Here is a 59,613-nt window from a genome sequence, read left to right as displayed (position 1 = left end):
ACGAAAAAGTTCGCCGTTACCAAAAACAGGTTTTACAATAATCCGGGGGAATTTCGGCTATTTCGATAAGCTGCTCAGCAACAGCTGCCCCATCGCACATCGTTCATCTTGCGAACTGGATTGTTTTTGGACAGTCTTTCACATGACCTCGCCTGTCCTCGCTGCCGGCCAGGGGAACTACCTTTCTATCGTTCCTCCGTCGCCGTTCCGAACTCTTCCCTGAATCCCAATTGATTCGATTTCTCTTAGCGTTTCAAGTCACGTTCTGTTGAGCGCGTGCGCGTGCTAAAGCGATCTCTCAAGCCGTATTATGATGCAGTGATTTTTTTATTATGATATCGCTACCGCTACTATCCTTCAGTGGCAATTATCGAGCTTCAAAGTGGGTAATATTTTGTTCACACATTCGCGGTCAACGGGGACCAACTGACTCATAGCACCGAGTGAATCACATTCGGTCGGCCGATATGTCAAGCGTATCGCGACAGCCGTGTAAATACATGCCACCTTGCGGATTACAGACCTTCGCAGCTGAACGGAATTGAAATTGAAATTGAACGATCGGTTTCGTACAGCGTCAATAGCCCATTCGTAAAGCCGCTAGAAACATGCGAACGTTACATTCAAAGCATTGTTTTACTTATCGGTTTGGAACGTTGTAAGGCAACGTTTATTTTTCTCCTTTCGTAAAATTTATTTTTTCGATATGAACGACGATAAATCTTTTGAATTGCTTTGAAATATGAAATATAGGAGTACAGATTACTTGTCGAAATATGTTCCACATATGATACACATATGATGAAATGAAATTAAAAAAAAGCAAGATAGTTCAAATCAAGACGAAAGTTATAAACAAATCCACAATAATTGTTAAGATAGCATTACTCTTTGCCGATTTCGATAGCCATTTATCAACATAAGAAGCTCTTGCGTCCACAATCCGGCGGATCAGTCATTCAAAACGTGGCGTCTTCTTGAGCGTCGTCTCAAAGTACGTCCACTTCAGACCAGCAATCAGTGCACACTCGGGTGCTAGGTTCAATAGCTTGATAACGTTTGTGCACGGCAAACCCCTTTCGCATGGAATACCCGCGTCACGAGACGTCTCTCACACGACACGCGTCCAGACGGGGTCGGTAATCCCACCCACTCTACATTGGAGACATTTTCGGTTAGCGAGATTTGTGTCGAGTGGTGCAATTGCGTTCGAAAAAAAAACGGCTAGTCATACCGCACGCCAAAACATGTGCCTATGTTTGCTTGACGATTTTGTTCCTCGTTTTGTGATTGTAAGTGTCCCCGCTTCTGAAAAACACTTGATGAACAGCACGTTTAGGAACCGTGGCAACAGTATACACAAATTATCACCTGGATAAATTGTTTACGCACAAACAATGCGGTGCCGCGTCATGCCAACCGCTCAAGCGCCCTTCAAATAGCGCCCTCTCAAAGACCGAGATCGTGGGAATTTCCATCGCTAAGTCGATCATGTGGCAGGCTGCGATCGAGATAGGTCACAATACGCTAAAAGAGCCCTATCGCTAATGATGTCGGTTGCAGAATATATATATATATTTCACGCAGCACGGAGATGGCTTCTTCAAGACACCTAGTGACAGTGGGCCGCATGTGCAAACCGGAATGTCTTATCAATATCACGTGAAACCGAACAATCGATGTCGTTGAGCATGCAAACTCGCTGCTATTATTTTTCGGCCAGCTTAGTAGCAATGGAAACGTGCTCAGCTGTACGATAGTAAACGCAATTGTATTTTTGTTCGTTGTTAATGCTAGGGTATCACTCAATCCAAGGACATTGAATCACAGCTCCTTAAAATAGCCCAAACCATCACTAAGCGAGTGTGTTTATCTTCTGCTAAGTAGCGAAAAATTCCTCTACAATTAGATCATTACATCGCGCTGATTGTGTGGAACAGCTTCACAATTAAAATCGAATGCATCAATGCATCAATCGAAGAGATGCTATATTGCATCTCGCGCTATCGCAACAAGATACAGCACTCGAAGCAACTCGAACCTGACACGGAGCGTTTCGCCTCTTACAAGGCCTTTGTCTGGCGCACAACAGCACACCAGCCTAGCCGGCACCTAACCAGCGGTATAAACAACGCAAAACACTGCGAATCGCTGCACCTTTCACCCGTGAAGTGGTCAATAAGCGGACACGCTTGGGTCGCCTGTTTTTTTCGTAGGCCAATCCCGTTGGCACCGTGAGCTGGCGCGATGCGTTTGTTAGCATCCCATGATATCACGTGCGCCACCAAAACGAGCCCGTTGTTTGGGAAGGGGAACACGGATCAACCGCACTTTCGCGCGCCAACCGTTGATGTAAGAGCTGAGGGTGAACAAGCGAAGGAAGCCAGAAAAAAAAACAAGGCAACGACAACAATATTACGTACGTTTGCGATAGGAAGCCGAAGCCGCACTCTGAAGGGTCAAATGTTCTGCAAAAGGGCTCACTGCAAACTCGCCGTTGATCGCAACGAAAGCGATCGATGATCACGGCACACTCGTTACACCAGATCGCAAAAACTCAAGTCACTAACCGTTTCTAGGCGACGAACGTCCAGCTTCGTCCAGGCCTTACGCACTTCTGTCGGGCTGGCGCTGGTTCGATCCACCACGGACGGGGTGTATTTTTTTTTTTCTCTTTCAATTTCGGCAGCTTTCTGCAATTTCTTGCTTTTGGCGGCTTTGGTGTTGTTTTTCGACAACTTCATTATGTGCGATCGTATGCGCGATCGTACGCCCTGCTCTGCCATTTTGTATCGTTCCCTCTCGCTTGCCTCGCTTTCGCCCCCGTTGCCAGCTCTCTCGCTCTCTCTCTCGCTCTCTCTTTCGTTCACAAACGTTCCTTTCACTCTCACGCACCCTGTTGGCTAGCCTCGCGCACTCTACCGCACAAACCGGCACCGTACACAGTTTTGGGGGCTCTCGCAGCCTTCTACCATGGATGTCCCCATTCCACGCGTCACTACCCTACCTGCCCTACGCGGAGGGCCAACCAGGCAGTGGTTGGGTGAGGCCAGGCCGGGTGGAGGACACACCGGTTAGGCTGGAATTATTTCCACCCGTGGTCGAAGCCGAAAAACAGCTTCTATCCGTGGCGTACGCGTGCCCAAAACTACGGCTTGCTGAGGTTGTCTCTGCGAACCGGACACCGGTTACCGCCGGGCGACCGCATGACCAAGGGTTTCGCGGGCAAGGTTCGTCACGGTCTCTCGTGATCGATGTACTTCGTGTAGTGGTGGGAACAATTGGAAAAACCTTCAGTCTCCATTGGACACCCTCGAGTGTCGGCATCGTCCTTCGAAGACGAAGAGAACGAACTGCCGTTCCCTCGTGAGCATTAACACTGGCTGGGGATGGTGCCGGTGGTGCCCTCCACGTGCTACGATCAACCATGACAAGCAAGCTTGAGCGAGAATAGTGGACGACCTGGTTTTACGATTTCCCGCCCATTATCGCTCACCACCAGCCGAGACCCTTCAGAGGCACCCTGTAGATGACTCACTCGCACGCCGTCGATCGCACCGATCGACATCAAATGATCGGTTTGGAGGTTTCGCTTTCCCGTAACTAGGCTCTTAAGCATCTACCATCGGCCGGACGGGTGCCGTGTACCGGACTAGTGCGCTAGGTGCTAATGGGCATTCCTTTTAGCTGCGAGCTCTCGCTAACACTGGGCGCCCGGTGTTGGTGCGGTTGATTAGCGAAAGCCGACCCACGCCGGCACGTTGACTGGCGTCGCACGGCTCAAAGTGCGCGAGAAATGCCGCGATAATGGCGGGCGCGCATTTGTTTATATGCCCCGATTTGTCAACAATTTATTTATAATCTGCTGCCGTTTTTTGTTTGCCAAATTTAGCTATCCTCTGTTTCACTGTGTCGGACTTTTCCGAAAAGCAAAACATCGGTAAACAAATGGCAGCGAAAGCAAACGAGGTGTCGACATAATTTTGCGCACAAATATGTTTTTTGCTTCTTCTTTTTTCAAGATCGCCCCGTTGTCTGCTGGTGAGATCAACGAAACTGTACCAGAGTGTGCCGTTCCGACGTAACCGAGTAGAGCTGGATTGATCCGGTTTCTGTCAGACGATAGGAAATTGAAATCAGACGGGTATAATCATTTGATTGACGAGAAAAGATGCGTATCCACAGCGGATGGTATTGATAAGGGTGTACAATGTGTGAATGAGATAGATAGCTGCTTGTTTCGACTATTAGTAGCCAACTGCTGAAGGCTCCTAAATATCAATCACACATCAGAGGACATGTGCTTATCACAGATAAAGCCGTCGCTATCAATGGCTAGCTGTGATTATAAACGGGCATGTGAATTTGCTCGATAGCATACATATTGATTACAAATCGGAGTGGTAAATCTCTGATAACGTTTTTCTTTTCATCAATGAACCTTTCGCGCTGGAATGTAGACTGTGCGTAAATTTATTTGGTTTGTTTATTTTTTTTTTGCTTCTCCATACGATCTCCTTCAGACACTATCTGTCCTACAAGAAAAGAAGCGTATTTCCGTAGCCCAACCAATTGTTGTCTGCGTTATGACGTCGAAACGTAAAAAAATTCACTGGGAATAAACACGTTTGTTTGCCAGACGATCGCAAAAACGGTTGCAGACGACCATTGCTACGAATTTGCTTATCAAACTACAACCAAACGATTGTTCGCAAACTCTTGGCAGCTGCTTCATTCCTGGTCCTAAATTGCGTAATAAACAATACACGAACAACGTGCTATCATCGGCTGCTACCGGCAAATGTTTTCGTGCTTACGCCATACGCTTATCAAAAGCTGGCTATCAATACAGCATAACTTTTGCTGCAGAGAAGAACCTGAGCTTTCGATGCAATCTAAGATTGCATATCTTGAAGCGATCAAAGTGCATCCACTGCAACCGCTAATGTAATGCACTGCTTGGAGACAAAACAAAGTCTTCTCGCGCGAGCAGTCGCGACCGTCGCAAGAAGGCCAATTGGTGCCAGTGTCAATGTTACCGTACCTGAAAGCACACCGAACCGCCGTTGGCGATCGAGCGACGTGCTACAAAGATCAATGGAAAAATACGCACCATGTTAATGTCCATCTGTCACTCGGTAGCCGCTTGGCTTACGGAATATCTACCATGACTTGCTGGAGCCAGGGTTGTAGGTACACACATTATGAGTCAAGTTCAAATGAGAATCTGAAATCGCCTCAGACGAGTCTACCTTCAAAAGGTGAGAGTAAATGATGTTGGCATTTTCTCACGAGGTGCGAACAACAGGTGCTTCAAACTCTTCGATCGCTTGGAAATGGCTTAGATAGAAACAATCTTCAGCATAGGCCAACAACGACAACGTTAGAAAGGCAATTTAAAGAGAAAAGAAATCCTTAAAATAAGCAACATCGCTTTCAAATTTTATTGCACTAATGTTATATAACAACAAGTTTGAAAAAAAACAAGAAAAATTGTAAATGCCACCATTGAATCGTGGCCCATTGCGCCTCAAAGCAGATGGAGGTATTGTCATCAATGCGCCTGAGAGTTATGCAATTTAAAAACAGCTGCTGGCAGCCGACTGAATAAAGCAACAATTACAAAAAGCCTTAAAATAAATCAATAAAATAAAAGGACCTTAGTACGTAGTGAAACAAAAAATTGGCCTTCTTTTGAAAGAATGTTGTAAAGTACACTATGATTTATTATTACTAAAAATGATTTTTCAAAATCTCTTGAATAATGGATCTGAAAATTCTTTTGAAATTATTCTTTTAAAAGATAAAATTTTGGCCTTGATGTATCATCTTAAAGTGAATCTCATTTTGCAAGAAACTATAAGTATAGCTCTAGTTTTCATATTTTTATACACTATTTATTCTATTCATTCTTATTGACTGGTTGAGCTTAAGCTTATTCACACCCTATAGTACATTTGAAACCTAACAAAACATCGGGCTTCTAGCTACAATTCTTAAATATAGGAACTATTACATCTGGCTATCACATTCCGTGGTTGATTGATCATTTACCAAACAACTATCAGCCTCCTAATCTCAACATTTTGGAACTGTTTCTTTCCAAACGACGGCAGAGCTGGCTGCCACCTCGAACGAGCCGAAGTGTTTGCCACTAAATGGACATCGAGAGTAAAGCCATCGCACTGCCGGGTGTATCATCTTCATATTGTACACGTCGTGGCTACTCCATGTAGCCAGACTGACCACAATCCCCGACAACACCGTAAGCACCGTTCCGAATACACCATAGTACATGAACGTGATCGAGTAGATTCGATCGAGCAGAGTAGTTGTCTCGATCACATTAACACCTTCCCCTAGCGCAACGACTAGCATCGACCCGTTGGATGAGCTCTGCTCTTCTGCCATCAAATCAGCGTAGCATCCCTCGATCGAAGTGTCCAGCAACGCCTCACTAACGTTGGTTTCGATGAGCCTTCCAACGACGATCCATAGAATCGATAAATGCGACGTCAGCATTCCCATGGCGGCACCCTTCCAATTTGCGAACGGAATGAACATTGCCAGCACAAACACACCGAGTAGTGGACCGGAAGTGGCCGAAATGATCAGCATAGAAGACTCTACCACACCGGACAGCAATCCCACGATAAATCCAACACCCATGATCAGCACGGCGTAGATTGTGCCCACGAGTTTTATCACGTTCAACTGGTGCCTTTCGCTCTTCTTTTTAAGCGCCGGTATCAACGATAGGAAATCCTCCCAAGTGACAGTGGCCAGTGAGTTGATGTTGGAGATGTTCAATGTAAGCGCCCCGTTAAACAGCGTTCCCACGAAGATGCCCCACACGCCGGGAACACTATCGAACCGGTCCACCATGAAGTACGGCAATATTTCGTCCATTTTCGCGATGACGTTCGCCTTCAAAGGATCGCAGTGCCAGTAGATGGCGTAGATGGCCATGCCCACGAACCATGGCAACGAGAACAGCAAGATCACTACCGGGATGTTCAACATCAGCGTACGTCGGATCTGGCTGAAAGTCGGCATGCTGAGGTAGCGCTGCACGAAGTTCTGCTGGCAACCCAGCAAGCTCAGCGAATTGAACAGCTCCCCCAGCCAGGCTGATGTCGTTGTAACGCGCAGATGCAGATCAGCAGCGAAGTTGAAAAACGCGAAACGATCTGCAATGGATGCAACTTTGTTAAGAGACCACCAGCAACATTCGTTCGGATAGCACTCGTACCATTTTCCGAGCTGATTGTCAATATTTTGCCAACACCTCCCACCGATATGCTGCAGTATATGATGATCCCCACCAGCATAGCCGTCATGCTGAGGCTTTGGATGACGTCTGCAGCAACTGCAGCCTTTAAACCGCCCAACGCGTTGAAGAAAATGCTGATCACCGTAATGGAAAGCAAGGAGACCCAGTACGGTACCCCTATGATCGTGTTTAGTGCAACAGTTGGGGTGTAGATTGTCACGCCTAGGCTCAGCAACGTCCGCAGAATGTATGTTCCCGATGCGAGACAACGCACCAAACGACTATTAAAGCTGGAATAACAACGTAAGTCAACATTCAATCATTTCTCATTTTGAACGCTGTAAGCAACTTACCGCAACTCTAAGTACTGATACACGGACGTGATGCCGAGATCGAAATACACCGGTATGAACACGAAGCATACGATTGGGTAGGCAGTGATGACACCATACAGGGACTCCCACATGGCCGATCCTCGGTAGAAGAACTCGCTCGGATAGCCCAACACCGAGATGACGCCTAGCGTACCGCGGGCTATCGAAAGCATCATCGCCAGGGTGGAAATGTGGCCCGCACCGAACACATAATCCTGCTTGCTCTTGCTGTTAGTGCTGCGCCGGAAAAGCCGCTTTCGAATCGGTATCAGTGCTGATATTACCACAAAGGACACAAAAACGACGTAGTTCCACACATCCCCGGTAGCGTCGCTAGCTTCGGACTGCTGTAGCTGCTCGTCGGGCAGCACCTGGTCCTGGAATGGCAAACGAAACGATTGTTACAATGGCGGGAACGTGAATGGCCGCTGGAAGCAACACTAAGTCGAAAATTAGACCCAGTTAGCCCATCATCATCCGCTGCCCCATTATCATTGTCAGTGCGATCGTGGTGAGTTTGCCACAGATAAAGCCCAAATTAGTAGCCCCCGCTAATCACCGCCATTTACCGCCGCGCACACACCGGATACTCGGGTACCGTTACAAAGATCTATCATAATTCTACGGTCTACTCCGAGCGCCGCACGTTACAGTATGTTTCGCTTCCGCGTAGTATACGTAGGTTGCTGGGCGAACGGTGCCATCACTCCGTACACGTGGCCCTAACGGCGGCTCTGCGAGTGATGAACCGGCGCGCGGTGCAATTACTGCTGCTAGACCTTGTCGCGAGGAACTGATTGAACTGTCGCGAGGTTGCTCGACGGAATTTTGAAAATTCGTCGCACTCAGAAGTTCTCGTGGCTTAAGGTGGAGAACGGCGTAAGGAAATTTGTTGCAGTCCGATAACTAACTACGGGCAATTTGGGATAAATTGGCGCGAAATCTTACTGTGCAGCTACCGTAGAGCTTAGTTGCGATGCTTTAACTGTCCGGTAATTATCCATCACGCTTAGTTCTTCCCGCAGCAAACGTACATTTAAATGTTATATTATCGTTAGTTTCATCGAGCTACGCGAAAGTAGTAAATAGTCTAGACTGTTCATTCGAAGCCCTAGCAACTTATTCTCATCAACTGAACACAACTCATTCTCGTTCAACGTGTTTCAAAGAATTCGCTAGAAATGCATATTTGCTCAGATCGAAGTACTGATGCGCAGCATTTTGTATCCCCGCATTTTGATACAAATGTACGCTTCGAAGACATGTTCAAAGATCCATGATATCATCGTGATATCGAACTGCCTACTTGACTCAATCTTACGCCTAGACGTCGCTGGGGGGAATTCCAATATTGATCCCGGAAACACATGCCTATTTTATCATGTTCAGTATTATTCAGATCAATATTGATCCCGAGAACACATGCACATTTTATCATTTGTGGCCCCCCTTGGTGAGCGCAAATATACGAATATAAACAAACTTGCAGTGAAAGCTAAATTGACGCGACGTAGACGATAAGATTCACCAGTAATAATAGCGCTAAAAGTGAAACACCGTTTGCAAAACGTCTGTCTGGAAACATACGATGTCCTCAAGTGGAATGGATTTTTCCCACTTGCAAACAGGGAAGCTTTTGGATTTTCACGATGACCAGTCTCATTCACACGTACCGTCATTGCAATAGCGCAGATGAGTGATCGAACGTAAAATAATAAATTTCTGACAAATGATGATGAAATCTTGTTAATTTTGCAATTTACTTATAGCTATAATCACCGCCATACAAATCGCTTGGCATCCATAATCTATCTGTACACTCGGCACAACTGGTAGGCCATATACCTCGCACTTTCACGCGATCTTTGGCACTCGCTTATCAATGGTAAACCATTAACCATTAGTACAATGTGATTACAAACGTATCACCAGTACAAGCCGCTCGTACATGCATGCTCTGCAAGTTTCCGATCATTACTTAACCTCGGTTTCGACCCTCACTAGAGTTCTTATTTAAACAGCTTATGCCAATTTGAGACACATTTTCCGTCAAGATTCCATACCATATCACAATCGTTATTATCGCCGTCGCGTCTTCCAATACGGCTAATTCGGCAAGCGCGGCACAACCAACACTTCTCCAGTCACTATCGAAAAGAGCTAAATTTTTCACCGCACTTGAAACGTGCAACACTCACGTGCGACTACTACTGAATGCTAGCGTAGGTTTTTTTCCTATGATACCTCGCGTTAGCAAATGCGCGAGCTCAGCAGAAGCGAATTATTAAAAAAAAAACACTCCGTTCTACACCATGATCGTGGCGTAAGGAAATAACTTTCGTGAGCTTTTCCTCCGTTGCCAACAGACTGGTGACCTTGAAGAATTGGCCAGCAGAAATAAAAGCTCGTCAGTTTACTAAACAGCTTAGTAAAACACCGTGCATCGCGTGGTTAGTGTTGCACATCCCGCCGATGCAAGCACATTTCTCTCGTGCTTGCACTTTTCTCTCACTCTCTTTCTCTTTCTCTCTTCTCGCTCTCTGTATCTCTCTCTCTCTCTTGGGCTCTTTCACTTTACGGCACTAGCCATCAATTAACTGCCGCGGAAAAAGGTGTTGAAACAGGTCGAAGGCAGCAGTGAGAGATGGCAGTGCCGTGTCTCAGAACTCTACGCGACGGTACAACGGTGGCACTTCTAGCAGCGAAGCGGTCACCGGTTGTGATAACACTGAAACAATGGAACAAATTTCTCCCGATTTTTATATCCGTCCACCCGACACCCGGTGAGGTGTGGCGCATGTGGATGGAAGGTCTACTATTAGATATACTAATGGGTGTTGGCCATCACGCCTTTACTACAAGCGTTCTACTAACGCGGATCTATCAAGTTGTGCTGCATAAGAAGGACATCGCCGATTGTGTCAGAGTCTTCAGCTGTTGTAGCAACTGATGTTAACATTGATGGACCGATGTTCAGCGAAACTGTCCCTTATCGGCAACGTATTGTTTTCGAAATTCTTTTCGCGTGATCCGAATTGCAACACACAGGTTTCAACAGACAGGAACTGGCATGTTAAAACTACGTTTAAACGTATTGTAATATTTGCCATTTCTCGGCCGGAATGTGGCACTAGAGATAAAATCACCTGGGGATTCATTCGTTCGTGGCTTGAATATATACATCAATGATTTGTAGAATATTAAACCACTTTGTCATCAACTTCGGAAATTAATTTGCAGTTGATGGTATACCCTAGAGAAAATTAGTGTAAAATCAAAGAGTGAAACAACTAAATCGATAACCACTCACGCCACTTACCCGGAAGTACAGATTACAAAATCGGAACAAGGAAATATTTCGGCCCCACATGTTTCGGCCCACACGCAAGTGATGAAAATTTCAGTATACACCACAGATCCCTTAACGCCCGTCTTTATCGGAAAGCTATCTCAACGGTGTAGGCTTAATTGACTGCCTTGTCAAAACATCGATTTTCACAAACACGATGCGATTCAGAAACCTGTCGGTGTTTCTTATCATATGCAAGCAACACACTGGTTTGATTGATCTGGCGATAAAAACTTCTGATCACCGCTATTGCACATTTATGCCTAATACTCCCATCTGCTTCGTTATATGTATGAATTCACATTCACATTTCTTTTTATCTAATTCGCTGTGTTGCGAATTAAATATATGTACGTCTAGCGTGATGTATTCTGAGATCACTATGCCACAGCCACAAATCCCATGTTGAACAGCTAAGCGCCACCCGTTTCCGATACGATCGAAGATTACCTTTCGACTACTGGCTATCAACTGTTCAGATTAGTTACAGACTCGTCGGAAGGCTCCAACCGCTATCTAGCTGTGATCAACTGACCAGCTCAAAATGCGCTGGCTAGCTGCTTGTTGTCACTAATTGAACCTACTTCGTAGGAAAAATTTCTAACTACATTTCCTCCTCTTGCCCGTGTTCAGGCCACACGTGCCCACGTGTAGATCATGTCATAGTGTGTGGGGGGCGAGAAGTGCATTGGAAGAATTGTTGCCAGAATCACGACTACGGTCACATGTCGCGAGAGAAAGAAAGACTATTGCACTAAATTATTATGTTTAACAGCAATTGCCATGCATGAGCTCAGCGTTCGCGACTATTGGGCAGCGCGGTTGTATCGACCGAGCTGCTTTAGCAGCATTTTTTAGTCTCAAAATAATGCAAATCCTCTGTTTGCATTTGTAGTCTGTAGATGCGAGTTATGAAATGTATTTTTATACTAAGAGCACCCAACAAATGAAATGATAATGTGTATTCTAATAAAATTCCACGGTCACTTTCAAACGTTTACTTACCAATGCATCCGGGTCCACGTGCAGTCAATAATCTAATGCTTAGTACTAGTTGTTTTATCCGATTTCATTCGGGTTAATGTTGGTTTAAGGATTTCCTTTTTCGTTAATTTAATGGTTATTTCTTTTGAGCGTGTTTGTTAGCGTGCTTTTGTAGTTTTACAGAGCTGCAGCCTCGTGTGTACTTTGTAATGAATCAATGTAATTAAGTCATATATGTGCCTTTTATGCTCTCTACAAACGTTCAAAATGTATGTATATGTTGGTAATTCGTATATTCCACCAATAAGCAATTTTGATTATGAATAAAACATATCCATTTTGATTATGAATAAAACATGTAATCCAGCGTCGTTTAGCAGCGTCACGAGGTTTTTTTCGGCACCGAATGAAAATCTACCATGAAGATTTAGGAAGCTAAATATATAAAATAACAATATGTTCGAATATATTCGCAAATATGTCGAAGAATACACAATGCAATTAAATTTCCCGTTACGAATTGTCTATTTATTTTTATCATAATTTTATAACACATTTAACATACACCCACGATAATAATTGTTGTGACTTAGTGAATTTGTAATTTTCTTATTTTTTTTTTGTTTCTTCTCGCGACGCATGGATGACCTGTTGAGCAGTTATGATAGCGTTGTATAACTACCATAATCCTAGAATGAATTCACAAAACTCAAACTCGCCTCCGTTTAACGACTGCAAATCCTTATCTTTTTCTACCGATCTACTGTTTGATGAAGCCTCGATGCCGGAACATTTCATCAAACGAAGTCTGTATGCGAAGGAAATGTTTGCTCTCATTGCAAGCATGTTATCAAGATTGACCCAGTTTTTATTGCTAGTTCCTCAGTCCATTAGCTAGTAAAGCATCTATTGAGATTCACCTTGGCGAACACAACGTTTAACCCCACAGCAATCGAGTGATTTTCTTCATTACCTTAGCTACAATATCACATACTTCTAGAATTTCTTGATTTAAAATTAATTTAACACAAACGAAATACCCACGAATGAGACTAATTGTCATAACATGCCAACATAAAATCTAAGATCCCGTTCATTATCAACCAATTTTTATCCTAGACTACAATGATTCACATTACAGGAACAACTCACAATACTCCATTCCTAGCGACCAGTTTCCAGCTGGGCTCCAATTAGAAGTCCAATTCAATATCTCACATACAATGCGATATGCTCACACTCAAAACGCATCCATATTAAAATTGGACAGCTTCAAGTGCTGCAAAACGTTACGTGCCTCGAAGTATCCAGTGTCCAGCGGATCATCCGGATTCGGAATGAAAGGTGGTTCCATCGAGCCCATGTTTTTCCAATCGACACTCGAAAAGTACGCCATTTGTTGCATTTGTTCGGCAGCTGGTCGTTTTGTAGGATCCATTTCCAGCAGTTGCTCAACCACATCGACCGCCTCCGTTGACAGCGATTCTTCGCCCGTCGGCCATTCGATGTTCCGCCCGAGAATATTTTCAAACACCTTCTGTGGTGTCTCGTCATTGAACGGAGGCACTCCGGTCAGAAATTCATATAAGCAAACGCCTAACGCCCACCAGTCCACCGCCGGACCGTGGCCTTGCTGTAACAGCAGCTCGGGTGCGAGATAATCCGGTGTGCCCAGTATTCGTTCATCAGACCCCATCGGAGCCCTACGCACCGACTTTGGAGTACGGAATGGAGTTTTAATTGCTTTCGGTGTGTTTTCAACCACTGGTACACAAGCTTCACCGCCGGCCGTAATATTGGTCGTACATATTGGTGACATCACAGATTCGTCCGGCATTTTCATGAAATGGGGCGGAAGGGCTTCGCCTGAGGTTTTGATTTTTCGGGACTGCTCAATCGAAGATGGTAGCTGGAAACGAGTACTTTTTAGCTTCCCCAGCTGGCCACCTTCGCGGCGTATCTTTTGCGAAGACACAGGAGTCGAGAACATAACGTTAGCGATCGCATTCTCGCCGGTTTGCAACTCATCGTCGGATAACGAGCGCACTTTCAGCACACCCTTAATTGGCGAGGTTGCCTTTCGTTTCTTAGGTGTGCTACGGTGCACTTCGCCGCAAATATCCAGCACATCGATCTCCTGCGTTAACCCGGTACTGGCAGCTTCTGATTCGGAAGCCAGGGAATCCACTCGGCTTACCAGATGGCGGCCCCTCTTGATACCTCTAAAATTCGAGCGCACCACGGTAGATTAAATAATCAAACTCCTAGTAAACAAGGAAACACATGCTTACCTGAAATATTCTGGTCTTTTAAACGCCCGAATTCCATGTCTCACAGGAGAATGTGAAGATTCGGTTATATTGCTTAGGCTGTAACTGGAATTATGAAACAACCTTAATATGGGTCTCACACTAAATGAATTTCCACATCCAACACTTACCTTCGGGAAAAATCGGAACTAAAATTTTCATCCTTATTGGTGTGATTCGAGGATTCAACCTTCTCGATTGCTGATATTTCGTATGGTATGTTTGAAATGTCACTCTTTCTACTGGACACACCGGAATCTTCCGTATAGTTACGATAAAGTTTTTTGGAAACCTACCGACATAGAAATCAAATTAGTCAATAGAAAATGAACTGTATCAGGCAATTACTCACCATTAAACACTCGAATGGATCCTTCATCATTCCCTCCTTTTCGTTGGCACAATTGATGCTATCGACATTCTCTTTTTCATTCGTCGGAGCATCAGTCTTCACCAACCGCAAGCGGACTTCTTGCACCGATTCGTAGCTTCCACTGGAGCTGGTTTTGCCGTCCTCGCTGGAATTGCACGTGTAGTACGAGGAAGAATCAAATTTTTCCTCTAAAATCGTTCCTTCGCTACGAGACTTCAATTCCTCGACTGTGCTAACATTCTGCTCAGCGGAAAAAAACGGACTCACACCAGACATTTTGCTGTCGTTCTGTTGTTTTGAATTTCCAAATGAACTGTCCGATTCGTGGTCAGAAATCTGCCCCCTGTTTGGCAAATTAGTGCTACCGACAGTGGCGATCGCATCTGCTGCAATACGTTTATCATGCGAACCGAACGACAGGTGCGATGTTAGCGAAAGTAATTGACCAGGCGTGCGAGCGTTCAGATTTGGCGAACAGTTGATCAAGTCCGAGATCTCGAGATCTCGTCGCATTTCGATACGGCTGAGGCCAAAATCGGTTAGCTTAACATGCCCGGAAGCGGCAACGAGCATGTTGTCCGGCTTAATGTCACGATGGACGATCCCGTGTCCGTGCAGGTACTGCAGTGCTAGACAAATTTCAGCGGCGTAAAATCGCGCCGTAACTTCATCAAAGAAGCCAAACATTGTTAACAAAGACTTGAGATCCCCACCAACCATATATTCCATAACAAGGTACACAGAGGACAGAGTTTGAAGCGAATAATACAGATTCACGCAAAATGGACTTCGCGAGAGCGCCAAAGCGTTCCGTTCCGTTATCACCTGAGACACCATGTTTTTGTTAATCATTTCCGTTTTCTGCATTACCTTGATGGCGTAAAGTTTGTTTGGGTCACTATTTTTACAGCCCAAAAACACCTTTCCGAATGCTCCACGGCTGATTGGCTTTAAAATGCAGAAATCCCTGATCGTTGGAAGCTGCAGAAAACGAGGAATATTGAATAAAGCAACTCAAGAGAGCAACGTAGCATTTATACATTACCATGGCGCTGACTGTTTCACAATTTTGCGCGGTAAAGTTTTCCAACGTGCGAAATATTGAATCATTTCCCGGGCTTGTATTGTTATTGCCGCAGCCCGCCAGTGCCAAAGTTACTTTTTTCTTCGGCGTTGTGTGATGCTCACCAGCCATACACGGTTTGCTATCAGTTTCCACTACCAATTGCGCCATCACTATTATGTTATTAATTTCGACATGCGTTTCTTATCAACGAAAAATCGCATTACGGCATAGATATACAACAATATATTCTTTTTATGGCGGACAACACACGTTTCTTCGATCGTTGCTTTTGACCGTTTTTTTAGAAATGTCTAACATCAACCATTAACATGATATGTCAAATAAACGTCAAACGTCAAATACCGATTATTCGGTAATGGATTATTCGGTACATCTGGTACAAAATTTAAATGAAAAAGCATACATAGCTTTATTACGAAGAAAAAATAGTTGATCTATAAGGCACTCACTGATAAATAATGCCTGGCACATTTTGTACAAATAATGTCTCCATAGCTTCAAACAAAGACACTACATTTATACAGCTCTCTTCAACGTAAAATCATATCAATAATTATGGCTGCGTACTTACATTTGTTTCAAAAGAGAATAATCGAAGTAAATGGAAATAGCGGTTACTATTTTCAAAAGAGAAGATAAGGGCAATTCCATGCGCTAAGCAGAGCTAAAAAGCATACGTAGATCAAATAAATTTATTCACAGAATAATTCAGTTTACAATCTTTGCTAACGGTAAGGTAATTTGTATGTTCGTAAAATAGAGACTTTATGCGTTATAATTTATTACTATAGCTAGCCAAGGCCTTCGATTCTTTCCGTTAAGATTTACTTCGGATTCATTTATGAATTTATGTTTCATATACAGGAAATATATTTTTAAAGATTGTAATGTATTGTAATGCGTTTATAAATCACACAGCATTTATCATAAGTGCAAACTTGTAGCTTCCAAGCTCCTTTTTAATGTTTAGTTTTGGGAAAAATAAAGAAAGTCACCTACTTTTACAATCCTATTTTGTAAGTATACATGCTTCTCCACAACACTAGACCTTAATAAATATTTGTAATCATGTATACAACAATGAGAGCCACTTGTTGGCCTAGTTATCTTAATATTACACATAGACCATTTGCATTTTGAGCAAAATATTTACAATCACGACAAAACATTTAGATCTTACAAAAAGACATCAATTTTTGTTGATAGTAAAAATAAATTTCGTTGTTAGTTTCCATTTATGATTAAGACTTTTATACCAAATAAATAAATTGATTTACTTCAAGTTGTCTTAATGCGTTTTTAAACTGTCGGTATTTAAATAAAAATGCTTTAAGATTCATGCTTTTGTTGCTTGTAAATAATAATTCTCTCGATAATGTGAACATTAAACATTTTAATTTTTTTTTGCTGAATAAAAAATGTATTGATTATTTTTTTTAAATTTAATTTGCTACGTAAAGACAACAGTGACCTAAGAGTATCGAATTTAAAATCAAAACAAATTACAAAAACATGGTTCTGAAGATATGTTTTGAATACTATTTCATGTTTAACCTTACTCAACTCTTTTTTATCTATATTTGCTCCGTGTTTCTAGATTTTTATTTTGCCTAGCTCTTTGCAGAAAAATATGCTTGTTGAATATCCCATCATTATTACACTCTATTAAGGCCTACGCGGTGCTTGAACGTGATTGTATAATTGATGTTTAATTCGATTTTTGTTCTTATTTTTTAAGTTCTATCCAAAATACATTGCAAGCATGAAGATCCGAGTGCTGAATCTATAATCACTTATATTTGCGTGCAACGTGCAATGTGTGCTTCCATCCTATTGACTCATTGCGATGAGTTGGCATTTCAAAGCATCGTAAACCAACGGTCAACCGAAAAGGTTCTATCCATCAGCAACACCGCCAAAGAGATCAGCCAACCAGATGTAACAATCGTAACAGTTCCGCTGCAGTGATGCTCCTGTTTATTTTCATAAAACTCAGCTTCCTCATCGCACAAGCATACTCTATATGTGCTATTTCCGTTGCTGTTTAGCATGCTGCTGGTCAGGAACGTTTTGCTCACAAGCGTCGTTGTCGGTTTGGTAACGTTCTCGATGGCGCACATCATGCCGTAATCGCACTGGGCAGATTCCGCACAGAGATGACGTAAACCTGAGATTAAATAATGGAAATCAGAATGCCCTTTAATGCTAGAGAACACGCATTAGAGAATATCGACTCTATCGTACAAGTTCAATTTTCTTCTAAATCTTAAAATGTTTATCTTCAATCTTATAAATACGTACAAATTTTTAAAAGAATACAATAAATCTTTGCACATATGTATGTACACCAAACAAATGTATTTGATAGAGTTATGAACCAGTTTGTAAAAGATAGCTGGCAACTCATATAGCAGATGCATTGAAATAAACAACAAAGAAATAAACAACGGAAAATCCTACTGGTGTTGACGAAAAAGTGACTGTACCATCGTATATGTGAAAAAAATGATATACAAATGTTGACAAATAATGATAAAACCATGCTTATAATTCGTAAAAAAAACTGCTGTAGCTTTTCTGCAACGTATCGTGTCTCGTAAATAACACCATTTTGCATTCGGAACGGGCTAGCTAAAACTAGGCCTAGGAAGGTCATGCAACGGTTCGAGCTCAATGCCCTTATGCAATCTTGAGAACAGTTTCGCCATTTTAAGTAACAGGAGGTTTGGCGAACAGTGAATGAACAGACCGTATCGAGCTAAATCAAGGCACAACCCCGCAACCTTTGGCAAAGCAAAATTGCAACTGCATGTGATCCAAGTCAAACGATTTGAAAGCAAAACGGAAGCTTCCGACAAATTTATTGCTCAAACGCAAATCACCTCCGCTACAGCCGACTGGAAATGTTTTCTTTTACACGCTCCTTGGCCTATCAGTTTCTTAGTGGGAAGTATTCCTCACGCTGCACCTAAATCTGTTGCATGTTTCCAGATTTTCTCGACGAAAGGACGCCCCTAAGCGCTCGCATACACTTGCATATCCATGTCGAGTAAACATTCTTATTACATGCTATCGTAGCGGCTCAAATTTCCGGATCCACACAGGCTACCCTCTTACCTTTATATTTGGCCGAGCATAATCCATTCACGGGTGCTTTGAAATCACCGCACAGGCATCGCATTTGATAATCGATCGGGTCGACGACGCAACTCGTATTTTGTATCGTACTGCAATCTGCATGGTTTGAGCAGCCTTTAGCAACCACTATCGAGAGAATAAATGAAATAAATTATTATCCTCTGATCGTAAGACAATAAAATTTTTTTGCTAGTGTTTTAATTTTATTTGGTGATGTATTGAATATTGAAATCAGTTCAGAAAAAAAACACAAGCCACTTACAGGTGAAATCGCGTCACAGCCATGCATTTAGCAGTTTAATGGGGTTCGAGATCGAAGATAAGCCAGCAGGAGCCTACGCCAAAAACTTAAGCTTTATGAAACGGATAATCAAGGTGAAGGCAGAGATGAACTAACCGTAGGGCATTTTAATACACCCGCCAAATAACCAGTGTGCAACTTTCGTGCCTAGGTTCAATTACAATTCTGACAAATTCAAAACGAGACATCACGTTTTCCAAGCAAGGAAAGTATAGGAGGAAGGGATTAAAAATTTCTTCAGCGGTGCATTCATTTTTTGTGCCAGCTTGCACCATACACCGTTGACCTGCGAGCACATGTTTGAAGTAATTTGAAGCAATTTCGTTTCACCGATTTCTTCAAGCTTAACATTTCTTCTACCAGTCACGGTAAACAACGTAACCCATCGTTGTTGATGACGATCAAAGATAAAAGGGTAGCTTTTCATTTTTTTTAACTCCCTCTCTTTCTCTCTCTACCTATTTTTGTTTGTAACGTGTCGCTGTCGATGCCTATAATTCAGCTAGCTTTAGCCTTGTGATAAAAGCATAAATTATACATGATTAAGCGCAACAAGGTATGCTTCACGTGTATGGATTTTATGTTTATGGCCGATTTCTTATCAAAATTATAGTGAATGCTTTACATCTTTAGCTAAGGTGCATTTCAAAAGTCAAAACTGGCTCAAAAAAGCAAACCAATTAAGCAAATGCATCAATTGCATTCACGTTTATATGTGTATACGTACTATATGTTTGAATATATATGTTTTTATACTATTGAAATAAAACGTTTAGCTTGTTTTAATGGTGTATACATTTGTTTCTTTGAAAATGCATAGTTATTAATAATCAATATGTTTTTTATGATTGAATTTTTCGCGATTAAAATGATAAAATAACTAAAACAATTAGCAGCAACCTAAACTCATTTGCATTTTAATTACGTGCATTAAAAGCTGTAGATATATATTCGTTAGACGTAACATTCTACAGAAAATTTGCTTAAGAAATATTTTACTCTAGCTCAAATACTATCAGGAAATATCAAATTCCAACAAGTGATTTTTACAATATTCTTCATTTCCTTTCGTCATAATAAAACATAAGTAAAGACACACGAGACAACATGATCGGCAGTAAACGAGGCAATCATGTACCGGTTTGTAAGCCAATCATCTAGTAAACTTGATCAACCGCGTCGATAGTTTCAATTAGCTTGGCGCCATTTAATATTTATCAAGATTCCGATAATCATGCAATTAATTCGAACACCCGCACCGTTAATCCGCCGTCCGTGCCACCACGGAGACGGTGCCAGACGGAACATGTTGTGTTTTGCCGTCCTCGGCATTGGTTGCCGTGTTCGGTCCGATTGTCAGCGTTCGGGAGACGATAAATTTCCACGTTTTTGCATAATCCCACTATGCTGGGTCCACACCCAGCCAGGACTATGCGTTTAGCGACGAGCGATTTCCCGGTCGAAGCTAAGTGCCAATCTGTTGATTTGGCTCGCTCATTTGCCGGCAAACTAGCATCAGGAAGGCGCTAGCCCATGCAAACGGAGTTGTTAATTTGTATTCAATTATTCGGTATTTATACAGGCAAGCATTGTTGGCGCACCTTTTTTCTCGCTTATTAGCGCAATTAGGCCGTGAAATGGGCACGGAGTAGTAAACTCCGTCTCGGCATTGGCATAATCCGCGGTGACTATTTTGCGTTATCTTGTGCAATGCTCTGCGACATTCAGCGTCCATTCGGCGAAAAGAAGGAGGTATTATTTCGCTTGATATTATCTGATCACGGAACACGACCTGTTCCCCGTAAGCAAAGCTTATTTACCAACGCGCAAAGGTATGGTATTAGCTAGTGGCATGCATCGCAAACCCCATCGCGTACTGCTTCACATCGAGGACGACCGCATTCATTAACATTCCTCCCGTTCAGGTAAGGAATGTGTGCGGGACGAATTCCTTCCATTGCTCGCGAGTTCATCCTATGCCCCAAAACCGAATTTACGCACGCACACCATCCTTCGGTAGCGGTACGGTTCGCGCACGTGCACAATCTGCCCGGATTTTGTGCCCCTGGTGCGGCGGAAGTAGATATGGGCCAACGCTTGGTCGCGCGTGGTCAAGCATTGCGACAATGGCTCTGACTGGGCTGGGCTGTTCTGGGGTTGGTAGCTCGGTTGAGGTCGCCATTTTTGCGTGATCCGTGAGCGACGACTATCCAAGGAGGGCCACCAACTCGCAAACACTCCCTGGCGCTACTGGGCGATCAGCTCAACGCTGCGATGCCTTAATCTGTGGCTTTTTGTTTCGCGTGTATTACAGGTGATTAGGGCTTTTATGCTCCAATAGGAAATGGAAAAATTCCATTTCGATAGCCCGCCCCGGTAGCCGCGCCGAGTCGCGAATCACATGTTGAACAGGCGGGCTGCGTTATAAACGTCCATCCACCCGACGTACGTACGGATAGCACCGGAAGGTTTCAACACGCCGGCAAAAATGTGCTTTCGCCAGCGTGGTCAATTTGGTGGAAAAAAAAATAATTCAACCTTCCGGACGATTGATTGTCATAATTTGCGCAAAAGAGCAAACTTGAGAAATAATCTTTATAATTTTTCGCTCTCGACGTAAAGAACTGTGCAAACACGCACATGGGACGGTAATTTTCTCGAAAGCATTTCATAATGAAAATGATAATTTCGTTGATTAATACAGAAGATTGGCCAGTTCCGTGCAATGTCCGTCACGGTTCGAAATGTGACCCTGCCCGAAAGTAGACGCTAAATCAACTGTCTACTACTGCAGAGGGAAGTGATTTTGTGTGAACATAATCGTAATTAAAATGTGATGAATCAGACCGTAGACTTGGGCTCCATTAGGTGCTCGACAGCTTGATTTGCTGGGAGTTTTAATCGCTACCGCATTCAAAATAATTTAGCAAGGAAGCACTAAACATTAACGTTTTAAATAGTGTAGTCAAGAAGTTATACTAAGTTTCATACATTTTCATTTTTTTAGTTATAATCGAACGATTAACCCAGTGCAAACAGACAATTATTAAATATGAACACAAAAACTAAAAAAATGGAATAAATTTAACAACTAATTCAACAATGCTTGAAATACTAAGCGATAGTATTTTAATATATAATTTGATATAAAGCGCTACGAAATATTTTTAAGCGATAAGTTTGTATCTCAAAAATTTAATACAAGCACTAACATAGAAATAAAAAATGATATCTTTAAATTCAACAACTGGTTATTAGTTGTTCATGAATTTTGCAATAATTTTGTCCTGCTAGTGCTTATAAAAATTAATAGTAGCAAAAGGTTAAAAATATATTTTTTTTATCTGATCAATCCCAAAATATTTTTATATGGCTTATCCTGAGAACATTACAAACAGAAAATTATCTATTGGAATTCAATTCCTTTGCGAAAACTTCGATATACCGTCTAGCTTGTATCGATAGTTTTTAGCCTTAAACAAGCAATATCACAATAACAAGAGCAAATAAACATCTTGCCATCAAGATTTGAAGAAATAGCTAGTTAACTTAATCATTCCAACTCATAAAGCGAAAGCTCCTTCCTTAGAACTTAAGCCGTTTAGTCTTCTCCCGACTATACGTTAAGATCGGAATGGTTTTGGCGAGGAAACTGGTTAAAAATAAATCCAATAATCGAGCATTTACTACAATTTGGTCACTTTTAGTCACTGTCATGTTTAGCTGTGCTGTATTTCTTGCAGCATAAACATGAACTCTCGGTTTCTTACCCGGCGGTGGTGTTGGCGGTGCCTGTTGATTCGTGTTCGACTTCCCGAACGTGGTCAGCGCCGACGAGCTGACGCCAAACAGCACTATTAACACCGCGAACAGTGCACTAATGCTTCCGCAATGTGTCATTTGCTTGAGTGGCCCCATGTTGGCTTGCCGTGCGTCACTGGCACACGCCGACGGGCTATTTCAAGCGTCGTTCCCGGAAGCTTGTCGTCCCTACAAACCACGTACGGCACAGGACACGTTACTATGTGGTCACCCTGCGTTGCGCGGATGGCTTTCGCATTCGATTTCGCACACCGCGCGAACTAATGAGTCGTTTCTGCTTACGTACGGTTACGGATCCAGACGGATACTTCTACAGGTCGTTCGATCGGCGGTAGCAAAGTTTGGACCGATTCTTTGGCAGTTTTCTTCACTCGCAGTGTCCCCCGAACGAGCGGCGTGCCAGTAATGAACGGCTCATCGTCTTAAAATGGTGAAAAGCACAAATTATACTAGCCCTTGCAGCTCGCACTAACGACCCATTCCGCGGGTTAGCATCGATTCTTGCGAACTTGCAAGGAAGCCACAGACCCACAGCCCGTACACACGCGCCCGCGATGCTACCCGTGTTCGTGTTGAAGGATGTTTCGTTGTTTTTTTTTGCGACCGAACCCTTGCGAGCGTCGTACCGAAATGAGCGAAAGTTCGAGTCGCGCAGACCCACCTACCGAACAGGGTTGCCGCCGCAGAACTGAAGCGTGGCTTGCGTGTCTTAGCTACGGTTTGGCCACAAACCACCCTGGCACCCCTGGCGAGCGGGGACGACGTTTGGTTGGCGGCACCGGATCGATGTGGACCCCCTAGTGGTCTCACTTCGGCCCTCTGAACTCGCGTAAGACGGCCACGCAGACCATCGCAGAGAGGCCCGCCTGCCGATCGCTTCCCGGTCTCGCTCTCACGACGACGGCACCAATGGAGCGGTGTGGTGTGAGCAGGACCATCCGTGACCACCGGTGGCCCTTAGCCGAGAACCAACGCCAACCAGGAGGGTATTTATAGTAAACAAACACTCCGAGCGTCCATCGCCGCCGCTATAGTAGCGAATTTACCAACCAACCCGCCACAAGCCACCTTCCGAAGGGTGGCATAATTATAAATACAATCTTGGCCCCCCTGACGCCTGATCCGTTGAATCATCGTGCCCTCGGGAAGCTCGTGGCACGTGAATTTTGAGGCCACCCTTTAATGACAACTTTCGCACACTTCCCAATTGGGCGGCATGTGGCTGGAGTACGTGAGAATGCGCTGTGATATCCATTCGCGGCGCACATTAGCAAACGCGCACACACATACACACCTTTAAAGGAGCAGAAAGGAGGCAGGAATCGGTTCGCTTCGAAAGGAGCAACCGCCATCAGCACGATAACGATGGTGGCTGCCATTCGTGAAGGGCGAAAGCAATGCTTCCCAACGGTAAGCTAATCCAAGGGTACCACCGGAGAAGTTTCACCCTGGAAATGCGTCGGAAGCGCGCTGACTAACACACACACGCGCGCGATCACACGTCCTTACAGGTGCGCCCTGGTTTGGTACAATAAAACTTTTAGTTTTATAGACTTTCCGCTTCCCGGAACGGATTGTAGAGAGCGCTTGCTGTTATTATTATTATTACTACTGCTATTTTTTAGCACATTTCCCTGTTTCGGTGCTGTTCGCGCCCCAAAGCCACCAAAGCGTTTCTTCCTTCGCATGTGTGCACAAAAAACACCACCACCGTGGAGGGACCACAGGGTACGCCGGTAAGTGGCGCAGTGAGGCAGGAAATGTTTCGAATTTGCAAATCAGACCCATAAGAGCCACCGTTATGGTCGCAGCGTACAATCCACGATCAATCACCGCACGCTTGATAGACACCGGCCGGGTTTTTGATCCCCCTTCACCTCACCCGGCGGTCAGTGGATTAGGCGTGGAACCACCATTTTCGGGTGACATTTTCGCGATGGCCGCTTGGCCTGACCCCCAGACTGCCGACCGGTGACCGGAAACGTCACAGAGCAGCTCCCCAAATATAGAACAAAGAAATGAGCTGGCGTCATGCTTGTGGCGAGTCCCATCATGATAGGACGATCGCAGCACTCGGGGGGAAACGCTGGCAGGTGGTAGGAAGGGAAAGAAGGACTTCGGACCGAGTAGTGAGCAGTCGAAAGATAAGTGCTCTCTCACGAAAGCTCGCACCCCCAACGGTGTTTTTCTTTGTCAATGCCTGCTGTATAATTGCGAGCGCTCCGGTTACTGTCCCTTGCGATGGACGAATTCTTATGGCTGTGAGTGTGCGTGTGTTTGTATATATGAAGAAGCATATCTTATTAGGGTTCGACATGCAACTTGTGCCCTCTCAAATGGGGAGACACCACCTTTGGATCCATTTCCTCTCAGCCACGCAGTCAAGCAGTTATACAGTTGCGGGTATCTAGCGAACACCTGATCCACGAAGGTTATTCTTTCACCGTACCAGTTGAATAGCGAGCAGAAGGTGTGTCGGTAATGGGATCGGGATGTACTCGAACCTGTCGCAAATGGAAGATTTATTTTCCACTCAGACGCGCGCCTGACTGCAAGGGGTGCGCTAGGTTAACACGCGTTCCGTCAGGTGTGGTGCGAGATGCGAGTCCGGCAAATAACGGTTACCGAACAGGGTGTATGACGAGGTGGTATCTAGCGCAAATAGAAAAAAAACTATGCCCCTTCACTAGCGTTTCTTAACAATTACCCATAAATCATGAGCATACAAACCCTTTCGTTTTGATGGCTCGTAGGTAATAGACTACCGTTTGAGCCGACGACATGCTTTACATTTGTCCGCGCTGACGAACGACGTATAATGATGAAACAGTATGAAACATAAAAGTTTGGTGTAGGAAATTTATATTTTAAAAATTTACGAAAAGAAATAGTTGCAACTGGTAAACCACGTTGGTATAGCTAAAAAAATACATAAAAGGAACACCTGACTGTTAAACAAGTCGCATATCGATCATAAGCCTAAGAAAGGAAATGCTGCGCCATCGACAGACAATAAAGTGGAATAATCAATGGGTAAACCTATTCGCCATGGTAATAAAACCGTCAATCGTGGAAAATAAACGCTGCTACGAGAGCTCCATCGATGGCCACGTGCCCTTCACCGTCAACAGCCGCCAGAATTTGGATGCACCGTTACCTACAACCGATCCACCGGAGAATCTAACGATCCAAAATCGACAAAACAATGCCCTTGCTTCCACGTGGATGGATGGGCGATGGTTTGTTCCGCTCGTTTAGACATCGGTTCAGTCAAAGCGTGCCCCTAACGAGCCCCCAAATCGTCAAATTTTCCTCGGCAACACGTACTAAGGGAAGAATCAAACGCCAAACAAATTTTACCCACGCTGCAGCGCGAAACATTTCGCTCGTCCAGGTTTGACGAGGGACAAGGTAAATCGATTGTCTATGGTAACAAGGTCCGTGGCCGTAGTTTCGTGACCTGTGTCAAAATGCCGAATAAACATGACAAAAATAAAACCGTGTGGATGGCAACAGGAAAAAAAAGTTGGAAAAAGGATTCATGCCTTTTCGGCGCGCAATTACTGCACCATTTTACCAACAAAAATTTCGATGTGGCCGTTTATTTACCGTGCGCCTTTGTTTACATTGCCGCCATGACACATTTTGTAGCGTTTTATCTAATTACACCATTTATCATGGCCCTCCAACTGGGAGCGTACTAAAACTGTTCCAGTTTTTGGTGTGCCGCTTGGTAGAAGCACGGGGTAAAATTAACTAAATACGATAATAATAACCAGAGTATCCTGGCAAATGAAACTCCACCAGATAACGCACGTATCTGCAGAGCCCGTACTCGTGCCGTACTTTTAATTGCCTCCGTTGACCGTGATTGGTGGACTGGTCACACGAAATCAAACACGCCAATATGACGGGGCAGCAGTACGTATGGGGTGCGCGGGATAGCGAAGGAGCTGACTAGTGTGGTGAAGATGGAAAGGTCACGCCACATTCGAATTAGACCGTGGCTTCTTCCTACGATAAAGCCGGACAAATGCCGATGGAGACGCCTGGTGGATGACATATGCGATGGAGACGCCTGGTGAATTGTAAGATCATGGATGCACCTGTGAACACTTTTAATGTTGAATAATGTCAAAATATGAAATAGAAGTTACAGTCTATTTGAATCAAAAGCAAACCAAAAATTTAAAAAAAAAACAAACTTGCTTATATTCAGCTTGTATCCATAGCTCTTTAATAGTCCGGGAAATCATCGTAAGGTCAAATCTAATGACTTATGTATGAGCATGGTGATAGAGAAACGAGCCGGTATCTGCATTGATTGGAAAATGAGAGCCCTATATCATGCTATGATCCTGTAGCAGTGCGAGCCTTCGCTTAAATGATACTTAATTATTAACTATTAATCCATCACTGTCATTCCAAAGCTCGTGGAATCGTACGCATATTTAAACAAACACTACTCAGTACACAAACTCCGGAACCGTTTCATCGTTCCATGCGATCCGTTGCCCAATTTGTGCGCGAATGTAACAACCGTCCATGTGGTAGTGAGCGTATTTGTTCAAGGGATCTCAACCTTGCCCTTTTCCGTTTGTTCCATGGCTATTTTCTAGTAACCCACCGAATCCTACAATACTACCTGTTACCGCAAAGGGCACATGCGTGATTGTCTTTTTTTAATTGAATCCATTCACCACATGCATCCGGATCCACCCGTGCTCGCCGGTACCTTTGGTGCTCGAATCATCTAGGCCCACAAATTGCACTTTCATCGACGCAATCAACTGACCCAATTTCTCGTAAACCTTCCTTTCATCGCGATAACACAGGGATCCACGGCATGTTCAGTGCTATCGTGATTTCCGTTTCGGGGTGACCTATTTCTTTGCTCCTTGTTTTCGTGCGGCGTGGTTGCGCGAATGGAAACGCAAAACTGTGCCATTCGTGCAATAATTATTATGCTTGCAAATTGTGGACGGCTTACTGAAAGCGCCCTCGTGTTCACTGAGGCAAGCGCTACAGTATCGAAGGAAAAACAATGACTTCGCTTCAACATCGCATGGTTTAAAAAGATTATAAATACATTTTTTTTACTCTATCCTACTCGGGCACCTGCTTCCTGCCGCCATGTGAAAGCATTATAAATCATTTCCAAGGGTTTACGAAGTTCCACTCGTAGGGTGCTTCGTAGTACGATTGATTTTAGCTCCGACTGAACTCGCAGTCTCTTTGGGAAAGCATTTTCGAAGGAAAACGCACCGATTCTACCCACCGGCTTCCCGCTACGGCTAATGGTGCGGTGGCACCACTAATGACATCATAAGCACTATATGATTGCCCACCAACGTCTTCCGCCAACGGTCACGCACGGTGGGGTTGGAACTAAGGCGAGCTTCCCGAAAATCGTCTATCTTCGCTGGCAGGGGGGCGTGTTGCTTTCATTCGCGTTCGTTTACCTTGAAATGGCGGAACTGCTGGCGGAACCAACGGCGGACCTACGACAGACGAGTAGTTAATAACGTAAACCCCCAACTGTTCAGAAACATTAGTCTAGTAGCCACGACAACGGTGACGTCAAACAGCAAAATCACACCGGAAGTGTCTTACTGTTGCGTTTTTATATTCCTCGAGTATGAAACAACGAAACAGGACAGCTCCCTTGGTCCGACAATTACCGACAAGCCATAAGCACTAGCGCTAATGATAAAAGCAAAAGGTTATATGCTGAAAGGTGAAATGCTAGGTAGAAATAAAATTGGAATGGAACAAATGAGCTTTTCTGGTGATATCTTGATCGAAAAATATAATATTCTACAACAACCCTAACGTTTGGAAAGTTTTTGTTTTAGTTTTTCAAAACAGCTTTGCTAGCAAAAAAAACATTACCACACTCAGAAATGCTCAACGATGTTCATATTTGAATAACTCAATTCCTAAGTTCCATGATTTTATTATGAAGTAAGCTTTTTAAGCTTTCACTAGACGTAAGCCCTGCATGGCGAAAGTATCAAAAAATATTCTCCCTTAGCCATAACATGCCATAATAATGGATTATGTGCTATTTACAAACGTAAAACGTGAACAGAGGCTAGTATTTTTATAGGAAGCTTTTTCTGGCACGCTGATTATCCAAATAATTACGAGAAGAAAACATGCAAATCATTTGACCTGTGACCTGAGAGCTGATATTTCTTATGATTTATTTTCTTACCATATTCTTTTATGAATAATATTTGACCAACAATGGCTAAGAACAACTTATACTTTTATACTTAAGGACCTGGTATACAACAAATGAAGTTTATTTTGTTTCTGTCGTTTACGAAGAAACATGTTCGTTTAATTCACGTTTTTACGTCAAAAAAAAATAAACAACATCAACTACAGCTTGTGTGTACACTTTAATCAGCTTTTCAAATCATTTAAATTTGGGCGTTTACTGCACAATTATTGCACATCAAAAACGGTTCTTTCAATGCATAAAATAACAAACATCGAAACATTAAATCAAAAACCAACGGCAACAATCCGCTACACAGGCCGTACATATTGCTTTATTATCGTTTTAATTATGTCTATCATTATCATCGAATGCTATCATTTATTATTAGCTCATTGTTGTTGTTTTTTGTTCTAGCTGCCCACGGCAACAAGGGAAACAGTTTTACTGAAGCATATACGAACACGTGCTAGTTGGTAGTTAGTTCTTTGTATGCCATACGCGGTCACACGTATTGCCTTGTGCAATTGGTGTTTAAATAGTGCTGTGATATTGCTGTTTGTTTTTACATTGTCCCAATCGATGAACAATCGTTTTTATTCAAATGCTACGAATGGTTATTTTATCGACAATTTACCAAAATTACCACCACGTTTGACAAACCACTCGTTAAACTCGTTTGAGCGCAGAAACATGGAAACCTTTCTAACCGCATTACCAATCAACGAAAACGAAGCACAATATGCTAGAGGAACAAATTGAAACGAAACATGTAAACAATATAATCGTCTTTCGATCGATTTTCGATTCGCCGTATCCTCAACAGCTCGATTGTCTGCATCCGCTAGGCGTAGTATGCATCCCTCAAGGCAGAGCCCGTAATTAGCACCGCGGCACTGGTAAGCATGAGTGTAATCACCTTCAGGGCACTGGGGCGATCGGAAGAATCTGAAAAAGAAAAATCAGCAACAGAAGGTATCACACCGTCCCGATGATTGGGTGCTGCGCATAAGCTGCGAGAACGGATCCTACTTTTGCCGCTAGGTCTAATGCACTTCTGCCGCTCCACGTCCGGGGAGTAGTCAAACTTACACTGACAAGCCGAATTGCGACATTCGACATTGTCCTGTTCGTCCTCCACAAAGCACTCGCTGGACTTGCCGCATCGCCCATCGAGGGCTACAAACGGAGCGAGAAAGTAGACAGCGTGATGCAAAGAGAAAAAGAGAAAAAAAAGAGCGACCATAAGAATCCCCTCTAACGCCGGGTGGCTCAATCCAGCGATCATACGTACCGATTTTCATGTTGCACTTGCCGTCTTTGAAGTGTTGCTCGTTTGCGTTACACTGACATTTACCCTCGATGCACTGACCCAACTCGCCCAGCAACGGTTGACACTGCTCGTCCGCACTGCACTCGTCCCCGTACTGCTCGGCCTCCTTCAGGCAGCGATTGGCCGACGTTTGATAATAGTGTCCCTTCTTGCAGGTACACTGCTTCGGTGCGCCCGGTCCGCCACTCTCATCCTCCGACGGATCGGCCGATTGGCACTCGGCATCCTCGAAGGCGCAATCCGCCTCGACCTCACACTGGCCACCCTTGGCCGCTTTACAGCGCTCGTCCACGAAGAAGTAGTTCGTTTTACAAACGCACGTCTTCTGCTCCGAGCAGCGGGCGTTCGTCAACGTACAATCCGTGTCTCGCTCGCAGTACGCCTCGTAGCCGTCCTTTTCGATGCAGAGCTGCTTTTCTTCGTCGTACTGAGCGTAAGGATGGCACGTGCATCGCTTTGGCGAGACGGTCGGGCAGTACGCGGCACCATACGGCGAACACTGGCTCTGTTGCGTGCAGGACGTATTGATGCCTAGGGCGGCTATAAAGTAGCGAAAAAGGCAAAGAAAAATTGCGTTCAAACGTACCACCTCTTTAAGGACGACAAATGCCGCCGCAGCTCCTTTTCGGAGTACTCACGCTTTAGGCAGGAGCGCATGTTCAAATCGTAAAACTGGTCATTTCGGCACACGCACCGATTGTTGCTGAACAACGCGTCCGGTTCACAGTACTGATCGTCGTGGGCATACTCGCCCAGTTCGGCCATGCACCGGCCCTGCATGTTGTAATATCCCTCCTTACAGTGGCACTGACCCATGCGGCACACCGAGTAAGGCACTTCCGGGCACTCGACGCCCTCGTCGATGCAAGGATCGCCAACTGAGGAAAACAAACACCCAGCATTAATCACACATGGTTCTAGAGCTGGTGCAAACGCACAAAAAAGCTCCAGCACACGAGGCAGATACTCACATTTGCGACACCTTTCGCAATCGTTGGCTTGCGTTGAACGCTTGGTGTTAATTTGCACGCGCTTCGTGTTAGCCGCGTCCGTGTTCGTCCCTGTATCACGCGTCGTAGGCCAATCCAGCCGGCCGTCCCCTTTCGACGGTGGCCCTTTTTCGTTCGGCTTCTCCACTGCGTCCGATGCCTGTATGGCCACATCCCGGAAGGATTTCGTTTGTGCTGCCGCATCGGTACAGAGCTGATTCGTGCACCGCAGGTTATCTCCGTCGCAATCCTGATGCACTAAGCATGGCTCGCCGTCTGGGAAACATTCGTAGGAAGGTGTTGTTAAAATACGTTAAACAGTAAGCCTGATTGTACACTCAAATGTACGTTAGCTAAAGATTTAACTATGAGATAATGACACACGAGTAGCTCATGCAAGCGAAACTCATGGCTGCAAAATGGCCGTATTTCTGTTAAACGCTTACTCCACTCTCAATCCATCTTGCCATGTCTCAATTACAGCTTCATACAGCTGGGCCAACAAATTGCCATACATCGCGAAATCTTGAGAGCTTTCGCGAATCACTCACGACAGTACACGCGTTGATCGACACACGCCTTTCAACGTCAATTTATTTTCAAATCACCCTTCAACCATCAGCCTCATTGTCACGAGAAGTTGATTCCCGCCCGGGGCTGTGATTTGCCTGTATCCATTATCGCCGGTTCGATCGATTGGTACACAAGCTTCCACACTTACTTGTCACACGCCGCCGGCAAACGTTGCTGCTGCGCCGGTAAAACCCGTCGGCACACTCGCAGGACCCCCGTTGACACACGACCGACTCCCGGTTGTGGCTGAAGAAGCAATCGATATCGTCGGTGCACGGTTGGCCAAGATCCACCAGCTTCCGGCAGCGGCCGCGAACGTACGTGTAGTCACTGTCACAGGTGCAAACGCCGGCGTCACACCTGGCACCGGTGAGCATATGAGAGCACTGGACCGCCTCCTGACACGCTACGCCATACGCGGACTCTGGCAGGCAGCGCGTGACGTCGGTCGAAAAGACATAACCTGCTGGGCACTGGCAGTAGCCGAATATGGAGCAGTCAGCGCTTTCGACCTTACAGTCGCTGTGGTCCTCGCATGGCCATATGATGCTACGTGAGCCTGCAAGGGAGAGAAAACAAAACCACAACCGTTTACAATGTGTCTGCGTGTGTGTCTATATATGTGTGTGTGGTTTGGTGTGAGCTTTCGGGGTTTTTCACTGCCGCCTCGGGTTGCTGTTAATGGCGCCAAGCTCGGCCCATGTACAACAGAGCACGTTATATTGTTTATATTCATCAAATTTGAGGTACCGCCACTGGGCAAGCCCAAGGAAACGGGCTGACCTTCGCGCGGTGCGGAACTTACAACTCATATCCCCAACCCTCTTTCCCACCGTGGCTCGTCGCCAAACCCTCGTGGTCAACACAAATATTACTTTTCCCGAGCGGGAAGATTTCAAGGCTTCGAAGGACGCTCGATTTTATGAGGCCCCGTCACGCAACTATTCCACTGCGGTTACCAGGCGCACGCTGAGGGTGTGGGTTTATATAAAAGCACGAAAAACGGTATAACAAAACCCATCTCGAAAACGCTTAACCTATCGCTTCAACACGGACGATGCTTTTTGTTCACAGCTATTATCCATCTGCACTGGTACAGTGCCTTAGTTAGTTCAGTGATTTCAGGAAGAGAAAAAAAACAAACTGCACCATCGATAGAAGGGGCTAATAATTTCCTTTTGTAGAAGACCATCAGCTTACGCGATACAAAACAAAAAACAATGGCAGTATCGAATGCGGTCACTTTCGTACACGGACCATTCCTGTAACTAGCCGCGTCATTAAATCACCCATTTACACGACCAACTGCGGCTAATGCAACGGTTCATTCACGAGCTAATTCGCGATGGTCAATGGCCCAATGCGACACTCGAACATATGGCGCACACTGATAAGAGACTCAATGGGCACGGGAAACAATCGGCACTCGTAAGCTTATCAAGCTATCATTCTCATCCAGAGCCAGGTGGTGCCATACACCTCGAAACAACTGGACAATGCAAAGACGGGCGTATAATTCCTGCATTTTTCGTCTATGCTTGTTATGAACGCAATCCTTTTTCGCGGGTATGATCACCATCAGAATACATGCATACACGCGACACCAACGGTTTAATATCACTGTTACCTTGCACTGTCAAAAGCAGGCAAACTATCAGCTGAATCCAGCCCATTTTTCCCTTAACTTTATGTGTCGCTTTCGTTTCTGCGGACGGCTCGAAACTGATACATTCCCACCTGACGGCTAATCACACACTGATCGCGACCAGTGCCACCTCCAGTGCCGCCCAAATTCCACTTGTAACCCGTGCATTAGCCCTTCCACGTCAACGAACGTTCGGTAGAAAACCTTCTGCTAACACCTGTTCCCATCCACAATCATTGCACATTGTTCATGATCACCTTATCAGCCGATATCGCAAGCAGCATTTTAATCACTCTCAAGCAACGCCACTTGCCGAAGCTTGCCGTGTGATGATTTACGGTGAACAATCGCATCATCACGCGACTTTTTGCCTGCCGCACTGGCCGATGGGGCCACTTAATCATCAGCTAAAATATAAATCAGCACACTGGACACTTACGCACGGTCACTTCGTCGTACGTTTGCTCCTGGAAACAGATCACCAGCGGGTGGGCGAAACACTGGTATCGGCATGGTGGCACGAAACAATAGATCAGCAAGGCAACTGCTGTCCTCCTTGCCGACCACATCTCGATCGCGAGCAATGCGTATCCGATCTGCACCTTAGCTACCACTAAAGTTTGACCGTGGCACAACCGGTCCGTTGCGTTCGTTCGCTTTCTTCGATATGCGGTCATGTTAAGACGGAACCAAATTCGTCCCGGACCGCTACCAGGCTGTGACGGAATGTTTTCCAACCCGTCAAATAAGCCTTTGAGTCGCCGGTCAGCTCCCACACACTCGCATGCCTGCAGCTTGCTCAATGCCGGGCGTCAGTGGAAATGGCCGCATCGGGGAAAAGGCTTCTCCGGCACGACGCCGCTAATAATTATTCTGCCAGTGCACCCACACGGACACCTGCCCCGTTGGTGACTGGTGGTCCAAAGGGGGAATGTCAGTGCAATAAAATTCCAATTGACCTCAGCCAGGATGTTCGCCAGTACTGCGAAGGTGAACGTGAAAGCACCACCACGAAACCGAAGGAACGTGCCGAACGCGGAAAAGTACCGCCAGCCCAGGGTCACAACTGGGCACAACTGGGGTGGCTTTTGCGAGTGCAGTCGGCGCTTTCCTTTCACGGTAACGGTGGCCTCTAGTGCGAGAAACTGGCCCATCAATTGCCCCGGTGGTGGCGGTGATTTCAAGACACGTGGTTCCGACCCACTTCGGTTGGTGCATTAGCTGGACCGCACCGAACGCCTCGCGTCAACCGTCAACGAGGCAAACAATAATTTACCGACCGAAATCTCATAAATCTTGTACAAAATCGCATCCATCTAAGACGGCCTCGGACGGTAGGCACTGTGCAGGCTAGGGTTTGGCCTAAAATTGACTACGTAGCACCTTCGGAATGGGGTCAAGCGAAAGAGCCCGAAGCTTCATATTAGAAGGTCCCGTTCCGTACTTGATGCCATGCGGTACGTCATGTGGTAAAAGCTCTGCCTCCTTTTGCTGGGAAAGCATAAAAACAAAACCTTCATACACGTTGTGCTCAACACAACCGTTACCATTTGCTTTTGCTGTTGCACATCCTGCACAATGCAATCGCGCGTTTGATTATAATTTAAATTAAATAGCTTATTTATTAACCAAATAGCAGGTTAGATCGGCTGTCAAGCTGGAACCGTTTTCTGCTCGGGTTCAACTTTTAAACGCCAACACGCTATCAGTTACGCTATCGATCGGTCATCTGCAGCCAAACGACCAACTGTGACCAAACGGCTCCAAATCACTGTTGCTCGTGCATCGATTATCTACAACCCGGCGGTGGTGCAGACACCTGATGGCAATCGCAGCTTTGTACCACCGCGCAATTACAATGAAGCAACGTACGACAATCGATTCGCTTCCATTGCAGCAATCGACATGCAACGGTGCTTGGGAAACTGGCAACATCGTACTCACTCGGAAAAGTCACCGCTGCACAGACGGATAATTGAAGAGTAGTGCTGATTGACAGGCTCAATTATTCATCAACTAGCGTCTGAGTGGAGGTGAACGGTAGAGCTCAGGCTCAGTGCCTCGTCGGTTAGTGCTAAAACTTTCCTCATTTTCCAACTCCCGGGGAGGGAAGCATTTTGTTTTTTTTTTTTTTTTGGGCAGGTGGCGGTTCTCTAAGTACCATTACAGTCTACTTTTTGGAGACAATTCACAACGTTAAGCACGCCATGCAACACGCTGCAAGCTGTGTTTTCCGCTACCGAAATAATTCCATTCACAAACCTCCATGACGTCAGTAGTGACCAGTGGCTCGTATCGATCCGGTGGTGGTCAAAATCGCGAAAAAACATTTCCACACCGAAACGGGAGTTTCATTTTTCCGCCTGCCTGGATCGCACGGATCGGTTGTGCCCCGAACCGACAATGCTTCGACCCTTTTATTTTTTATTCTCTCCTCTTACTCTTTCTCTCTGTCTCTCTCCCGCCTTTCACCAAATCTGCCCTCAGAATTGCTATTTTTCCACTCCACTTAACAATGGCGTCATATATTTTCGTGCCGGCCCGCAGGCTTATGTGACGTCGGCATAACTGGCTTCTGACACGCTGACAGACTGTCGAAAAAATGTAATGTAATTATTCCGCACAACCGAACTCGTTAGCATTCCACTTTACGGCTTTTCCGCCAAGCGTGGCCGTTCCTTGCTCCCTTCCTTCTCGGCCCGTTCTGGCCATTTTTTGTTCGCTCGCTGTTCCCTGTTCCGCACACTGTTCCAGCTGTTCCGCCCGTACCAGTACCGCGCGTTTTCTTTGCCGGAACCGCTTCAGTAATCGCCCGTACTCGATTGTCTGATCGAACAGCCGGAATCGATTTCCAAGTCTCGAGCGCTCAACGACGACCAACGTGGAGGCAACGTTTTGCTTCCATTACGCGGGGCATTGCAAATAGCTTCTCCCACCGTCACATGACGGGCAAGAAATTATGCGAAGTACCATCCATTTAATCTGTAGTACCATTTGTACGCGAATGATAAAGAAAAAGCGTTCGACCGATCATTAACGGTGGCTCATTCTGGGCAACTAGTATAAACGTCGCTCATAGATGCTTATCATGCGGTCGGGTATGTGCAGTGGTTGGGTTTGTGTTCTCGCAAGATCGTGTTTAAAATGAGCCCACATAGAACAGTGTTCCACCGCAATGCGCACGGTTGCGTGAATAATTGAAAACACAATCAAACTGTTTGCTCGCACCGTTCAACAGTAAAAAGCGCTAGGCTCCATAATATTTGCGGTGTATCCGGCAAACTACAGCGAGCAAAGAACACACCATTAAGCTTATCGGAAATCAATAAGGAGTAAACTTTTCCTCAAGAAAATCCATTCTCGAGTGTCGTTATAGTCAACTTAACTTTGCTATGAAATGATGCAAAAGCTATTTTGGTTCGCTGAATAATGCTTAACCAGTTCGATCAATGAATAAACAAATTGTTGGCTTTCACATGATCGGCAAACACCAGTCACCAAAGCACGTTTACGATCAATAATTGTATGCCAACATGCTATACAGACTGTCAACATTTGGGTGTCTAAAAATGAAATTGTATACGTATTGCTTGAGCGTTCTAAATATAAACCACTCCAAAAATATCGTCCTACCGTACAGGCATGCGTGAGTTCACCAGATGGAAGGCTATTCATTGATTGATCTAAACTTGATCTATGAGAGCTACCTGACTCCCAAAGCTTACCAGTAATAGTCCTAGCAAGTCCAAGTACCATCTAAAGTGTACCACTTGTCTCCTGCACAAGAGTCGCTGATCGTTTAGTGGATGTCAGACGTGATCACAACAGCAGCGACGTCATTCGAACAGAGTTAGGCATGTTCAAGTTACAATGTTTTAATCACTTTAGATTTTTGTATTCTTTTTGGCTTCACAAGTTGGGCTACGATAAAATTTATATCGCAACAAAAATTTACGCGTTTTTCTACGCTTGTCATCTCATTCAGTCGTTAGAACTAGTTGCGGGAATGCGGAGGCGTTATCACTTCACTTCAAACGGTCCCCGATGACCGATAACACAAAACATGCCGACACATCCCAGTTCACCATTTTACGCGCCTTCAGTCGATGGGTGTGCTTTTTTTAATTAATTAATTAATTAATTAGTGTTCAAATTTTTTTTTTTTTCATTTATTCCAATATATTCAATACATTCTAGAACTTATATACCCAGCCTTACATTACTTTTGCTCGGGCAGCTCACTACACGATCGATAATTCCACTTTTTATAGCTTTTGTTCTTATGTGGTGCTTTATATGAGACGTATCAACTCTAGAGCGGTCTGCACCACAAGAAGGTTATATAGTTCCAGTGAAGTAGCCTATTTCAATTGATTTATCGTTTTTTATATAGCTAGCAAAACACCAGCGCTACGTCAAATGCATAACACACAGTGTATCATAAATCATAATATCAAACACAACAAACACACTTGGAAAGCTAAACACTTTCAATATTTTAGATTAATACAATTCGACCTTTAAAATCCGCTGGATTCGTAATGCGTCCTACGGATTGTACACGGCTATAAAGCCAACTGTATCCTTGTCAATGGCTAGAGCGCAGGCATACACTGTTAGCAATACCTTTGCCATTAACCTTTGCCACGATCGATTATAATTACAAATGCGGCCCGAAGTTGACTGAATTCTCTGGCTCTGCTGAACATGCAAACGAACCGACTGACTGACTGGAGAAACAAGCGTACTCGAAAGCAAAACCAACAAGCTTTCTACCAGACGGGTTGGGCGGAAGTCGGTCGCAAGCTTCCAATCGGTTTTAGAAACCTATCCACAAGTCACAAAACCGCGTACAACAAACACACCGACCAGAAACGTAAACCGACACCCCGCGTGTGCTAGCTGGCGGGCTAGATTAGACTTCGTATTCGTTCCACCGTTCCGACTCCTTACCTTCCGGAACCCATTACTGTTCCAATTTCCATAACAACCTCGATGTATGAACCGCAGCCCAATGAGCGTTTGCTTCATTGTGGAGTTGCTAGTTAAAAAAAGCCCGCCTAACTAATACTACTAGAGTAGCAACTGGTATATGGCTCTATCGGGTGTCGTGGTCTCACAGGCCATGCCAGCATGCTAGAAACAAAACGCAACATTTTCCGTTTCTCTATTCATCGGCGGCTCAAAAGAGAATGGACGAGTTTGGAATTGTTTCTATTATAACTGGATCTTAGAACAAAAAAAAAATGTACGAGATTTACGCCGTTGCTCGAATGAAACCGTTGGGCGATATTCAAAACAGTGCGCCACTGCTATGACCATTAAAAATTATAAAATGAAACAGAAAAAGCTGACAATTATGGTCAACATTCTTTTAACAAAGAATATTTTTTAAAACACGAGATCATCTGCTAGTACAATAATAATTTCTAGTCAAAATATTTCGTCACAAAATACTGGGCGCCTCCATCAGAATGGCGTCTGCAGTACGAATCAGTTAACTTGATTTGTCTTATAAATCATAATTTAATTCACTTTTATGTACTTATTATATTATATTGTTTTTTTGACATTATTGTCTGAGGATCTATTTCACTTATTGAAAAAAACGACAGATTCATTATCTATTACAAACACACACCCAGCTGCAAACTACTTGTATAGCTGCGAATTGCTACCAAAAATATATCTGACCAGTTCAGATTGGAAGTAAACCAATTCCTTATAACATATAACGACTATTTCCGCACAATTTCTTTTGAATATCCTCACCCAAGGCTACTAAGGATCGTGTTCACCAAATCTACATGCTACCAAGTTATAGCAATTGAACGTGGAGAAGGTCGCCGGATTGTTGAACTGTGTGAGGGTTTCTTCGTTACTGACGTACCCTACGCGAGGATTGTAATATATTTTCCATCAAACGTTGATCACAGGTTACACCTATAGCTTTCTTCGTTTTCTCTCCTGCTCAAGCATGTATTTTAGGTTGCCATGATTGGAATGTCAAACTGTCCTTTCTCCCTGATCCCGTCTCTCTGTTGCTGCTCTCACATTTCACTCTTTCTCTCTCAAACTCGCTGTACACAATGCTACTTTTTATCATTTTCTAGGCCGTATTGTTGTATGAACACATACATGGCTCTATCGCCTTATTCCCTAATTTTACTCAATGCTAAATACGGGTAATAAATAGGTTTGTATGAGTAGATTGCAAACGAAACCCGTACAAATTACGGCAAACGAAACATAATTATTTTAACGCCTGTGTTATCACTGGTGATGTAGTAAATAAAAAAAGGCGAAAAACGAAATCAATCTGCGCTGCAAGATGATAAATTGTTGTTCCTTTTTTAATAATACATGTTATAGTGGTTCATGCATATTAAAACTAAAATTTTTATAACTTATATTGTAATATTTTTAAATATATTTTTAATTAAACATAAGTTTCAATACTACATAAATCAGCAAATTTTTTGGAGATAAAAACCTTTTTAATCTTATTTCTTTCTTTTTATTTCTTTTTCTTTATTAACGATCTTATATTTAATCATTACATCATGTACTCATGAAATATGTGTATCAAACGCATAGCTACTGCAACGAATGTTGCTTAATGGAATGGTTATGATTCACGTAAATTATGTACTGTGATCAACTATAAGCTAGATATTGTCTGCTGATACGTTTCTGTGGCGAACGTTTGTTCACACGGGCATGTAACAATACGAATGATTTTATCTGATTGAACGATTTCCGCATATTATATGGTCCGCCGCCACGTTAAATAGCCACGACAACAAAACACAATTGCATTAGCTACCGGAAGAAAAAACAGAATGAATCATTGAATTTTCAATTTAGATATTGCGTTAAAAATTTATTCGTAATCTAATTTTGTACGATCGATCGCCTATAAATAGGTGTCTATTTTCTAGGCCACAGATGGGCTTCTACTGCGATGACTGTTTGAAGATATGCATTTTTAATTAATTGAGCATGTTAAGGGTACGCAGAAGTTTTTCGAAGCACATAGTGAAACACAAGAAAAGTTTTCCTAGGCCAACAGCCACGCGTAGTTCTGTTCAAAATTTGAAAGAAAATCGTTGTCAAGTAAATTTTATTTGAAACATTGGGGTATTTTAAATGAGCAAATTAAAGTCACCTATAGTCTAAAAATCTCGTTCAAGTTAGTGTACGTAAACGAGAAGAAAAAGATGAAATAATAAATAAGTTTTTGATGGGTGACACTTTGATTTTCCTTCAAATAATCTTACATATACCAAATAGACACACACAAAATAGCTCTCAATCACATGTTGGACTGTTTTTTGCACAAAAAACTAATTTCATATGTTATACTTTTTTCATAGTTGTAAATTTAACTTTCTTATGGTGAATGTTTTACGGCTAATTGCAATGAATATTTATTGAATGTTGAAATTTCCACCAGTGTGAAACCCTCCTAATCGTAATTCATAATTTATTTTTTATATCATCTTCTCAAGTTGGTTGTTCAATCTCTCCAGCTCTTGAAAAGCAAAGAGAAATATTACAATAAATTCAAAAATATTATTTCAAATATATAGTAACATCAAACCAAATTGTTTCTATGAATCGTTGGTATTACCTGCATAATTATGTTTATCAATGCTGGACTACTTGGTTCATTAATCTATGTCAGGGATATTCAACTCGAAGGGCAACTCGACAATTTTTTGACATATACCGGGACATAAAGCTTACTGTCACAAAGCTTTACTGATTGTAGTATATTAATTTTCGATTTTTTTAACTGCATTTTTCCTTTATTATGTAACGAATATACTGCATATACATTTTAGTTCTTTTTCCTTTTTGTATTTTTTTTAACTATTTCATCGATTCCTCACAATGATTCCCACTTTTGGATTTGCAGCAGCCCTTACGTGGTAGCGTCAAAATACATAAAATCATGTTAGATGATCATAATGTATAATATAATACCTATGACTTACTACAATATACTAAAAATGTATGAAATTCATGCGTACAATTAAATCTCGTTGATAATCTTAGTTTTGAATAATTTTATTCTTCCTTAAACATTTTAATTTTATTTAAATAGAAACCTTGTGTCAAGAGATACAAAAAATATATTGTCTATCCTTAGAAGGATGTTAAGCCATTTTAAACCAAATTACTTTTCTCAATTATTAAAAAAACAATTTCATTGTTGCCATGAAATGACCACAAAAGTTAGCCATAGTGATTGCACAAAGTGCTAACATGTCATCAGGGGTGCTGCAAAGTCTTCAGGTCGTTTCAATTGCTTCTCGTGAGGACAAAGGTGAAACAAATTTTCATGAGTGTAGAGTCTTAGTTTTGGACTACCGCGTAAAATTCAATATAGTTTCCAAATTTAGTGCATGAATGAAAATTGTTACAATTCCCACGTTGGGTAATCTTTCAGATTAGTAAAAATTCTAAGTAGCACTGAATTGCGACGTTGCGAATTGGATTTGTAAGGGGTTTTACCTTGAGGTAATAAAAAGCGAAAGATGGAGGTGCTACCGGGTTCTCTTGTTCTACAGTGTTAAAACGAGAAGTATTGCAACACAAACGTTCACATATTGAATCGGCATTGTTCCAAGTGGTCAAGAAACTGTTTCTCGAAAAACACTCTTTCGCTGATTAGCTAGTGTGGCCACTCCTATTCAAAGAATGTCCTTCGTCGATAAATTGTCGATTTCAATTCACCTTGAGATAGCATAAGCTGCCTTGCATCTTCAACACAACAAGTGACACGCAAACTACTTAAACTGTATATTTTGTTGCATTGTTTTGCACAATATAGTACTTCTTTCAGGGGGTTTCAGGTCGCGTTGCCACACCATGTTTTGTAAACAGTAAATGTTGAGTAAAAAAACATCAAATACTCTATCTATAATTAACTGAGAAGGAAGTAAACAAATAACAACTATTTGCGTCCGAATATATATTTGAACGAATTAAATTCTACTATAAAGTTTACAGTGTATATTACCGGATCATGGTATCCAATTCTTTTTGTTTAAGCGATTCACTTATTTATTCCATTGCAGAGTAAATTCTATAATACACCATTGCACACAAAGCCACAGAGCAAATGAAAATGAAGATGCCGGACAATAACATCGGAGGAAGCAGCTCGAACAGCTATACCCATGTCACCATTACCACAGGAAACGTTTTCACCCACGGTGGCGGAGGTGACGGCGATGGAGGAGGCAACGCTGCACCCGCCGTATTTAGCGATCCCTATGATTCTGAAGCGGACAGCGTGAGTACTCCGCCAAACGAAGGGAATTCTGCCGCTACTGATGATTTTGCGGAGTACATGTGGATGGAAAACGAAGACGAGTTCGATATGCAAGAGCTGCAACGACTTGAGGAGGAAGAGCTAATGGATCAATGCATTGAGGCAATGATGCTGGACGAAATGGCCTCTGCAGATAGGATGGCTTCGGCGGCACTCGTCGGAAATGTACCAAGAGAAAGGTACAGATGATTGGTTATTCCCTGTAATACGTATCCTAACGTATCTGGTTCTTTTTTTCTGTAAACAGTGGTCTCATGAACATTCTGTCCAGCCTACAACACGACAAAGATCAACCACAGCAGCAATCGCAATTGATTCGCCAGCCCAGGAACGTAAATGTTGAAAAATCAACACTAAATCCTTTGGCGGCCGAATTTGTGCCATCATTGCGGGCCCTGGTTGCACCAACGTCTTATTGAAATGTCACGTAAAAACATCTTAAAGGTAATGCAAATACTCAATAAGAGGAAAAAAAGTGGAAAATGGGCGATATTTTATTGATTGCCTTTCTCTTTGTGCGATGCGATGAACAGCTTGTACGGGTGTTAACACCTTACTAAAAATCTCACCGACCTTCAGCTGCAATGGAAACACGATTACAATTTGAGTTTACTTTTCAATGAAAAGTAAGCATTTAGTCATATTGTCCCCGATTAAAATATTCGCATGTCGTGCTATCTGAGCTGGATACATTTTTTGTATGTGCGGTCGTGCTGCCTTTGTACTTACTGAAAAAAGTACGATCTCTGGCTTTGGGCTGCCGAAACGTATGCATGCAGTCACATGTGCATCATTTTTAAACGAACATTTTCTCTCCGCTCGCTACCGTCACACAACGATAATGATGGATCTGCCGAGTGGATGCAATAGCTCCATTGCGGCAACGAATTTAAACACGTTTTTAGAAGCAAGACCGAGATGCACAGTTTTTCCTATGCTATGGTGGCGGCATTGATTTTTAATGCATAGATTTACGGTGCAATGCCATGATAAAAAATGAATCTAAGTGATAATTCATTCATGCAGTAAAGAGAAAGTTAAACGATGTGCTTAATTCTTATCCTCTTCGTACACCGTGAATGTCTGACATTCGCGGTGAAACTTGAGTAGTGCAAGTTCCTTTTATGTTTCAGCTATTTTTTTTCATTAACATACATTTGTTCCCTTTACATTTAACATTATGCAATGTCGAAAACTGAACTCTCAGTCTTATGACCATTTCATTATAGATCGTTGTTAGTGACTAGCAGTAAGCAGGCGGATAAAATTTCCCTAAAGTAACAAACAAAAAAAAGTATAAAAGTAAAAGAAAAGTCTGCTGTACGTTTAGTATTATAATTGTTCGTGGTAAATGAGGGCAACACACACACGCCGATGTATTGGAGCGAGTTTTATTGAATTGCCACTGGAATAGAACATTACTTTCGTTACAAGAAAGGATGATGTGTCCACTGTGATACGTTTATCGTTGATTCATATCCAACATTGGATTAAGCCAGAGCATAAATTTGTAGTTTTCTTTCGCGCCAGAATGCGCCGAATTACGAGTCCATTGCAAGCGATGTCTTATGTAGAATTCAAAGGATACAACATAACCGGTTAGCACAGTGTGGCGTGGAGTTAAAGTTTCAGCTTGCATTTACAATGGGGTCTCTTATAATATGTTGTATGTATTCGGTACGAGAAACCGGTGATGTTTCATCTTCAGAAACATTTGTTTACCGTGTAGCCTGGATACACACCAATAAATAGCAACATGACACAACAATTAGTTGTAGTGCTGCAACAGCGGAACGAAAAAAATATGATAAATCAAGCGCAAACAAATAATTCAAGTTTTAAGTGTAACAAAATCCTAATTGTGTGATAGATTAGAGAAAAAAAAAGTCAAAACTATGCAAAAACTAAATAAAATTGACTGAACTTGAGTCTTTGAACAAATTAGCTTGGTGCACATTAAATAGATTAAATTGTTTTTGTTGGAATAAATTTGTTCAAAATATCACCTATTTTTATAACATATCACTTCGACAACTGAGCCGAGAAAAGACGTTGCTCCAGGGTATTGTGCTACAGAAGGGTTGAAAGCTAACATCGTCCTTATGTTGAACAATAAAGTATAAGATATGTTATAGCAATTAAACTATTCATGCAGTCGTAACCGTTCGTATACACTGTACGATTTTTTTTCGTGGTTTTTACTCCTGCTATATTTTTTTTAAATGGGGTCAACAGTATTTATATTATTAAATTGCTTTATTCCATTAGTCATAAAACACTTTTTATTATGGTCACTATATCAAATATGACTGCAATGTTGTTTTTAATATATTTCAATTGTTTAAAAAAATTTCAGGCCATTCACCTTCTTTGTAAAAAATAATAGCCCCTTGAAGCAAAAGACGAATGTTGTTACAGCACGATTATTTTTTGCAATATTCGCTATACGATCTCTAGTCTCAAAATTTATACTTACCGGAAGTAAACTATGATTGTATTTTTTACAAATAACATTTATCAAGGAACATCTTTTTTAGTCATTAGTATTTATTTTACAAGCAATATTTGCTATAACGTAATAAGTAGATAATGAACATATAAAAAGATTGTTTTATTTTTTTTTCATATGTTCAATATTACTCAAAAGTAAATGTTATAGTAGTATATTACTTCAGTACTGTTTGTTCTTTAACTGTTTATTTTGCACTCTATTCAACGCACACTTTTTAAGTGCACTTTGAAAAAAGTATGTTTTGTTTTTGTATGATGAGCCGTATTTCATCAATACAGATTTCAAAGCATAAACATCAACGTTTATATATGGAAATTGAACACAATCAGAAATCGAACGTTTGAAAAAGTCACAATCTTTTTTATCCTTTTTGTTCATGATCGTTCCGATTGATCATCCATCTACAGCATAGGCTTATACACAGTTCCTAACATTATACAAGCTTCATAGAGATTACAACTTATTGTCCTATACTTAATACTAGTCCTCGAGGTCATCCATGGGAGGCTGTCGATGAACAGTAAACGGTTTCTTAAATTCTCCGATGATGTGTCTGGTATAAATATGAAAGACATTTACCTTTGAACTGACGGTGAAAGTAGTAGCTTTGCATCTATTTCCATTGTGGAGATACGTTATTTTGAGAGCCGCAATTGCAGATTTTGAGTCCTCAAAGTCGATTACGCATACGTCGCTTTCTTTGAGCTTACGCGTCCACAAATACCCTATTTTGCCACAGGACTTGAACGTCTCGTATATGGCTATTTCCGAATACACTGTTGTAAAGAAAAATAAATCATGAAAAGCAATGTCGCACCACTTTGCGCACAGTACACAGCATTTAGAACACTTGATTGCGTGCGACTTTTGGTGGCACATATATACACTTACAGCCAGTACAGGAAACGACAACCGCATATTCGGGACGAGCCTTATATTGGTCGTTGTATATACCGACCCTAATTAAACGACCCATTATGGTGGTCAAATGCATTTTTTTTGCCGCATTAGCTTGACGCATTGTGTTAAACCTAATAACCATAGATTTGGTGTCCGTACTTCGAGTTTTGGGCTCGATAACGGATTTTATCAAACCATACTTAGAAAATAAATTATTAATGTACTGTTCAGTAACATCTTTAGAAAGATTACTGACATAAACCATTGGTTTGAGTGTCGCATTCTTTTTCTCACTAGTTTTCACACTTTTTTTTGGTGGTTCTTCAACTGAATCTTGGCACATCCTCTTTTGGGCTGCACCGTTGAAAGAACTGTTTGCGGAGCTTTGATCCTTTTCCAAATCTGGTGAAACAGATCTTGAACGACACGAAATCGGCGGGGGTGATGGTGCAGGTGGTATTGCTTCCTCGTCATCGTTAGCTTCATCGCTCGCAATAACCTGGTTTATGTCTCGAACTCTTGGGTCGGCTGTAGATATGTCCTGCAAATCCTGCGTCGACACTGTTTTATTCGTTGTTGCTTGCTGGCCGCCGTCCATTGTTATGCTGCTTTCTTGGGTTAACGGTCCACTTGCTGGATCACATGTACTACGATAGTACCTTTCAATAATGGCTAACATTTTTAGCTGCTCCGGGTACATAAAGAGCGTAAAAATGTTTACGTATTGGAAACCATTTTGTCCGTTAATGAGGCAGCGAATTTTCTCATCCGCATCAAGTGATAAGAATGGTGCAAAATTAATACATTGATCAATTATGCCTCGTACCAAATTAAACTGGTCAGTCATTGACAGGGAGGTAAAGTTTGTAGATTTAATCATCTGTGCTTCGAGGGTTTGCATTAAGCCTCGCATGCGAGGACTTATCTGATGTGAACCCAATTGAACTGAACCGTATGCACCGGTACACCTAGCTGCAGAGCCGCTAAAAGGTGTAAAAGCGTTCGGTCTGATTAATGCCGTGGGCATTTGAGGTACGGGTACAACGAACGACGGCGGTGTCTGAAGCGCAGGCATCATCATATTGCCGGAAGTCGGTCCCATTTGTCCTGTTGACATTGGCCTCATTCCCATGTGAGCTCTAAGCCAAAGGGGAGGTCCTTCCGATACAGATGACGCAAGCATGAAATGATCATTCACATTTTGCATTGCTGATGGAGTAGTGTTTAGTGTTAACATATCGCATTTATCGACATGTGACAACTCGGTTTGCGTTTGAATTGTTGCATCAAATAAAGGCGAAACAGTCACGCAAAATCTACCCACGCAAAGCACTTTTAACCCCTTCGATTGCAGCTTTTCATTTCCCATGCAAACAACTGCTTCGGGTACTCTAGGACGAAACACATATTTAACTTGCCCAATCATGCTAAATCGATCGTATACATCTTCATCGAGGATTTCTTCCGAGAGGTTGCTCACTTTTACGCAAAGCTTCGGATCATACACAATGTATTGGTCGGCCATGAAAATTAACAACCGCCTTGAACACATAAAAGAATGGTTCAATTTACAAATTCGCTTCGCTTCTAGCTTTGTATCGAAGCTAAGATAAATGACCCCAGATGATGCACCAGGTTCTTTCAATTCCCTTAAATTGATGACGGTGCCATATTTCTTAAAATATTCTCTAAATTCAACCATACCTTGCTTGGGTGGATAGTTCCAAACCTGAACTTCGTTTCGATAAAAGTTAGGATTCGGACTTAAGTACGGCGCAAAGAATTCGGTGGGCAACTTCACCAGATTTTTACGGTCCTCAATGTCGTTGATATGCATTAGCATGGACACCTTACGAGACCGTTTTGGAGGTTTTCGAGAGTCTGTGTCAATAGGAGCAACGGTTATTTGCAGATACTGCTTAACTGTGTACAATCGCATTTGTACATCTTCCCCGGCGATGCGAGTTATGTACATGAGCTTTTTAGCAGCCTTTTCCGAATCCAGCCGGACGATAGTATTGTAGTTAATGGCATCTATGCGTTGAATATACTGGACTAACCCATATTCGGAACATTTTTCAAAAATTTCGTCATTAGTTAGATCTGTAAACAAGCACATTATAATAAACTTTTTCAAAACAGCTTGAGTCTTTACTTACAAACGCTCGTACGCCTTATAATTACGGTTTGGTTTGAATCTTGTGAAGTGTATCGCAGCCGTTGGTTATACACTTCCATTCCAAAACCTTGAAAGTGTAAAGGCCCACAAATGAACGCATAGCGCGCCATTTTTGGGTGCTGATACGTCACGTAACCAATTTGAGACATAACGCAAATAGCCGACTTTTGCATTTCCCAATCGACGATTTTTCCAAACTTTGCCAGGAAATCGAGAACATCATCTTCCTCAGTATCTCGAGGAATGTTGGAGATAAGTACTTTGCGCAGAAAAATGAGTTAAAAAATTGATATCAAGTTTTAGTTGTATTTTTTTTCTCTTCTGTTAATACTCAACTTACAGGTGGTTTCGTTTTCTGATGCGGGGTCATAGATCATATCCAGTTTATCGCATTTGGCCCGAATGCTTGCATACGGAATCGGTATCCTATGTTCCAGAAACATGCCAATTTTCCTTTGCACCGCCACAATATATGGCTTAATGCCCTTCAACAAATCTTTCATGGCAAATGCATGCTTAAGAGACGCATTATCTTCAAACAATACGTACGCATAATTATGCATAGGCTTTTGTACCGCCACAACTGGACCAATCGAATGAAAATATGTGTAGAGATCTTCTTCCGTGATGTCTAGATGATTCCGGTAAAGACACAACCACAATGTAGCAACAGACGAAAAAGTTTTTAAACCTGATTACTTACGCTCGTTGAGATATCGGACTACAACGGAAAGAAGGGGTGTGAAGAATTTTTCCGAATTTGTGGGTGCGACAAAAAGCCGCTTTTCCAGAAATTTTTTTGCATTTAGCTCTGCGATAGTCGAAGCTGAGAGGGCGTTTGCAAACATGATGAATGCAATCTTCGTAGGGCAGAATGTACATTGCTCCAATCGAAACTCGAAGCCAATTATTTCACCATAGTCAGTCAAAAACCTACGAAGCTCTTCCTCTGTTGCAGATTTAGATAAGTTTCCAAAATAATAATCGTTATGTTCTTTCCCTAGAATGAGGAAAATGCAGATACAAAACCGGATGATGGCAGTTTCACAACGATCAACATACACTTAAACTTACCAGTCATGGTTTCGAAGGAATGCAGACTAAAAAGTAAAGAAAGCTTTTAAACTATCAGAATTATTAGAAGGTTTTTCACTTTTGTGAATAAAACATCGTACACCTTGGATGTTTATGTTTCCGGTAGCAACGAATGAGCGAATTTGACAGATCATGTTTTTGCAGAGATACACCTTTTGTTGTTTACTTTTTTTCTTGGTTAAGGCTGGATGGTACCAAATTGACACAGTGACGTGATACGTTTTCCGCATCGCGACATTACATTATATTTTAAAATGGTAAAAATTTGAAGTAACGAGTGCAAAGGGAAGAGGACAAAGCTTACCTAGTGTCCTAATTTAATTTAATGCCTACCGATTAATGAGATGATTGCATTCGTAGGCCCGGAGTGTCAACAAACAGCATTGCATAACAAACTGAACAGCTAGCTGTCCTAACTTTGACACAGTAAGCTAACATTTCGTCGATTTGCGACACCATTACGAACAGTGATTGGAAATAGTGTCAATCTACTGGCTTTACGCATTTCTCCACCATGGATACCGATGCGGTGGTTTACATTTCTAACATTCCCAAGCAAACGACGGCGGCGGAACTGCATAATTTCCTCCGGTCTTCGGGAAATGTTGTGGGGTCAACGTTCATGCGGGAGAACAGGAACGATTGTCGCACTAAAATTGCTTTCGTTATGTTCGAAAACGCGGCACAAGCCATGGAAGCTTGCAGCTTAGATCAAACACTCTTTCAATCGCATCGATTGAGCATTCTTCTATCGAACGATGATAGAAAATTTCTGGCTGGCTACACGATAGTGATACAAAATACATCCTCCGGTAAGTGGCGACAAACGATTTATCTAGTAGTGCTAGTTCTTCTCCAAATACATTGTTCTATGCTATTTATCCCATGTGGTGAGGCAGATACAAGCGAAGAAGATCTATTCGAGGCATGTTGTAAATATGGAAATGTTGAAGCAGTGCAAATTCCTACCAACTACTATGCTTTCGTTGGTTTTGCTGAGCGATCCGCGGCTCACGCGGCCCAGCGTAAGCTAGATAATTCGTTACTGAAACAGCACACAGTTACGGTGAAGGTTATTGACGAGGATGTTCGGGTACGATTAGAGGATCTTGATAGCTACAAAACACCACGAGTTTATAACGAGTTGTTGCGTGCCAAACAACAATATTATGATAATGCATCAAAAAATAGTAAGGACGTTCAGCACAATGCTCAGCCCAGAAGAGACCAGTGCGATCAAATATCAGATCAGCGTTATTACGACAATGTTGATGATGATTCGATGTGCCAGTTTAACGTAAACGACTCGAACAATTATCAACCAACGACAAATCAGCATTTTTACGAAGAAGAATACAATCCCGTTCTTTTTTATCGTCGAGATGTTCGATTCGGTAAACCACGGTTTATATCAGCCAACAAACTAACAGGTAGTAATTGCGAGGACGATAGATTCATATACCAACTTCCAAAAATGTAATTTCTTTATGCATTTGTAGTCAAAGTAGAAAATATTCCGCGAGACACGTATGATGAGGACGTAATCATGTATTTTCAAAACTTCGGACCCATTCGAAGCATTGAAAAAGGAATCTCCCTAAATGCAATTTTCACTAAGGTTTACATGATTATGTACCATGACGAAGAATCATATCATCGGGCGCTAAATTGCATTCGACGGCAGGTGCAATTGTCCAACATCACTTGTACCATTTTCGTGACAATTCCGGGAGAAGCGCTCCAGCCACTTAAATCTCAAAGTGTGCTGGTCAGCTATATATCTTCGCGTAAGAAACTACAATATTATTACGTAAAAAACAACATGATGCTCTGCATGTTGTTACTCATACTGGGTAAACACTTGTTAAGAATCTTTTTTAACGTTTTCAGATGTGCTATACGACGAAATAGCGCAAGCATTTGCAAATATTGGCGACGTCTTGTATGTTGAAAAAAAAGTTCGCAATAACGGCCCAACAATACTGCACTTTGCGCATCCTGTTAACATGGTAGACGCATGCCAGATCAATTGCATAGCTGGTTACAAAGTTGCTGTCCAGTCAGTTAATCAAAAAGGTTATCTGAAGTTCACATCAAATCTACTAGCCTTCAAGAAAGCAGCTAAAACAAAATTAAAAGGAACGGACAAAGGAAACTATTTGGCAAATATTGAAGCTAAAGAAGAAGAAGAAAAAACAAATAACATTGCATTCAAAACAGGTCACGATCCTCACTATCACAATCCCAATCAGAAGAAGTATAGCTTCGAAGGTACTGTTCGAGATTTTTAGCTACGACATCAACCACTTTTCAACAACTTTTCTGCTGTTTCCAGTGGTCCTGTACAATTGTCCGAAAGACACTAAATTTGGTCATCTCAAAAGCTACTTTAAGCGAGCTGGAAATATTTTAGCTATGCGTCATGAGCCTAGTAAGTTTGATGCGAATACTTGGAAAGTGTACGTAAGTTTTTCCAACTATCTGGAAGCCTTTCGTGCTATCAGATTGAAGGGTAAGTTCAATGGTGAACTAATCTTCAAGCATATTGCTGCCGAAAGCCCTAAACTGGACTGCGTAGAAACTTTGATGGTTAAAGTACTCTCAGGTAAGTCTAACTTTGTAAGAACTCCATAACTCTTAATAGCAAAAGGTCATCTGTATTACATATAAATTGTATATATATATTGCATATGCATTGCCAAATCCATTGACTAAGCTACAATGCATGTACACGTAGTATGTAATAATAATGATAGAATGTTTCATGTTTCTATTAGAAGAAAACATTACTGTGGCGCGTATAGCACGCGGGTTTATTGGATGCGGAGGATTGTATTTCGCTGAAAAAGTAGGTACAAATGAATTCATCGTCATCTTCCGTGATTTGAAGGGAGCTCAGAAAGCTTGTTTGGTTAAATCCATTGATCGTCAACCGATCGAAGTTTACAGTAAGTGTTGTTAATAGTGGTGATAATTCTACATCATAATTTACGGCAGTTCTATCAAGTCCAAAGTCTAATGCTCCAGAGAGCTTATCATTAATAAATGTTTACAGGCATGAAAGATATGATAACAAAAAGGTATGATCCTCAGAGAACTACAATAACAAAAGACGGTACTTCCAACGTAGATGGCGAAGATGGCGAACCGAAACAAGACAGACGGCGAGTACTGCTGTCGGATATGTTTTCCGATATGGAAGCGGATAACCATGCACCAACAGTTCAACAAACGTCTCCAAAGCCGGAACAAAAAACAATTGAAATTAAGCAGGGCCGCTCGGACATACCAAAAGCATCAACTAGCAACTCACAACAGATACAGAATGCAACTGCTGGCGACCTGCGCAACGTTATTGCCGAAAAACGTCACATCAAATCAGATTGCCAGGAAAAGCTGAATGATCTGGAAGTAATGGAACGCTACATTAAGGAAAAGGAACAGGAAATACAACGTCGACTTGAAAAATTGAAACAAGACGAAGCTAACGTAAAAGCTCTATTGCCTTCATCTAGCAAACAAAGATCAAGTTCGCCAGAAGCAAGAACAAAAGAAATAATCAACGCAGGAACCAAAATTAACATAAGCACCGAGCGCTCCTCACCAGTTAGAATGGAACGTATCTCGGTAAAGCAACATTTCGAATCACAATCATCGCGAACGACAGATGAACGGACCAACACTCGTCCAGCTGTTAGCAATGTAACGTATCCTATCAAGCAATTGATAGTTTCGGAGCAGACACGTTCTGTTTCACCCTCTGATTGTTTAGCTCATGAACGATATATGCAAATACGCGTGGAAAAAATTGCTATTACTCAAGAATTGGATTCACTGCGCCAACGGTTCGACTATCGAAAGGGATCGCGAGTCGAAGCTTTGAAAGATCTGCTTGCTGAATTAAATCGTGAGCAACGTGATATTCAAATTCAGCTGGAAGTGAAACAACGTTTACGTATGCCAGATAATGTCAATTATACAGGAAGCTCCTTTGACGCATCTCCATCGCCTCCTTCGCAGCATAACCATGATAAAAGATCATTATCGCGCTCTCGTTCGCCTTACCGATCTGCATCACGAACACGTTCACGTTCACGTTCGAAACCCCGTAACATTGCTCGGTCTAGATCACGATCACCATTGAGAAGGTCGCGAATGTCTCGTTCTTCATCTCCCCAGTACTCACGATCAAAAAGGCGTAGGACTAGATCACCAACTAGGGATTCACGATCCTCTACACCAAAGCGTGGATATTCGTTGGAAAGAGACATATACAACATTGGACGATACAACGCGAACCATGGGAAGCACAGCATATACGTTGGAAACGTTAATTTTAAAGTGTCTGAGAGGGAGATTGAAGACAGATTTGCACGATACGGTAGACTGGAAAATATTGATTTCTCCCGGCGTAAACGATACGGCGAAATCTATTTCAATTATGAGAATCGACAACACGCATTTGAAGCGTTAAAAATGAATAACATCAAAATAGCAGGACGTCGTCTACGAGTAGCATTCAACATGGAAAAGCCTTCCAACAGAGAAAAATATTCGCTGTACTTCAAAATTCGACAACGTAAGTATTATAATAAATCAAAGCTCCAACGGTGCACGTCGAGGGGATGTAAAATGATGAAGGAAACATACATACCAACATCACATACCTCATTTTTTTCTACGGTTCTTCGCCTTCCTTTACAGCGACTGAAGAAGATACAATCTTCAGATCCTATAAATCGTTCGGTGAGATTGATTTCATTTGGTACCCAGAACATGGTACTTTTGGAACTATTTCTTTCCGACGAACCGAAGTAGCAACTGCAGCACTTTCGTTAAAACAACTCATCGATGGAACACAGATATATGCAAAACCGTTTATTGATAAACTAAGGCGATTTGAGTAAGCCTAACCAACAATTATAACTCATTTGCATACGATTTTTCCTTTGTCGCTCACTTGAGTCAGTCTCGCTGTTCAAACAAAAAATCAAACTTCTTCGGATTCTAAAAAAAAAGATTCTTTTTCCAAGAATACCAGTCAATGCGCAATTGATGTTAAACTCTGATTATTCTCAATACTGATAAAAAAGGAGAATATGAAAAATAACCAAAACGTACATCATCTTGTTAGAACGTTTGATGAGTTTGGAAATGAAAACCCTTGGGAGATAAAATGAAAATGAGATGTGTACAAGTATCTCAATATTGCAAATGAAAACAGAAGCGCGGTTCGAGCGTATTAAATAATGCCGTTGCCTTTATACTTCAAAAGGAACCTTACGGACACCCGCCAATAACTTTAATGTCATTTTAAAATTACTGTACTCTAGTTCTGAAACTTGAAGGAATATTTGAAATGATCAGTGGAATCATTTTAAAGCAAAAGCTTGACAGCTAAACAATGAAGTTAATGTTTTGGTTAACCTGCAAGAAATGAAAATGCTTTTTAAAGCATTTTAAAAATGCTTCGTAAAGTTAAGCTATATTAATTGAGCGTGTACACGGACGATGCTTATTTTTTTCAATCTTCATAATCAAGTTGCTACTAATATCGTTTTTATGCTTTTGTTTTTCATTGTTTCTAGAGAATAATGTTTACATCAAAATTCATATTTTCTTTTGGAATCTTTAATTGTTTAATCATTTTTGGGAACACGTTTGAATGTTTATTGTTAGTTTTATTACTATTTTCTTTAAACTTCGCCTATTTCTATTACAAGAAAAATGTTCAGTATCATTCGAAAAATTTTTTTTAGAATAGAGAGTAGTTAAGATTTGAGAGAATAGGAAGGTTAAGAGAGGATGTTTCAATTTGAAATAAATACAGATAAACAAACTATTTTTTCAAAATATTCTACGACTGTACGTGCACGTACATACAGCATGGAATACATGACCGGGTGGGTGACTAGTATCGATGAATATAAGCGATGGAATTCAATAGCCACAAAATATCAAATTTGCGTTAATTCAGAATGTTTTACGTGTACAGTAGTAAGCAATGTTCATTAAGCGGTCTTTACAATTAAAAAGTGAAAATTAATTTAGATATAAATACGTACAACCATACTACACATATTTTAGCGAAGCCTATCACTCAAATTTACAATCAGCGATAATGGGTCATGGAGTTAGCTAATTATAAATCATCAACCGATTTGTTAGCAACACAAATGCCGCATCTGGAAAACTGAAGCTTGAGGATTTTATAGAATACCTATTAACAAACAAGAAACCTAAAAACACACAACCTTGGCTTGTGGAGATGCTTCTGTGCTCAAAGACTTTTGATGTGCTTGGAACGTTTCACCAGGATGGAACAGGCTGTAAGACCATTGGAAAATTTGCCCAGTTCGGACATATATAGCATTTGTCGTGGAGTATCAATTTTCTGTGATATAATCTGGGAAGATTGCAGAAAACAAAATAAAAAAGGCATTTCATTATGGATAAAAGATGATCGCATATTGTAGAAATATTACCTGTGTTGAAAGTGGAATTTCATCTACTGATCTCGTAACGAGCGTACCGTTTATGTATAAAACATTGGCAGCCGCCTCTTCTTGAAGTGTCAGTGTATGGTACGTGAAGGTAGCTTCTCTTTCAATTCGTTTTAATATCTCTTGTGATTCTTTATTCCTGCTAACACAGAGTACATCCGGTCCTCCCATCGACACGTAATGTTTCAGGCGATGATGTTCAGTAACCTATTACACGCAAAAGATGACAAATTGTTAATGTAAATTATAGATGTGAGCATCAGCATTAAAAACTGTAAAGACAAGCAAACCAAGCAGTGTAATGTTGCTGACAAATATAAGCTTAAATAAACATAATCGACTGTGAGATGCTGCTCAGGATTTATTCAGATGCACATCGTTCAGTGCTCATAAAGCCAGCCAAACAAAATCACAAGCTACAATACTATGACATTTCTGACTATTATTAATTATATATAACAAAAACTAGTCTGCAAACTACAAATAGAAATATTATATCTGGCAAATATTTACAATCTCCTTAATTAGGAGTTACACAAAGACTTGAAAGGACACCTTGGTAAGTGTTCTATTACAACAAGAATTCATAACGCAGGGTCGCTTATACGTACTGATTAATTTTGTTTCAAATTTAATAAGCAACAGAACATACTATTTTATGTACCACAAAGAGACAAAATTTGCAAGTACTGTTTAAGAGACCGTGTCGTTCGCAGCATAATGTTTAGAAAAATATAATTGTTGGGTAAAAAATAAATACCCTTCACAACAACAATAGGTTGTAATGGGAAAAAATCATTGATCCTTTATTTTGACTGCATAAATTTTGTACCGTTAAATTATGTAAGAAAGCGAATAAATGATACATGAACATGTCGCTTTCGAAACATAATATAAGACATAAAAATAATTAAGTACAATAAAAATAAATGAGTAATAAATTTAAAAAATGGATTGTTTTTTCTATAATCGTTAAGTTATTATCAACCTGTATTACTCCACTGACTAAATCCAACGTAATAGGATTCACCACATCGTCTACGTCTGCTACCTATATTACAGTGGTGCACACAGTGCAATTTAATCCGAAGATTGATATTATTGTATAGGGAATTGCAGGGTGTTAGTATCAGTTGGGAAGCAAGGAAATGTGAAATTTAGGAACCAGAAGTAAGGTAACGATGTAGATAAAAAGAGAAAAAGAGAAAGAGAAACAGGAAAGTGAGAACAGGAAAGTAAAATTAAAGATAAAAGGTGTATAGCAAATATAAAAAGCGTCCCAAAGATCATTATATCTAACATATGCATTCTACAAAGTTTACGCGTAAAATATGACTTTTACGTTTATTCCTAAGACTACTAGTTACAACCACAAAAGACATTGCAAAAGGTACTCCAAAGTACATTATTTGCTGTTTTTCACTCTACTCAACTATTCTAATAAGATGTACACAGGTGCTATGAAACCAATGGATATTTACACTAATGATTCAATGCTTTACGATATATTATAAATTTCATTCGAGATTAAACGCCCAGCAACGACAACAGCGTTCAAGAGATATTGATTTTTAGTAGGACACAGTACAAACAAACCATCTGATCTAGATCAGCTACAAAACTGTACAACTATACCTTAATCGGAACACATGGATATTCTGGAAATGCCGCAGCGACAGCCCGTGCTCCGGCCTCATTAGTCCATTTACTGAGTCCAACGAAAAATTCACGTCCCGTAAAAAGCACATCGCCTCCATCAAGTCTAGCGTTCGGATCGGCAATTTCAGCCAATGGAAGATCCAATTCTTTTTTTAATACAGCCCGAACGGCTTCGACCTGCAAACGAAAGTTAGTAACTTGAGATCCAATATTCGTAGTTCCTGTGTGAGAGCCAGCTGACCTCCGGTACCCGATGGGGATCGCCAGGACGACAAATTAATGCTATTCCATTACAAACTACAGCACAGTCTTCAACAAATGGACATTCAGGTAAATTTTCATCCGGGGGTAGTTCAATAACGTCCAATCCCAGATCACGCAGCGTTTTGACATAGCTTTCATGCTGCAGTTTAGCCTCTTCTAAATCAATTTCTCCCCGTGTTCTCAATGAAAGCGGAATTCTAAAATAGTTACGAAAACAAAACAATTCATTATATCCTTCAAATGCTTAAATACTTATTTAAACAGCGCGAAGATGCAGTACATTCAGTATACCGTGGAGATATGTTGCGTGTGCATATCTTGTCGTTGAAAGATGCTGGTGGGCGTGGTATGGTTCTCACCGCGTGCAAACTTTTATTTAGATTCAATTGATGTACTTACGATATGGTCAGAGGTCAATGCTACAGCAATCACTCTAACAAATAGAAACACTCACCTGGCAGTAATCGCATGTGTATATCGGAAGGGTGACGCCATGCCTAACTAAATGCGTTTTCTCGATGACCAAATTAGTACGGACGGGACTAATAATACAGTTAGCTACCGGGAAAGCTTTGAACACATTCAGCGTACAGAACAAAACTACTGATTTATTTTATGAGATACGTGTTACGTTGGAAAGGACAGGACACACTAAATTAAATACACATTCAAAGGACAAACACAGACATTGGACGCACCCGCACTATACTCTGCATCAATCGATCAATTTGATTGCCTATGGGATCGAGATTAAATTTCACTCAACTAGATTGTTGCAAAAATGTGTTATTAGTTTGTTGACAGAATAACAACACGTTTGACAATGTAAGCCATAGGTTATACAGGTTAACAGATCGGTTATTTCTATTAGAGACGCTATGATAAACATTGGTTTGACACTAATGGGGTTTTTACTTACTAATATAATTTAACAATTTTAGATTACTCATTTACAATCGTTTATTTAGAAAAAATAATATCCTAATTCTGCCATTATTTTCATTTTTTAAATAAGCTTTGGATGCAAGTCAAATCTGTACAAAAATATGAAATAAAGGGTCACAGCAACGTCGACAGAAAGAGAGGCGCAGTATAAAACAAATGTTGGTAAAAACTCAATATATACCCCCCCCCCCCATTTTTGACAGGACCCTGAAAATTGGACCCATGGATTGGTGATATGTATAAACAAATGGGTTAGCTCAAAGATGTCTTGTTTGCTTTTATTCAACTAGTAAATAAAATCATATGACTAAAAAAACGAAGAAATCAGTAGTTAAATTGATTAGAGTAATAAAGGTTCTGCGTTTTTATTTTAACCAGACGTAATTTCGAGGATGCCTATCAGTATTCAAACGTGTTTAGAATGGATAAATCTCGGC

At 42.0% G+C, this 59,613-nt stretch overlaps 8 protein-coding genes across 8 annotated transcripts; 2 read left to right on the top strand and 6 right to left on the bottom strand.

The window, feature by feature from the left end:
* Window positions 1-5,983: 5,983 nt before the first annotated feature.
* LOC128720511 (sodium-coupled monocarboxylate transporter 1-like) lies at window positions 5,984-11,017 on the bottom strand. The gene is made up of 4 exons (XM_053814184.1): window positions 10,967-11,017; window positions 7,627-8,024; window positions 7,253-7,563; window positions 5,984-7,190 (listed from the first exon to the last, which is right to left on the bottom strand). The coding sequence occupies exons 1-4, from the start codon at window positions 11,015-11,017 to the stop codon at window positions 6,079-6,081; spliced, it is 1,872 nt and encodes a 623-aa protein (XP_053670159.1). The 3' UTR covers window positions 5,984-6,078.
* Window positions 11,018-13,220: 2,203 nt separating this feature from the next.
* On the bottom strand, window positions 13,221-15,896 carry LOC128720228 (serine/threonine-protein kinase greatwall). The gene is made up of 5 exons (XM_053813891.1): window positions 15,708-15,896; window positions 14,642-15,643; window positions 14,421-14,581; window positions 14,272-14,355; window positions 13,221-14,202 (listed from the first exon to the last, which is right to left on the bottom strand). Exons 1-5 carry the CDS (start codon window positions 15,894-15,896, stop codon window positions 13,221-13,223), a joined length of 2,418 nt encoding a protein of 805 aa, XP_053669866.1.
* A 1,712-nt stretch (window positions 15,897-17,608) lies between these two features.
* Window positions 17,609-23,106, bottom strand: LOC128720218 (uncharacterized). The gene is made up of 3 exons (XM_053813880.1): window positions 22,959-23,106; window positions 18,867-19,013; window positions 17,609-17,916 (listed from the first exon to the last, which is right to left on the bottom strand). Exons 1-3 carry the CDS (start codon window positions 23,104-23,106, stop codon window positions 17,609-17,611), a joined length of 603 nt encoding a protein of 200 aa, XP_053669855.1.
* A 6,974-nt stretch (window positions 23,107-30,080) lies between these two features.
* LOC128732208 (prion-like-(Q/N-rich) domain-bearing protein 25) lies at window positions 30,081-33,804 on the bottom strand. The gene is made up of 7 exons (XM_053825379.1): window positions 33,759-33,804; window positions 32,280-32,690; window positions 31,541-31,834; window positions 31,208-31,447; window positions 30,531-31,109; window positions 30,269-30,415; window positions 30,081-30,184 (listed from the first exon to the last, which is right to left on the bottom strand). The coding sequence occupies exons 1-7, from the start codon at window positions 33,802-33,804 to the stop codon at window positions 30,081-30,083; spliced, it is 1,821 nt and encodes a 606-aa protein (XP_053681354.1).
* Window positions 33,805-42,177: 8,373 nt separating this feature from the next.
* Window positions 42,178-45,069, top strand: LOC128730276 (polyadenylate-binding protein-interacting protein 2B). Its single transcript, XM_053823315.1, has 3 exons — window positions 42,178-42,302; window positions 42,863-43,298; window positions 43,367-45,069. Exons 2-3 carry the CDS (start codon window positions 42,907-42,909, stop codon window positions 43,536-43,538), a joined length of 564 nt encoding a protein of 187 aa, XP_053679290.1. The 5' UTR covers window positions 42,178-42,302; window positions 42,863-42,906; the 3' UTR covers window positions 43,539-45,069.
* Window positions 45,070-46,003: 934 nt separating this feature from the next.
* Window positions 46,004-49,791, bottom strand: LOC128720208 (uncharacterized). The gene is made up of 7 exons (XM_053813869.1): window positions 49,785-49,791; window positions 49,414-49,710; window positions 49,051-49,341; window positions 48,691-48,969; window positions 46,523-48,634; window positions 46,211-46,407; window positions 46,004-46,138 (listed from the first exon to the last, which is right to left on the bottom strand). Exons 1-7 carry the CDS (start codon window positions 49,789-49,791, stop codon window positions 46,112-46,114), a joined length of 3,210 nt encoding a protein of 1,069 aa, XP_053669844.1. The 3' UTR covers window positions 46,004-46,111.
* A 525-nt stretch (window positions 49,792-50,316) lies between these two features.
* Window positions 50,317-54,712, top strand: LOC128721620 (uncharacterized). The gene is made up of 8 exons (XM_053815389.1): window positions 50,317-50,617; window positions 50,705-51,235; window positions 51,305-51,592; window positions 51,696-52,076; window positions 52,141-52,410; window positions 52,583-52,753; window positions 52,861-54,384; window positions 54,510-54,712. The coding sequence occupies exons 1-8, from the start codon at window positions 50,320-50,322 to the stop codon at window positions 54,710-54,712; spliced, it is 3,666 nt and encodes a 1,221-aa protein (XP_053671364.1). The 5' UTR covers window positions 50,317-50,319.
* A 761-nt stretch (window positions 54,713-55,473) lies between these two features.
* On the bottom strand, window positions 55,474-58,726 carry LOC128721621 (N(G),N(G)-dimethylarginine dimethylaminohydrolase 1). The gene is made up of 5 exons (XM_053815390.1): window positions 58,686-58,726; window positions 58,209-58,428; window positions 57,944-58,144; window positions 56,291-56,515; window positions 55,474-56,211 (listed from the first exon to the last, which is right to left on the bottom strand). Exons 1-5 carry the CDS (start codon window positions 58,724-58,726, stop codon window positions 56,086-56,088), a joined length of 813 nt encoding a protein of 270 aa, XP_053671365.1. The 3' UTR covers window positions 55,474-56,085.
* Between the last annotated feature and the right edge of the window lie 887 nt (window positions 58,727-59,613).

This window comes from Anopheles nili, chromosome 2, assembly GCF_943737925.1.
Source record: "Anopheles nili chromosome 2, idAnoNiliSN_F5_01, whole genome shotgun sequence".
NCBI lineage: Eukaryota > Metazoa > Arthropoda > Insecta > Diptera > Culicidae > Anopheles > Anopheles nili.
The sequence above is the reverse complement of the archived record's forward strand: the minus strand, read 5'-3'. Positions and strand labels throughout refer to the sequence as shown.

What these genes read in the sequence shown, in the direction of transcription:
- LOC128730276 (XM_053823315.1), top strand. Translation starts at nt 42,907, where the DNA reads ATGAAAATGAAGATGCCGGACAATAACATCGGAGGAAGCAGCTCGAAC. An exon ending in GGAAATGTACCAAGAGAAAG is followed by an intron (nt 43,299 to 43,366) that starts GTACAGATGATT and finishes TTCTGTAAACAG; the next exon opens with TGGTCTCATGAACATTCTGT.
- LOC128720228 (XM_053813891.1), bottom strand. Translation starts at nt 15,896, where the DNA reads ATGGCGCAATTGGTAGTGGAAACTGATAGCAAACCGTGTATGGCTGGT. An exon ending in ATCCATTCGAGTGTTTAATG is followed by an intron (nt 14,582 to 14,641) that starts GTGAGTAATTGC and finishes CTATGTCGGTAG; the next exon opens with GTTTCCAAAAAACTTTATCG. An exon ending in AAAAGACCAGAATATTTCAG is followed by an intron (nt 14,203 to 14,271) that starts GTAAGCATGTGT and finishes CTCGAATTTTAG; the next exon opens with AGGTATCAAGAGGGGCCGCC.
- LOC128721620 (XM_053815389.1), top strand. Translation starts at nt 50,320, where the DNA reads ATGGATACCGATGCGGTGGTTTACATTTCTAACATTCCCAAGCAAACG. An exon ending in GAAGAAGTATAGCTTCGAAG is followed by an intron (nt 52,077 to 52,140) that starts GTACTGTTCGAG and finishes TGCTGTTTCCAG; the next exon opens with TGGTCCTGTACAATTGTCCG. An exon ending in TCAACCGATCGAAGTTTACA is followed by an intron (nt 52,754 to 52,860) that starts GTAAGTGTTGTT and finishes AAATGTTTACAG; the next exon opens with GCATGAAAGATATGATAACA.
- LOC128732208 (XM_053825379.1), bottom strand. Translation starts at nt 33,804, where the DNA reads ATGGGCTGGATTCAGCTGATAGTTTGCCTGCTTTTGACAGTGCAAG. An exon ending in TTGCGAAAGGTGTCGCAAAT is followed by an intron (nt 31,448 to 31,540) that starts GTGAGTATCTGC and finishes TGTTTTCCTCAG; the next exon opens with TTGGCGATCCTTGCATCGAC. An exon ending in CAAGTGCAACATGAAAATCG is followed by an intron (nt 30,416 to 30,530) that starts GTACGTATGATC and finishes CTCCGTTTGTAG; the next exon opens with CCCTCGATGGGCGATGCGGC.
- LOC128720208 (XM_053813869.1), bottom strand. An exon ending in TATAAGGCGTACGAGCGTTT is followed by an intron (nt 48,635 to 48,690) that starts GTAAGTAAAGAC and finishes GCTTGTTTACAG; the next exon opens with ATCTAACTAATGACGAAATT. An exon ending in CTTTCACCGTCAGTTCAAAG is followed by an intron (nt 46,139 to 46,210) that starts GTAAATGTCTTT and finishes GTTCATCGACAG; the next exon opens with CCTCCCATGGATGACCTCGA.
- LOC128720218 (XM_053813880.1), bottom strand. Translation starts at nt 23,106, where the DNA reads ATGGGGCCACTCAAGCAAATGACACATTGCGGAAGCATTAGTGCACTG. An exon ending in ACCGCCAACACCACCGCCGG is followed by an intron (nt 19,014 to 22,958) that starts GTAAGAAACCGA and finishes TTCTCTCGATAG; the next exon opens with TGGTTGCTAAAGGCTGCTCA. An exon ending in ATGCTCGGCCAAATATAAAG is followed by an intron (nt 17,917 to 18,866) that starts GTAAGAGGGTAG and finishes ATTTAATCTCAG; the next exon opens with GTTTACGTCATCTCTGTGCG.
- LOC128720511 (XM_053814184.1), bottom strand. Translation starts at nt 11,017, where the DNA reads ATGTGGGGCCGAAATATTTCCTTGTTCCGATTTTGTAATCTGTACTTC. An exon ending in TATCAGTACTTAGAGTTGCG is followed by an intron (nt 7,564 to 7,626) that starts GTAAGTTGCTTA and finishes TTGTTATTCCAG; the next exon opens with CTTTAATAGTCGTTTGGTGC. An exon ending in GACAATCAGCTCGGAAAATG is followed by an intron (nt 7,191 to 7,252) that starts GTACGAGTGCTA and finishes CATCCATTGCAG; the next exon opens with ATCGTTTCGCGTTTTTCAAC.
- LOC128721621 (XM_053815390.1), bottom strand. Translation starts at nt 58,726, where the DNA reads ATGGCGTCACCCTTCCGATATACACATGCGATTACTGCCAG. An exon ending in ACACATGCGATTACTGCCAG is followed by an intron (nt 58,429 to 58,685) that starts GTGAGTGTTTCT and finishes TAACTATTTTAG; the next exon opens with AATTCCGCTTTCATTGAGAA. An exon ending in AAATTCCACTTTCAACACAG is followed by an intron (nt 56,212 to 56,290) that starts GTAATATTTCTA and finishes CAATCTTCCCAG; the next exon opens with ATTATATCACAGAAAATTGA.